Source organism: Haemaphysalis longicornis, unplaced genomic scaffold (genome assembly GCF_048455015.1).
Source record: "Haemaphysalis longicornis isolate Haplotype H1 unplaced genomic scaffold, Haemaphysalis longicornis Haplotype H1 scaffold_7, whole genome shotgun sequence".
NCBI lineage: Eukaryota > Metazoa > Arthropoda > Arachnida > Ixodida > Ixodidae > Haemaphysalis > Haemaphysalis longicornis.
This window is the reverse complement of record NW_027526422.1, coordinates 65,383,051-65,454,817: the sequence shown is the minus strand read 5'-3', so window position 1 is coordinate 65,454,817 and position 71,767 is coordinate 65,383,051. Positions and strand designations below refer to the sequence as shown.

Sequence of the window (71,767 nt, the reverse complement as noted above, 5' to 3'; positions counted from 1 at the left end):
GAAATTTCGACCGAGGGAGGATCTCTAGCGCCGCTTGGAGTATCCTCGCAAACATAAAAAACTTTACAACCGAAGAGGTAACGTTAGTGTGGACACCAGCTCATCGGGGACTCATTGGGAATGAGAAAGCACATGCGACCGCCCGAGGTCTTACAGTCCGGGCGACCGCCGCCAACGCCGGCGCTGCTGATGTCCAGTCATTGGCCTCAGCCTTGCATGCCGAACCTCCTTCCCAAATGACGACGAACGAAGGGCCGAGTGACTACAGTGAAATCACGCAATATTATACACTGGAGAGGAATATACTACCTCCTGCGGATTCGCAGCTAAGTAGAAAAGAGGAGATTTACTGGAGACGTTTACAGACGGGAGTTTTCCAGAACCCAGTCCTATATAGTAAGTGGCATCGCAAAGTCGTCAATCCAAGATGTAAGAAATGTAAGGGTCGAGCAGACCTCGTCCACATGGTGTGGACTGGTCCTTCGTACAATAAACCGCACCGAAACATAGCATCCTGGAAGGCACTACTCCTCAGCCGAACCTCCGAAACCCCGCGCAAGATCATCGGTCTCGCCCTAGAAGCCGCCAAGTCCCAAGGGATACCGGCCGACTGATGGGGGTAGGGAGCACCTAACGCTCCCTTTTTGACTGGTGTGTAATAAAGTTTTCACTGACTGAATGACTGGGAGGATCAAAAAACACTAAAAGAAAGACGGCGGAGACTTGATGCTTGCGAACGCAGCAGCTCTTGTGACCAAAGCCGTTTCTCAGCGGGAGCTTGCGAGTTCGCATCGGTTCGCGTCACGAGTCCCACCGCGTCGCCGCCAAGAAGGCGAAGAGTTTCCACTCTGTCTCTGCTGCAATGTCCCTTGAGGTAGTCGATTTACGCTTTCTGTCGCCGCTCGGACTGGGTAAAATATGGCGAGAGCACTTCAAGACAGTCTTCTATCAACTTCCGCGCTCAAGCTTTTTTTTTTATTGTAGGTCTACTTCATTCACCGCCTTGAAGAAATATATTTGCATGCACCTGGGCGTGTTGCCGATTCTTCATTTTAGAGTGCCTCTGATAAGGGTAACTCCTGATAAAACGACGAAATTATCATGATTTTTTCGAGATCGTCTTAACGGCAGTTCACTGCACTTGTATATTTGTTCAAAAATTTTCCGTAGCAATGGATGGATGGACGGATGGACAGACAGGCAGACAGGCAGACAGACAGACAGACAGACAGACAGACAGACAGACAGACAGACAGACAGACAGACAGACAGAAGAACGGAAGAAACTGTTTGCGTTTAGGTGAGCCGAGTTTACCTCAGTCTCGCGTGCACCTGCGGCCTCCGTGGCGCTACAGATGTTAAGTAAGCACGGCCTTGGGCACACCCGAAACGTCGGACTTCCGCACTGCTCTACTCAGACACGAATGAGAGAGAATACAGGCTATATACTTACAGGTTTCTGAAGCATGAAAGAAAAGTACTATGTGAGCATACGGCATGAAATGCGTTGATATAATAGCCTAAGTTTGGTTTTGTGCCCGAAACCAAACCGAAGTCATATAAACACTGCTGCGGCGATAAAATGTGTACGTGTGCATGTGCGCGAGTGCACGTGCGTGCGCGTGCGTGTGTGTGCGTGCGTGTGTGCGCGTCTGTGTGTGTGCGTGTGTGCGTGCGTGCGTGCGTGTGTGTGTGTGCGTGCGTGCGTGCGTGTGTGCGCGTCCGTGTGTGTGCGTGCGTGCGTGCGTGCGTGCGTGCGTGCGTGCGTGTGCGTACGTGCGTGCGTGTACGTCAGGCGAACCGTGGGCAACAAAGTGGAACCGTGGGCGAGCTGGGGGTGACAGGCTAGCGATACGAAGCATGCTAGAATAGGCCTGGCACAAGTTACTTACATGATTGAGGAGTTGGTACATGTACAAGAGGTATGGGAAGTACTGGAGGAGTATGACAAGCAGTTTCATACACAGGGCCAGCTTCATTGTCTTTAGGGCACCCTGGAAGAGCGCATATATGCAGCCAGAAAAAACACCTTGTTAGCACGAGCTAAATAAAACATGATAGTAATCAACACCACTCAAAACGTTAAACCATGATTGAGGCTACGGTTTTGCTTGTTTTTGCTAATAGAGATATGGCCATAAAAAGGTTCTGAAATATTCTAAACCCTTCAGTATCACAGAAGCCATAGCGGAAAACTGCCCCAGGTTGACTTAATTGCGCCTGCCCCCCCTCCCCGCCTTCTCCCCCTTTTCCGGCTTCGGTTGTGTTTCATGAAAGGAACTATCCTTTTTTGCCTGAAGTAATTACAGTCATAAATTTTGACAGAAAAGGAAAATACAAACTGAATTAGTTCGTAGAAAATTTCCAGAAGTCGAGACACTAGCTAACAATAAATCTGAAGCGTTGCATGTTTATATGTTCCCAGGGCCCGCGGACTTTTAGTAATATACAAATGGAGCACCCCGTCATTGGACCACGCTTCGGGGAAACTGACTGCCACGTCGGCTGAGAATGGAATCAGACTGCAGTTCTTGGCCGCTCCGTTGACGCATGCAAAATAAACTAGCCTGAGGGAGTAGTGCCTGAACAGTGACTGTGGCTGTCATGTGTTCGAGGATGGTAGCAGGAGCGTAGCAGAGCTGGCGGTCGAAAAGGGAGAGCTTGCAGTAGACGAAAAAAAGAAAAAGAAGTTGCTGGCGATTATGATGCTCCCTAATGCGATATTTGGGCACAGCAGCAGTGCGCTGAGGCAGCCGTCACTCATTTTTTCCTTTGACGGCAGCGGTGGTGACCCTCAATCACCCTTCCCACACCCTTTAACGAGCGATGGGAGACCTTGCTAACCAGCCCCGCCTTGGAAGACCAGCTCGTCCTGATCTCCAGGGGCCAGGCAGCCGCGGTAGCATATGGGTCCCGTGAAGAGGGAACCACCCCATCCGGCACGTAGTCGCCGCAATTTTGTGTGGCTAAATAAAGTTGTTCTCTCTCTCTCTCTCGGCGGCACGAAGTAAGTCTCCGGAAGGGACCGCGAAGTCTTAAGCGAACGCACATCATAGTCACGCGCACGCGCCCCTCCCATTTTCGCCAACGGTCGCACCATCGAGCGCCTCGTGCGGGGACAGCATACTGCCCCCTCCTCACCCCCATCGCACACTTTCGGAGAGCGCTGGCTCGCGCCGCCACTGCGAACCGCCCTCCCCTGCCGATTTTGGCGACACTCTCCTCCTTTTTTTTGTTTCATCGTTCGCTTTTTCTTTCACTTGCCATCGTTCACTCGGTTATGCCGACAACGCGGCTCATCCTAGAGACGGCCGCGAAAGGGCTGCGCCCTAAAAACCCAAGTTCCATCCAGGGTGAAAGCTGCTGAAACATTGGAGCTGTGGATTTCTTGTGACGGGTTGAACGTGACCTGGCGCTGGCCCTAGAACGGCAGAGCCATCGCAGCGCACATTGTAGAGTTTGCGCAAAAAATCGGCAGCTAAACGTCAGCTATAAGGGCTCGTTCCTCTGTCCCTCCTCTAGCGGGAGATACACGATCTCACCCTTGCTAGTTTTCGTTACGCCCTTTATCAGGATGCCTCGCAGCCACCCACAAGGCGGTTCCCAGACCGAGCTATAGGCGCCACCGGCGGGTATGGGAACCTGCTCCTACACCTGCGTGACGAACAACCTTCAGCAGACGGATGAAAAGGTTCGACCTACTACAGCTCTGTTGTAGTAGGTCGAAGTGATGGGTTGTCGGCAGCTACAGTTATTTTATTACAACTTCGAATTGAATGAACCTAGAGCTAAGTCAAATTCATTGTACCTAACTATCGTTAAGGGGAACCAAAATATCGACGCATGAGCATTTTTGTATTTCCCATCCAGCAGAAAAAGGATCACCATTTCTGGAATCGATATTGCATACGATAAAAAAGAGGTTCACAACAAGCACACAGATGCCCATTACGTGCCTATATATGTCGCCTCAAATTCTTGTTTTATAGATTGTTTGTTTATAGCTGGTTCACTGCATTTAGCTGTGCACTGCTGTGCTATACGATCCCGACAGCAAACTTGTACCTGTTACGGATTTCTCGTTTGTGTGTGTTAAGAGGACGTGTCCAGCTCTTTTGTTTGGGAAATAGTATTAGGAGCTCGACCAAATGAAAGCCTTGTTTTGTCTTGGGGTCTATATCTAGTGTTTTTGAAGGCTTCGCGAAGTCGTAAATCTGTTTAACGTAAGCCATCGGCGTTGGCAACATTTTGTCCTGTCAGACTCCATGTAATTTTATGGTTAGCTTGCGAAACCTTCCACGAAAGTTATTCATATTGCGTGCAGAAAACTAGAATTGATGTTAGGTAGTTTGAAACACAGGATGATGCTAGGGTAAACAAGATTAACACAAGTTTGTAGTTAAAATTACAATTATACTTAAAAAGCCAACCTTGTTACGTTCTTTAAAGTGCTAGCGAAGGGCGAATGTTGAAGTGAAGAACCTCACGCCAATTCTCTATTTTATTGCTGGAACAGGTTGAACCTTCACGGCCGGCGACGCAGATTTATGGTTGGCTTGGTCAGAAGATATATGTGGCGAAGAATTAGTAGGTCAGCTTGTTGCTTCAGCTACGCTGATGCCGCCATCTTGGCGGATCCCCTTGTGTGAGTAGTTTAAAATATTTGTTTTTTTGCTGTTTCTATAAATACTAACTAAGGATCAAGAATAAGTTCACAGGTTTCACCACAATGATATTGTTAGTGGCTGCAGAACAAATGAAACGAAACGTGGTAGATGTTGAAGCCCTCTATTTACAAGAGGACGTTCATGACCCAGCCCCCGCAGGGTGCCAAGCAATCGCAGCTTCTTCGTTGTCGATGGTTGCGAAGACAGCGTTATGCCCTACTGTCCTCCTCTTCATCTTCCGGGGACAATATCACTACTTACAAATGCGCCCATTTGAGTTAAATTCTACGTTCAGGTTTCACAGGCACTCCGCAAAGAGCGCCTCTATCGTCCCTCTTCTTCAACTTGCCGATGAAAGATTTCCCAGCCTAATTGCAATACCTGGCCGAAATTAGTGACGGCTGATATAGAGACGATTTCACGGCTCAAAAGAGCAGGAGAGCGTATTATGCGCGCCCACGAAGTCCAAATGAACACCAGCGGCTACTCTAACAAAAAAACGTGAATTATGCTAAAGCACCGCGTTTCAATCTCCCGCGCATCAAATCCTGACGTCCTAACTTACACCTACCGAAGTGTGTGCCCACTTCGGCCTGTCGCTTATGTGGCGGTCCCGACCAATTATCTCATCATCTGGGCTTCTTTCAAAACTTCTTTCCCGAAACACCTTGCGACGAACGGTGGGAATCAACGCTGCGTAGCTCGGATCCGAACCTACAGGCCGGTGTGACCGCCATGGCTGTCGAAGTAGCTCATTAGTTCACATTGACAGCAATCAATGTGACCTAACCATTATCATCGTCTTGAAGATGTACTATCATTAGTACTGCTTTCAATGAATTCGGCGTTATGCTTACGGAACTCCAACATGACCAGACTTGTCTTATTGCCTACGCTATCCGACTCCTGCCTTCCGGTGAGCGCAACTGTTCATGGAGGGAGGCTGTGTGTCTTGCGCACCTTTGGGCCAGGAACAAGTTCCAACTGTATTGGTGTGACAAATGTTTGTGGGATTACACTGCTCCACCGTTCTGTCTGATATGGTATGTTCCCTACAGGGGAGGTAGGGGGTGTTTCAAATTCCGGATATTAAGTGCTAGTGACGATCCCTTCTCTGCCAGTCGCAACGATGCTTTCCATTAAACAAGCCTATCCTTTGCAGCGGAAGGCCGAGCTTTTCAAACTAAGTAGAGATATCCTATTCGTCCTTTATATTGATATCAAAAATTGGTAAAACCATACTTTACAAGCTACGTAGGTATTAGGTAACAATCAGTTAGCACCGCAAGGTTCCCTGGTGTTATTTAAACTTTAAAATTCGGCAAGAACACCAGTGTCCAAAGTTCTGTTCGAAGTCTTCATAATGCCCACGCCTTCCATTTCTAAGTAGCAGTAATATCAGCTTACTGTCCAGGCGTCTCCTTGTCCTCGTAGCGGCTGAAATAAAAATACAGTACTTGAGCTGCCGAGTAGGCATGGCATCGCTAGCAGGAGCATCTTCGATGAAGTTCCTATAGTCCCGCGTGCCGCATATATGCTTACAGGACGTTGGTGCTCGTTTTTGTCGAAAACATGGTTTTCAAATTGCATATAAATGCGCTTATGAAGCCGTCAGCTCTAAGAATTTGTCCCGTTTGCAGGACATTTCGGACGGTAAGGCTTGATATGAACTGTTCTTAGTGTTCAGTGTAGCCGTGGAGAACGGTAGTTAGGGCTACCTGCGGTAGCGCCACTAGCCATCACAATTTTTAACAGCGGCCCTGTTGTACAAGCCGTAAGTTCGGTGTTGCAGGGAAAAAGTACCAAGAAAATATGGAGCGCTCATGACCGCGTGCCTCGCGGAGACCACAGAGCGTCCCCGGCACGAGCAGTAGCTTAGGAAAAAGAAACTGGCAAAACCGCGACGAGCGAGCAAATGCCGAGCCATCGAGAGCGCGTGTCTCGAGGCGACCGCTGAGTTCGCTATTCGCGCAGTGGCTTTAGCAAAAAAGAATACTCCAGCGCTGTTGGCGAGCGTTACCCCGCATGGAATGCTTGGAATGAGGAATAAGGCGCTATTGATGCGCATGGCGATGACTAGTTCTAGCACAGTGCAAAGCAACCACAAAATCTGTAAATGAACCACTTCAGACTTGTACAAATGCGTGGTCATGTGTCCTTCAGTGCTCACGTATAAAGACATCCTGCAGCTTCGCTATGGTTCAAGCCTCGCGCGACTTAGTGCATGCTTCTCCAGTTGAGATGGTCGAAGTCTACGATGCTGAGGATGACTTTGAATCCACCACTCGCCGCGAATAAGACGACGAGCTCTTCGATGCATATTACGTCGATTACTAGCGCTCCTGCTATGCAAATAAACAATGATACTGAAACTTAAATATGTGTCCAGCCATTCTCACCTACAACAGCTTCGCCATTCAAGTGCAAACTTCCCTGAATTGATTGATTGATTGATTGAGGGTTTTAACGCGCCGACGCAACGCAGGCGATGAGGCGCGCCGTAGTGGAGGGCTCCGGATTAATTTTGACCACCTGGGGATCTTTAACGTGCGCCGAAATCTCGTACACACGGGCGTTTTTTGCTTTTCGCCTCCATCAGAAAAGCGGCCGCCGCGGCCGGGAATCGAACCCGCGACCTCGTGCTCAGCAGCGCAACGCCTTAGCTACTGAGCCACCGCGGCGGGTAAACTTCCCTGAATTGTGCCTGCATGAAGAGCCTCAGACACGTGCAATGCCCCATTATGTTATAGATGGCTGCCTAAAACTGCATGGGCCCAGCAGCGAACAGTCAAGTTGACGAATTTATGAACCACATCTTTTGCAAGTCTTTCCACGCAGACACGGTGGGTATTGCAGTCTGAAGAAGTTGAAGACACTGAAAAATCCCTGTTCTAAAAGGCCGCTCCCCCCCCCCCTTCAAAAGGAGAGGGAGAATACGACAGGATGCGAAAAAACTAGAAGCACGCATCACACGCTTCAAAATTTAGACATGGAGAACAACATAACGGACAACGTAACGTCACGATTATTTTGTTCGTTTTTGTTTTCCTTCGTGGCTATTACAAAATGACTGACCACTGTCCGGATAAGAGCAGACATGGAAGTCGTGTAACGTATGTTACAACACACGACAGAAAACTACTTATCCGTAATCGTCACATGATGATTGGCGGCGCCCATGGCCTCGCCTTTCCTCGATAGATAAGCCACTAGATAAGGTACACTCGGTGAGCCACATATCTAGTGGGTCTAGTCTTTCTCGTCTTCTACAGACCCTCTTCAGTTTCGGATGCCTCCCCCCCCCCCTTCCCAACGGCCTCTTTCTTAAGATGTGGATACTCAGTGGCGAAAGGTGACTGGGCAGATGATGACGGAGGACCACATTTTAGTCGCGAAATAACCATCACGGTCCATGCAAAGCGAAGAGGAAAAAGCGAGACGCTTAGGTAAGCAGGAGCGGTGGAGAGAAGCGGGGCAACGGAGGCCCGCAAAAGTGGCCCGCGCGAAGTCGGAAACTGTTACAATCAGACATAGGGATGATATAGAAGGAAGCAGATAAGGCTTGCGGAGGCGTGATCTAGGAGCCGGAGAACCAGGAATTACAGTAGCAAGTACTCACAACAGCGTGAGGCATATGCATGGAGTGGCATAGATGCACACACAATGAAAGCTGTCGTGCTGGAATATTGTAGTACCAATCCCACCTAACCGCAAGAACCTTCACCTTCCTGAAGGACTGAGTTGGAAGCGTTCAATTGCCTGAGTTTATGCATGGTTATGCTTGGGGATTCAGAAAGGTTTTCTGCGTGGTGTCGTCGTTAGCCCCCCGTAGAGTAATTAACAATCGGTTATTAATGTGTGCACAATGTGCGGGGCCTCATAACTCCAGATTTTCTGCAGCCCCCTGACGTTTCAGCGCCATTCCACCAGGGCAATATTCGGGATTAGGCCGAAGTCATCGCATCCGTTCTCGAGTAGCGGTGCGGTGGCCTTCGCGCCGCCCTTCCTCTTCTTCAGGAGTGAGACGCTTGTTTTTTCGCCCCATCTCCCGCTACTTCGAAAACCCGGCTGTTCTGTGGCGACGGCGGCGGAGCCGAACTGCATTTATACCCCCGTGGTGAGGTCGCGGCTTAGCTCCGCATCTGCGCATGCGCGGCCTCTGTATGGCGCGGCGAGGCAAGGCAACGGTGCCGCCTCGCACGATGACGTCCTCGCTCAGCGAACTTTTGCTGCGCACGTTCGCCGGCCTGACCATCAGCTTCAACGGCATCGCTTTTAAAGAACATGTTACCTTTATTCAAATCAACCAACCCTTTTCCGAAAGGACAACGATGGCGAAACGCGAAGCTTTTGAAAACTGAATCCGACAACAAAGGAACCAACCCTGTAGTGAGTGGACACTATCTATGTATGATGACTGGTGTAGTAGTAACCCAATTACTACCATCTGTATGGTGAGGTGATGCAATGTGGCTGTCTACTTTTGCACGTCCACGCACCTTTCTACAAATCTAAACTCCTTCGACCGTGTAGAAATGCCGCGATCGGATAGACGTCGGCTTCAGGTCGATTCCTACCACAGGAAGTGTTTTTTTTTTTTTTACTTAACCCACGGTTATCGCCTTCACTGCCAGGGAATGTTGGCTTTCGTGCAGTTCGTTTCGGGGTGCACTACAGGCGACCTCAATGAGAAGCTGAAAGCTTTTACTTTATACTTATTATTATCGCTACTGTGCATTAAATTGTAAACAGTTACTCGAGCAGTCCATGATGGCATAACGCGAACGGCGGGAGTAAATTTGCTCCTGTTTGCGAACTGTGGGGGCCTGCATCGGGGAAGCCTGGAAAGCGCGGCGAGTGGGAAAAGAAGGAAGAGTGGTGCAAAAGTGCCTGTTTATGCATTGAGGTACGGAAGGCTATGTCACCTGGCCATCTTCGGCTCACGTGTTTGCAATGGTGGTTGTGATGCTGAAACCGTATACCCGGCTTTTGCATTTGCTTCATGTCCCTTATGCCTGTACTACACGGGGTGAATTTTGCCTGCGAATTCGCAGCTGCGGCGCCGCTGGTACCCGCACCCGCTGTTCGTACCCACACGTGAGTGGCCGCGCGGATGCGAACTGGCCTAACTGCTGTGAACTGGCCGAAAGCGTACCAATATGTTGGTGTTTTTATTTTTCATTCTAAAAATTGGCTTTTTCTGCAAAAAGTATATTTGGGTTATAAGCACTGTTCATTTATTTTTGATTTGCTGCAAAGCTGTCATAGCGTTGCTGGAGTGGGTGTTGTTTTTTTGGGGAGGGGGAGCATGGAAGAATATTTGGAAGAATTGGTGTGAATATTGCCTGCGAATTCGCAGCTTAGGTGCCGCTGGTGCGGCACAACGATCTATTCTCTTTACTTTTGCAAACTGCCACAAGTTTGGAACAGTTGAACTTCTCCTGTGAACTCGGCTTGGCATTTTGAAATTTGTCGCCGCAGTAAAAATACGAAAATTGTAGATCGTATTGCCGCACGAGCTGCGGCGCAGCTGCGAATTCGCTGGCGATATTCGCACCATGTGGAACGGGCCTTAGGTAGCACTCGAAATAGGTAGAATGCGTGCGTAGCAGAACAAAAAGTACAATTTATTTGTTGCATTGTCAGCTTTAATCACTTTTCGAAGGAAGACGGTTAACAAAACTTGTTGCTGAGCAAGTTGGTTTATATTTAGCGAAAAAAGTAAACGTGGCGCTAATGTTTTTTTTTTCTTTTTGTTGTTGTTGTTTTGTGTTGTTGTTGTTGTTCATAAGTGGGGCATAGATCAGCGTGGTTTCATTTGAATAAACCGTCCGAAATTGGCCCCTGTATCTGTCATTTCTTGTAGTCTTCATCCACGTCTGGTTAGCGCCAGGTTTTGTTTTTCTTGTGGGCGGTTAGTTAATTAGCAGCGAAAGCTCCATTTAAAGTGAGGTGCGTATAATACTCGCACGCAGAGTGTATTGGAGGCATTGAGTATTTCCACTTCAAGGAACATTTACCTCCTTTCTTCATGAAAACGACTGGCTGGACCCAGCTCCTTTTTTATTAAACAGAAATTAAAATTGATCAATAATACCAATGAAGCTTTACAACAAACGGCAAAGAGAACACGAAGTTGAAACGTTAAGCAAAACTCCGCGCTCGCTTACGACCACTCGGCAGATTCGCTTTTACAAGATACGACAAGACTTCACTTGCATGCAGTCAGAACACAGAGGCTGTGCAAAAAAAATCACTTGGAATAAAACGTACCGCCGATTGGATAGTTTGTATCAGTAGGAAGTCGGCGGCTAAGCTGATCCCCGTCGTCGCAAAGTCCAGTAGGTTATACACTATTGCATACGCTGCAAACACATTAAGAAGACGTTAGTGCATCAAATGCGAAATGTATATTCTATGGCAAAAATTCTAGCATCGTAATGCAGGTATGGCAGGGCTTTGAAGACGTAACTTTCAAAACATAGTTTCATGGAATAAGACGGCAAAATTTTACCATTCGACTGCCTGTTCCTTCCCGATAAAAGGCGGGAAAGAACTGAAATCTGCACAGTATATTCATCCTGTGTATCATTCATGTAACCCTTCAAAAAACCAAAATGTCAATCAGTAATCTGGCTGCGAGCACTAAAGGGACCGTGAGAGCTCCTAGAAAAAGGGGCAGGAGAGTTGATTTTAAGTAAACCACGAAGGCACCTTGAAAGGCAACTTTGGTCGCACCAACGAGCCATGCCGATCTTTATGCAGCGTGAGCAAACAATTAATAATTTTCCCGTTACTGCATTTGTCGCGTGTTTTAAGAACGATAGTCCTCGTTGGGCTACTTGAACGGGAAAATTTTGGTCTATCTGTCACTCGATTCGGACAGCCGGCCAAAGTAAACCAGGTGTGCGCAATAGTCCTATATACTCGCAACTAAACCTAGAGGTCTAAGTCCGGTGTTAATGTTTGTACTTGTCAACATTGTCGAAGAACAAGGTACGTATTACGCAACTATAAGGCAGAAAATAAATACATGAGTGATATTAGCAGTGTTCCGTTTATAAACATTTACGGATGCTTGCTTTTTAATATAGCAAATAAAATACCCGATCAACTGCAGAAAACCGTCGCCGGCTGTTGCCAGCGCTAGCTGGTGGAATTCGAAAAAATCAAACGGCAACAGCAGCTAAAAGTTCCAGTAGATAGGTTCCGCCAGCGCCGCCTGCATAAACATTGCCTAACGCGTCGCGCGCTTTTCAATGGGAAGGGTAGGGACGCTTAGTTCAGGCACTCACCCGCTATGAGGCGCGCGCCGGTGTACATCTCCCCTCACGTCACTGCTCGCGAGTCGCGAACGCTGCACCCACGTCTAAGATGTGTGTCTGTCATCTTGCCTGTTGGGTTTCAAGAGCCGTTTAGTTCGCATCTTAGCCGCGACGGCGCGATAGTTCTGGGGCGCACTGGGGATCTCCTTCAACGTGTCGCTCGCTTCATACTTGCTGCATTTTCCCAAAAATAACTGACGGAGTCGGAACTGAAATAGTGTAAGAACATATTAATTGTCGGGCAGGCAAATAGCGAGCGGCCAAACGATATTTTCGGATGGTGCAGCCATTTTTTTGCTCTCTGGAGGATTTAAGGAAGAAAAAATTGCATGCACTTTTTTTGTTCAGGCACTCACTTCTGCCATTACTTTCCAAAAATATCATGTGCTTGTAAATTTCAGATTAAAGAAATGAAAGGATAAGCAGCTATGGGTCCGCCACGCTGTCCGGGCGCTTCTACAGTACATTCATCAATTTTAAAAGTGCGTACCGAAGCGGAGTGCGAGCAGCAGGGACAAAACAACACCGAAACGCGGAGGGGACAGAGGGGGGGATGGGATGCCCCACTCAGAACATTTTGGAGCCTGTGATCCAAGTAGATAAGCGGGCAAAGCTGGCATCAGCCTGCGGAAGCCCAAGTAATTTTGCTCCGAGGCAAAGGCGGTTTTATTGGTTTTATCAGCGACAGACCAAGCCAGACAAGCATGCTGAAAAAGAAGAAGGCGTAGGAGCGCCGCCTGGGAAACGCTAAACGAACTGTCAACTAATTTGCATAGTTTCCAAGAAGCGGCGCTGGGCGACGGACATGAAAACATGCAGGAAGGCTTCGGAGGGGGGAAGGATAGGAGTGAGTAACAGGAGAGTGGCTGTTTGGCCATTTTTCGCTCACGCGTTAGGCAATGCTTATACAGGCGGCTTTGATTCCGCGTTTCGCTTGGAACGCTGGTGGAGTCGGTGGAGTAGGGCAACGTGGTTCTATAAACGTTTATAGTAGGGCGCCTCGATTCACGCACGTCTCCGTCGTACTGCAGCGCTCGCATCGAGGCACCCGACGTGGAGCAGTGGAACGCGGTAAGTTTAAGTTGCCTTGAAATCGAGGGTTGGACGGAAACCCGTCTGGTCAGGAAAACACATGACAATAAAAACTGGCAGCGACCAAGAATGTTTAAAATCCAAAAAAGACGTCTCGGCTCCCGCACGGGTGCCTTGTTCACAATGTGTGAACAAGGCACCCGTGCGGCAGCCGAAACGTCTTTTTAAGTTACCTTGAACAAACTTCTGGAGTGTTATCTTGGAAGGAACGATACGGGAGAGGAACACCATGAGAGGTGAGCGGAAAAGAGAAGGGATGCATTTAATTGCCAGGGGCGAAAGTCGACTATCGTCTTGCGTCGACATTTGCAACGAAAGGAGCAGACACACGGGCAATTTTTTTCTGCTCTCCGACTTCTTGCCTTGCCTGCCTAAGCGACAGCTTCCGCCGTGCCGTTACGGTTCTCGCCATTCTACGTACCCTATCCTCAATTTCTTTACTCGTTCTTGCCATTAAATACGATCGCAAAGAAAGGAGTACACCGCGCAGCAAATAAGTGAATAGTCCTTGCGATCGGCAACAGCATACTTTTACAGAGACTCACGCACGAAAAAGACGAAAACGGAAGAATTTCAATCATCAGACCCAACAATCCATCTTTAAATCCGGTAACGAGTATGAATAAATAGCTTAACAAGTGTTAGGGCGGCTCCTACAATGGTTAGCGTAGTGAGAGCTGCCACGGTTTCTTTCGGTATATATTCGCAGCAAATTATGTGTTTACTCAACGACGAAGTTCACAAGTTCCGTATGCACCGCTGCCTGAGTCCATTGCCAGATCTTCAGGGGTATTTACTTCTCTAAAGGTTAATTCTAGAGTCACAATAGGGATTTAGAGGCACAACCGGCTATGGTACCCCTGAGTTTCTGGGTTCTAGTTCGTACCACTCATTTTACGACGTCACATCTGAGATTGAAGATTAAAATCAGGAACGCTCCCCATTCGAAGGACGCCCACCTCGTCAAGGTTGCGCTGCCAGAGAACGGAGCTGGAAGTGCCGATCAAACCCCTCTAATGGCGATGGGCGAAATCTAATGTACAATTATGATGATGATAGTATTGCGGTATGTGCCAGGATCCATATCTTCCACTCTAAAATTTTTAACGCATTTAAGGCGACCGCCTACATCCCCATGTTTTGTGGAACGCGTTGCGAGGTTGAAAATACGAGTGCGTGCCGGGAAGCTGGCGAATGGAAACGAAAACAGCAGCCCCTGAGAAGGGTTTGTCCGTCATTACCATCATCACCAGCCTATCTACGCCCACTGCAGGGCAAAGGCCTCCCCAATTAATCTTAAATTATCCCGGTCCTGTGTTAACTGCGACCAAATTATTCCCGCAAACTTCTTGATCTCATCTGCCTGTCTAACTTTCTGCCACACCCTGCCACGCTTGCCCTCTCTAAGGATCCACTGGGTTACCCTTAGTGACCAACGGTTATCGTGCCTTCGCATTACATGCCCTGCCCACGTCCATTACTTCATATTAATTTCTACTAATATGACCTTAACACGCGTTTGTTCACTTACCCACTCCGCTACGTCTTCTTGTCCCTTAATGTTACACCTATCGTCTTCCGTTCCATTTCGCTCTGAGTCATCCTCATTTTAAGTTGAACCGTCTTAGTGAGCATCTAAGTTTCTGCCCCGTATGTAAGTACCCGTAAGATGCATTATCATAATCAACAGCTTAATTAGGTCCACCGTAGGACGAAGGCATCTCCCATTTACTCCCAACCGCGCCATTCGTGCGCTGCTCGAGTTCAGTCTTTACCCTAACACATTTCGTTATTGGCCTTCCCCCTTCCTCTAGATCTGTCTCTCAGTCCACTTTGTTACCTTGGTGGTCCACCACACGGTGTACGATAGTCTTTTAGGTTGGGACACAGCGGCCCAAAAAGTTGTCAAAGTCTGTGGCCCCGCTCGTATACCATCCATTGAAAGGTCACCTGGTGTCAGAACCCGTATCTTAGCGCCGTAGACTTCCGTGGCTTCACCAACAACCGTCCAGAGCAAGATGGTTTGCATGCACCAGCGCTATGAATGCAAAGCAGCTTTGCTTGTGTAAGCGCACCATGTGAGCTCGCCCAAGGAGATCTTAACGCGTGATTTTACCGCATTGTTAAATCTGCGCCAGTGCGGGCATCCTACGTTCATTTGTAGGCCACGCCAAAGCTCCTCTGAACATTGGGTACGGCCAGTGAGTTCTACAACATCGCTTCGTCTCCGCTGGTTCGTGCGTGAAGTTGCCGCGGTTGTGCAACGTCATTCACGATGGATTGATTGATTGTGGGGGTTTAACGCGCCGACGCAACGCAGGCGATGAGGCGCGCCGTAGTGGAGGGCTCCGGATTAATTTTGACCACCTGGGGATCTTTAACGTGCGCCGAAATCTCGTACACACGGGCGTTTTTGCTTTTCGCCTCCATCAGAAAAGCGGCCGCCGTGGCCGGGAATCGAACCCGCGACCTCGTGCTCAGCAGCGCAACGCCTTAGCCACTGAGCCACCGCGGCGGGATTCACGATGGAGCGACATCAGCGTACTTGCCGCTTGTTTATTCCAGCACCTCAGCTGCGTTGCTTGTATTTCAGGGCGCTGTTCCGGCAGCGGGAGCTTCCTTTCTGCCGCTTCTGGCACTGAGTTGCTGGGGTGCTGTAGCCAACGGTAAAATCGACGGCACTGCATTGTTTGCGAGTGCGCACCTCTTCAACGTTCAGTAGTACAGGGGGGTGCGACGATAACTGGAACACTTTTAAAAAATTTCCTGAGGGAACCGCCGCTCTATTCGCGCTGAAACTTCACACGAAGGTCGCATTTTGTTGCCGATTTTGCTTGACACCGGGAACAACGACGGTACTTGCCTGTTTATTCTGAAAATAAATAAAAACGATTTTCGCCTATGGGAAAATGGCGGCCGATTTGGACGGGCGAGCCAGCGCAAGCTGATCTTGGAACGACGGCGCCACCTGACGTAGGCAGTGGGAGACTCACGTTTGGGATTCACAGTAGGAAGAAGCCAAATGGGGTACGAGACGATCAGAAAATGTGAAAGCAGGGGAGGAACCAAATTCAACGTTTATTAGCAACGATCAACTGTGGGAATATTTTATTATGATTGGTATCAGATGTTACGAAAGTATTTGTGATCATCGTAAACTATAGGGACGAAAGAGAATTTTTGATCGTCTGCTACTTCATTTGGCTCTTTCCTGCCGTAAATACAAAACGTTCATTTTGCTCTGAGAACCCCAGGTGGCGCTGTCGTTCCAAGATCAGCTTTCGCTGGCTCGCACGTCAAAACCGTCGGACATTTTCCTATAGGCGAAAATGGTTTTTATTTATTTTCAGAATAAACAGGTACGTACCGTCGTTGTTACCGCTGTCAAACAAAATAGACCACAAAATGCGACCTTCGCGTAAAGTTTGAGGACGGACAGAGCGGCGGTTCGCTCAGGAAAATTTTTCAATGTGTTCCAATTATCGTCGCACCATACTCTACTTCCCCACCAAGCTCCGAAAAGTACCGTTCCCACAACCGCTCTTTCATAGATATGCCGACTGCAAATAGCATCATTTTCTGCATGAGATTGCTGCAGAGCACGCATTCATTTGTTTAGGATCGCAGGGAACGTTAAATAATGACACATCTTCTTGCCAGCTGTGCGTACCGACGTTGCAGTCCTCCATAAAGCCCTCCCACACCATTTTTTTCCGTTGTGCAAGCATGAAATATTATTTCATGCTACCGCGGCATAAATTTACCTCGGTTTAGTTTTTTATATATACTTCTGAGTTTTGCCGACTCAAAACACCTGTCCAGAGCCCGTTGAAACACTGCGGCGAGCGAAAATACTTTCGCACGCACGGCCTTATCCACATTATCGTCTGCCCCATCGGCCTGCGTAACTGTTCAAGCCGCGGCGAGCTGGCGACCGGTTACGACAGCTGCCGAGAAGGCCCGACGAGGCGCCGAAAAGATCCGAACACCTCCGAGTGTCTGGCGCTCACGCAGCTTCTTTTCTTTCGCGCTGGAGGGCGCTGCAGGCAACGGTTTAAGTGGCGTGGGTTTGGCGATTTTATTAGAACGACGAGTAAACGTTTATTTTGGAAGCTGTGTGCTCACCTAAAAGTATATCTTACACCGTGGTCCACCAGCTTCCATTTCGACTCACTACATGGCCAGCCCAAGTCCATTACTTTGTCTTTATTTCGACTTTGATATTATCTTGTCGAGTTTGTTCCCTGATCCAGGAAGCTCGATTCCTTTTCCTAAGTGTTACTCATATTACTCTTCGTGCCATGGTCCGTCTGGACGATGCAATTTTGCTTTCCAGTTGTTTAATAAGGTGTCAAGTTTCCGCTCCAAAAGTTATCACTGGCAGGATGCATTCTTTTTTAATGATTTCTTCTTTTGAATGATAGATGTAGCTCACGCCTCATTAATTGGGAGTGTCTGCGGAGTGCAGCCCAGCCCGTACCTCGTCGGCGCAGCATTTCTTTCGCTTGCTTTGGGTCGGAAATGACAACTTGTCGAGTAGTTGTACTCTTGTACCTGTTCTGGCGTATATACGTTTCCTAAGCGGAAGATGGCGCTTTCGGCGTGTTTTTTATCATTAATTTAGATTTTTTTTCCCTTTTTTATTTGTAGCCCCATGCCCCAGCTTTCCGATTGTAGTTCTTCAAGCATTTTTTGCAGGTTCTCTGCCGACTCACTGAGAAATACTATGTCGTCCGCAATCATAAAATGGCTCAACTATTCTCCGTTTATCTGTTATCTTGCGGTGCCCCAGTTAAGCTTCCTAAACACCCCCTCCAGACACTCTGTGAAACGCTTTGGCGAGATGGTACCTCCCTGTCGTACCGCCCTTGCTGATGGGAATTTTTCGCCTTTCTTGTGAAGGACTTTTGTACTCGTACAGGCCGTATATATGTCGACTAGGAGTCGTATGTAGGTATCCTCTGTTCCCTAGTATTTTAATGCTTCATGCACTGCTGTGGTACTGATTGACTCAAACCCTTCTTCACGGTCTATAAAGGCCAAGTAAATGGGCGTATTAAATTCCTGGGATGTTTCTGACTTGACTGACGACATGGATGCGGTGCATAGTTGAGTATCATTTCCTAAACGCTGCTTTCTCTCTACGTTGTTGGGAATTTAGGCTGCCACTTCCGCGGTTAACCATTACTTTGCTAAGCAGCTTCTATACAAGTTAAAGTAGGCTGATGGATCTGGAACTCTTAAGGTCTGGTATTTCCTTTCTTGTGAATCAAAATCATGTTGGCGGTTTTCCAGGCTTACGGACTTTTAGACCCCTTAAGCATTCTTAAAATAGTGAAACAAGCTATTTCCGTATAATATCTCCTCTCTTCTTTAAAAGATCAACGGTTAGGTACTAGTGGGACACCGCAAGCTAAACTTGTATTCTCTGTAGTTTATCATGGTCCAATGTCGCCGTCATCATTCTGCTACGTTTATTATCTCGCCCATGCTGTCCATAATCCTTCGTTGCTAGTCTCTATGGCTAGTTTCTTATTACTTGCTTTAGGGCTTCCTTATCTCTGCAATGTTTCCTCGATCACTGCGATCTACGCACCAATTTCGTTTGTTTTACTTCTGTTAATCTGTTTCAGCAGCTCTGCTACGTCAGTTTGATTTGTCGTGCCCCAAACTTTCATTTTCTTACGTTTCCCATTTAGCTTCCTTGTTTTCTAGTTTATTTTTCTAGTTTGCTCCCTACATGTGGCTTCTCCCACATCTACTGGTTCTGTGATGGGCGTTGTTAGGTTGTCATTCAAGCTCTACACTATCATTGTTCTTTTTCAGAAGCGCGAATTGGGTTTAAATGGTTAATTTAGATTCCTGCATCCTGGCTCTGACTGACTTCAGGCTGGGCTTCTTAGTTTTCCCGAGTTTTCTTCTTCCACTTTCGAGATGCAGCCTTCCTTTGTACATAACCGGACTCTGATCGCTTCTCCGAATTTGGCTATCCTCTCCCCGTCCTGCACAATACCTTGGTGGTATCTTCGTTTTTTTGTTTTACCGTTGGGACTTTTCAGAGCGGAGCGGTTGTTACTGGCGTAAGTTTGCTGTTGCAGGAAAAAAATACCAAGAAAATGGTACGCGCTCGTGAGCATGTGCCTTGCGGTGACTACCGAGTGTCCTCGGCCCGTGCAGTGGCTTTAGCAAAAAAAAAAAAAAAAAAACTGGCAAAAACCCTGAGGAGCGAGAACATGGTGAGCGGTCTTGATCGCATGCCTCTCGGTGACCGCCGAGTCCCCGGCTCGCGCAGTGGCTTCAGCAAAGCAAAAAAACAAAAAAAAACTTCAGCGCTGTCGTCAAGCGCTGCCGCGCATGTAAAAAAAACACTCCAGCGCTAATGCTAAAGAGAAAAAAACACCCAGCTTGGGAGCGGTCACCGTGACCGCCGCATTCTCTAGAAGCCATTATTGATAATTGGAGGCATGAATGGCTAGGAGGGTGCCAATCTCCCGACACGACTTGCCCATCCTGCACCGCTACTTGAAGTCGATAGCGAGGAGCTGCACTCTTTCGGGTGGCATCTTCAATAAAAACTGGCCCGTTTGTAGTAGTAACTTCTGGAGGAATGCGTTCATCAATCTCGGGGGATTTCCCTCCTCAAATCTCACCAGTGTTTCTCCTCGGCTGTTGCGACTGCCCAGTCCAAAGAGTTTCCCACCGACCTTTTTCCCATTGGCTTCTTACTCATCACAATAATCAACTGCGTTGTTCCCTTCTTCATTGCTGATCCTACGTCATCGTAGAAACTGTCTGGCATCTTCGTCGTAGCTAGCTTGCGGACATAAAATAACCAGCCGTCTTGAGAGGCAAAAGCACCGACGGGGGGTAACAGCAGGCTCCCGGCGACGGTTGCGAACGAGCGGAATGACTTTTTTAGTTGCTGTCCAGGGAGGTGGTCAAATGATGGCGCTGTGGCCACAGTCTTTACAGAGTGTTCCCATGTGGTTTTTTTATACGCGTTACTCTTTAGGGTTAGAATATACAATAAATAAGACACCGACCACAAGAGAAAATAAAACACTGACGCTTCGGCCCCCTAACGGGAGCGAACAAGGCTCTCGTTCGGGGGGCCGAAGCGCCATTGTTATATTTTCTCTTGTGCTCGCCGTCTTCTTTATTATGTATTCTAATGTCATTCCCGACCAGACGGGCGTCCGTCTAAGCCTCGATTTCATTTTACTCTTTAGGGTCTTGTGTAGTTCAAGACATTGGTGACGATGGCCAAACAGAGGGGAGCATATCAAAATATTTGGGAGTTGTCTACGCCGAGCTGTATCCATGGGCTACGACGTGCGCCGTGTACGACGTGCGTACGGCGGATGAATGTAGACCGCCTGAGGTTATATACGCGTGCCTAAGTCTTGACACACTGGCGCTTTCGTTTTTCGCCTTCATAAGCAAAACGTCCGCCGCAGACAGGATCCAAACTGCGTCCTCGTGCCCAGCAGCCCAACGCCCAACCGAGCCATCTGTTTGTTTCTTTATTTCTCCAGCTGAGCCGTGGTGGGTTGAGGGAAGGAAAAGGCCAGCGTCATCATTTCAGGGGGAACTTTTCCTCTTGTTATGCTACAACTTTAGTCGAAAACTATGCTAGAAAGTAGCCATTGCTTCTACGAGAGGAATCTGGTCAATGGCTCCTTTGCAAATCATATTGGACATTAACACGGATGCGAGACACACTACAAACGTTTCTTTGGTTAACGTAAGCGGGAATCAGAAGAGCGATGCAACAAATGGCAAAATGTTAATAAACTTTGAACAAACAGTATTTATGATAATATTACATAAAAAACGACCGCTTTTGTTTTGTTACACAGAAAACAACGTTTTGCTTTCAGAAGTACAGGAGTACAAATATCTCTGTGTTTGGATTTCAAATGACCTCTCTTGGACGTAGCATATTGATGTCGTAATCGCAAAAAGTCATCGGAAACTTTTTCTCTTAAGGAGTTCGTTAAATTCTGCCACACCCGACGCCTTCTACGCGTTCTTGCCTACAATTCAACAATTCGCTAATAATGAAGTACGCAGTCGTCATTTGACACTATTTCACTGGGAATAATATAGAAAAATTAGAAAGAATAAAAAAGAGAGCAGTGCGATTTATATATAACTCATATGGTCGCTCCTCCATTACTGAACTCTAATCAGAAGCGCGTTTTAAGCAGTTTCCGAGAGAAATCACATCTGTTGCTAAAACTTTCTTTTTCAGTTAGTCAAATAACACTACCGTGTAGATACTCTGCACATTTTATCCTATTCTTCTGGTTAGGCTACCAGAAAACGGTACTTCCTCATGATTACACCACTTGTTCCGCGAAATAACTGTTTTAAATATTCTGTTTTCACACGTACCATTGCAGACTTGAATGACCTGGCGAATAATGTTTCACAAAGCCAATTATCCTTAGTCGAGTCGCACTTGCTTTGATTGTTGTTGTTGTGCGTCTCTTTTTTTACCTGCCATCGGCTATGTTTCTGTATAATTCTGTGTCATGTTATGTACTCGTCACAAAGATGTAACCCACCCTGCTAAGATCTCGTTACGAGATCGAAGTATGTACAAATAAATAAATAAAATAAAATAAATGATGACGGCAAGGTAGCATAACCTGACAAGCTGCCACCTCAAACTTTTGCTGCTAGATCCGAACGCTTTGCTGCTTAATCTATGCGAAACATGAGATCCTAAGACCAAACGCGCCGCACTATCACGGATTTGGTTTGTTGATGTCGCCACCATGCTAAAGCGATAACGTTCACCAAAGGTACTTACGAAAAGGCGACATTACAAATGAGGCAAATCCTTGAAGAAGAGAAAGGGAGTTTACTACCTGCAAACAGAGCCGAACGTTTGGAATTAAATAAAAGAAACATTTTACAGGACGCGGAAACATGCAACTGCATAGAGTAGGTATTTGTAAGCGCAATGAGAGCGCAGTATGAAATAGGAAACAGGGACAACATTTTTCCTGCTGCTTTCGAAATGTCTCCTTTTTCCCTTTCAAAGTAACCTCCAGAAACAGCTGCACGGGACCCTGCGACACATTCCTTCAACTTATTTTCGAAATATTGAATGCTTGCAGAACGTAGTCAACCAACACATCCAGTACTTAGGTTAGGCGGTCCCAAATACATCACCAAAAAAAAAACTGCTGTTTGTCCAACAGAAAGCTTAGAAACAGAATAAAATTTTCTTTCTTTACGGGTCTTGCCGTTCTTCGACCGCTAAAATTACGTCATTGCAGCCTTTCGTGCAGTTTCAGCAATGAACGCATTCGTTAGCCACCTTAAAAACAAAGCCATAAATTAAAGCAAAGCATAAACGGAAGGCGTATTTGCTGCAACGAGCAAATTGATGCCACTCCATGCTGGTGATAAGAATAGCTTTCCTATTGCTTCCAGACGTGAAGGAAAGCGTAAAAGTGTTTATATCAAGTGCTGCAGGGTCTCTCGAAACACTCTACTTTGCTTCCGATAAGTAACAGGGGAGGGAATGGGAGATGTGCTCACAACTGCGAAACCCCAAAGATTTCAGCTGGATTTTCAGGAGGATTTTCTTTTTAAATTTTTATCTCAGAAGCATTTATAGCAAAGAGATTTTTATGTTGCCCTTTTCCTAAGGACAGCTTTGCTCACGGGACTAAAGGAATGACGGACGGTTTCCTTGCGCCAGCTACGGAATACCGTAGCCAAAGCACGGCATATCCCCGCTTTTTCTCCGACTGCCGTCTTGCTTTATCTACGGGATGATTAGATTAAGCCTGTCGCTCGCACTGAAGCACGGGCATGGACGCCCAAGTCACCGGCCATCCATGGTTAGCCTGAGTGACCAAGCGCCGGCCAAGCAGCCGTGAAACCCTTGCCCGGTCACGTGATACCGGAGCGACAAGGCGCCGAGCGAGCAAAGGTGCAACTCCTGTCTGCAGTGGATCACGTCGCATTGCGCTTCACCTGCCATACTTGCGCTCTCGCAGCTCAAGGTCATTGCGACGCGATGAATGACCTTGCGCGAAAGTGTGTAATAGAACTTTCGCTCTAAGATCAAGAAGCGGAAGCTGAAACGTACGCTTCCGCTCTTGGTGCGAGGTGGCTGGAATAAGCGCCAAAACGAGAGAATAAGCCCCGCCTATTCGAAAGCCCCACTAGCTCTTTAGATAAAAGCGCTTCAGCGAAAATACAAGGGCGTTACAAGCGCCTCAGCGAAGAGAGCTGGCTTGCCGGTATCTATACAGAAGTACTTCGCCGACTGCTATCGGTTCGTCTGGGAGAGAGAATCAACTTTACTGAGCTCGAAAATTCGATGGTGGGCGCAGGCACCAGACGGGGTGGTTCCCTATTCACGGGACCCATACGTCTCCAGCAACGCCTTGCCCCTGGCCGTCAGTGCTAGCTGAGTTGGCAGGGCGGGGCTGGACAACAAGGTCTCCCATCGCTCGGGGGGTTGGGGATTGGGGGTGTTGAGGGGAAAGGGAGGTGGGGGGTTCTTTAAGTCTTTGCACTCGGCTATGATGTGTGCCAGAGTGCCTCTTTCCGTTTTGCAGAAAGGGCAGAGTGTGTCGTGCTGCGCCGGGTACATTCGGTGTAACAGAACGGGATGCGCTAGCGATCCCGCCTGCGTGCGCCGCAGCATCGTTTGCTGTTGCCTGATTAACTGTGGGTGCGGTTCGGGAAGTTTGCACCTCGCATTTCTGTACATCTGAGTAATGTCTTTAAAGCTCGTCACGGGATACTGTAGCTCAGCCGGCTCGTCCTCGGCCCGGATGGACAGTTCTCGGGCGTGATGGTCGGCGAGGGCGTTGTCTTCCACCTTCGAGTTAGCCGGTACCCACACGAGCTCGATGGCTCGTTCCGGAGGCTTGTGCTTGGAGAGAGTGGCTTGCGCCGCGGTAGAGATCACTCCCCTTCGGAAGCTTCCGTAGGCAAACTTCGAATCTGTGACCACGGTGTCCACGCTCGGTTGCACGAGTGCGAGTGCCACGGCTACTTCTTCCGCAACGGCTGGGTCTGTCGTCCTCAGCGACGCGCTGACGATCAGCTTGTCGATGGACGTGGCTACCGCCATTGCTGGGTCGTCGTGTTTTCTGAGAGAGGCGTCCGCGTAGAGTACCCTAGGGTTCTCCTCCAGCTGTCGAGTCAGGGCCTTGGCTCGCGCGGTCCGCCTCCCTTCGTTCTTCCCCGGTTACATGTTCCTGGAGAGTGGCTTGGTTTGAATGGCCTCTTTCCACTGCTCGGGAAGGGCTGCCTTGGTTGGCAGTGGTTTTATCTGCCATCCTATTCTCCGCAGGACGACCCGGCCATGCTCCGTTTGGCTTAGCCGTACCCTTTGGTTGGACAGGTGAGCCTCGATCAGCTCCTCCACCGTGTTGTGGGCACCCATGTTTAGCAGTTTCTGCGTGGACGAGTAGATCGGCAGGCCCATTGCCTGCTTGGTTGCTTTACGCAGCATCGTGTTCAGGGTGTCTTTGTTTGCCTACGTTAGCTGGAGGTACGGGGCAGAGTAGGTCACCCTCGACACGACGAATGCCCGCACTAGGCGCATTGCGTCGTCTTCCTTCAGGTCTCTGTTACGGTTAGAAACCCTTCGGATCATGCTTAATATCTGTTCCGAGGTGTTCTTGATCTTCGTGACGGCCGCGGACGCTCGTCCGTCGCTTTGCAGCAGCAGACCCAGGATTCTGGTCTGTTGCGTCGGTTTAAAGGCTGTGCCGTCAATGGTGATGGTCACGTTCGGCGGTAGTTCCTTCTTGGGTCGTCCCGGCTGAACCATGAGCAGCTCCGATTTCTGGGGAGCGCAGCTCAGCCCGCAGGTCTTTGCATATTCGTGTACGGTAGTTGCCGCCCTCTGCAAGGCTTCCTCCGCCCAGGCATCGGACCCGGCTCGGTTCGTCCACACCGTAATATCGCCGGCGTACAGCGCGTGGTCCACGCCTTCGATTTGTTTGAGTAGACTTGGCAGGGTCAGGAGGGCCAGATTAAAGAGCAGGGGCGACAAGACTGACCCCTGAGGGGTGCCTCTCTCGCCGAGCTCGACGGGTTCCGACTTCTCTTCCCCTATCCTGATGGTCGCGGTTCTTCTCGTTAAGAAGTCCTTGATGTAGCCGAAGGTCTTCCGACCGCATCCTGTTTTGTTTAGATTTTGGAGCACGCTCACGTGAGACACGTTTTAGAAGGCCCCTTTTAGGTCTAGGGCGAGTATCTCCCACCCCGCGTTCCCCGTCGCCTTCTTGACGACGAGTTCTTGCAGTTGGATCAGGACGTCCTGGGTGCCCAGGTGTTGTCTGAACCCATACAGGGTCTTGGAAGAAACATGGTTTGTTTCTTCCAAGTGTTTTTGAAGTCTACGAAGGACCATACGTTCCATCACCTTCCCCACGCACGACGTAAGGGAGATGGGCCGCATGTTGTCAGTCGTCAGCGCTTTGCCGGGTTTCGGGATGAATCGAACCTCTGCCTCTTTCAATTCTTTCGGCAGCCACGAGCTCTGCCAGGTTTCGCTGATGTGCCCCAGGAGGCCGCGGGCCGCCGCTTCGCTCATGTTTCCAAGCAACTTGTACGTGATCGCGTCCCTGCCGGGGGCGCGCTTTCTGTTGCTGTCGTCAGTGGCCGACCAGAGTTGAGTCTTGGTGAAGGGTCTGTCCATCTCTTCATTTTCAGGGCCTCCGTACCTCTCGGGCGTCGGGTACTGGCCTCGCTCGGTCTTGAGGTATTTTGCCTTCAGGTCTTCCAGTAGCCTGCGGCCGTCTCCCTTGTACGTGTTGAGGATCTTGGTAAGGTTGCAGTCGGTAGCGGTCTTGCTCCTCATCGGGTCGATTAGGTGCCTGAGTAAGCACCACGTCTTCCGTGCCGATAGCTTACCCTGCAAGCTGTCGCAAGTGCTCAGCCAGTTCTCTCGGCATAGCTTGGCCATGTGCTTGGCGATCTGTTTGTTAAGGACCGCGATACGTTTGACCAGCTTCTTGTTGTGACGTCGGCGCACCTTCGCGTTAGCGAGTGCCGGGCAGCCCACATGTGAGCCAGCCTGGCGTCCACGAAAGGTGTGTGCGCCGTCGTCGTTATTTCTTGCGTGAACTTCTCGAGGGCCTTTTTCTGATCCCTCGCCCATTCGGCGTACGTTTGCTTTCTGTCGGCTTTTTCATCGTTCTCCGAAGCCTGTTCGGTTTCGTCAGGCCGCGCTACACTACACTTTGAGGCATATCCCGGAACAGCAGTGCTGCGGGCCTGTCGATGCCTCTAATTCGCACTTGAAAGACTAGGGCGTATTTACTTGCGTAAGCGCGGGTGAATACCAGAATTGTGATCAATGATCAATCATAAGAAACGCAGGCTCCTTGAAAAATGTAGGGAATTCTGCTCCACTCGGGGCAGGTCAGATGCAGTGCGTAAGGCTGCCTGACTTCACTCTGCTATAACCATATCTGCGGCAGTTTTTGTCTTTACGTGCAAAATTGGGGTAACTAAATCGAAGAAGTCTGCATCCCACTCGAATGACGGACGTTTGTCAGAACCTCACGTGACAACGATAGTAACGCTGCCCCCCCCCCTTCACCCTCATCGTTTGAAAATTCACGCCGTACGTGAATTTAGGGTAATAAATGAGATAACGTTCAGCACTCGTGTGGAGGCTTTGGTCATGGACAGAGAAGCCAAATTTGGTTTTAAATTACGGCCAGCGCAGTTCTGACAATTCAGGCCTTCTGCTTTTAAATTGCCCTGCTTGACACTTGAGTATGGGAACATTGAAGTAGTACTTGAATGCCTTGCTCAGTGCAAAATTATTCAATAACTATCCAGAGGACTGACATCGGAGGAACTCTGTATAGCCCTACAGGGCAAAGAACGCCTGGTTACTGCAAAGGATAGTGCGTTGACCGAGAGCAAGACAAATTGTCCGCCAACTCCTCGGCTTTAGAAGCCCGAGAAGCAGAAAAAATGACTGAATCGGCTTACGGCGCAGATGCTGCAGATTACTTTGATGCAATCGCCGCTGACCATCGTGTTGGTATTCGTCGTACTTCTCGTCTTCTTCAACTTATCAAAACGCGCGTGACACGGGGAGCGCTAAGAATACCGATGGCGATACGCTGATAATAACTGCAAAGACGTTACCGAAGATGATTATGAGTTAAACCCTACTAAGGCCAAGGTGCGTGGCTAGCGAATCACACATTGTCATCATATCACACACTGTAAGCCATCCAGCATTCACAATAGCCGCAACTTCAGATATTTTAGTACGTCACTTAGTTCCCTCCGGGCGCCCATTCATCGCTCTGTGAACAGCACGGCACATCTGCAGACAAGCAGCTTCCCAAACTTAAAAGTGTCGAGAAAAATTTGCCCTTCTCAATATGCGGACGCCTATCCATGGTGCAATCAAAAGAGAACGCTTTACGCACCACAGAAAGGAATACAAAACGGAACAGCTGTCCCAGAGATAAATAACTGTCCATGTATCTGCTCCCTTCGCCGGACATGTAGTCGAAATGTGATTGTCTTTTACAGTCCCTGCCACGTAACTGCCTCGCCTACGTTCCCGCCAACCTATCACGGTGTACCCCTTCTGTACCCCCATAGTAAACGCACCAGAATTAAGTGGCCGAATTCAATTCAATTCTTGATGCTGCTACTGCTGTAAAAAAATATGCAGAATGCATAGAATTGTTTGCGCGTACCATTCTTATGCCGCATATCTAGATTGTGAGTTCTTTACAGACAAATTTTGGGTTTTTAAAGATTCTGTCCGACCAGTTATCCCCATTAACATTATTATAATGATTGCAGGTGTTACTTCCGCCGAATCAGATTTTTCGTGTAAATAAAGCGCGTTACACGGTTAGACATTTTCGCTATTTCTTTTCAATTTTTTTAGTTTTTGCATTTTCAAAGCTCTGTAAGACCAATCGCCTCCGATTACGCTATTATTACGATTAAAGGTGTTACATTCGCTGAATCTCCATTTTAACGGTAATCCAGGGCATTACGCGGTCAGCCGTTCTGGCCCTTTCTTTTATATATTTCTTGTTTGTAACACGAGAGCTGTTTAGGCCAAACAAATCCGTCCAGCATAGACAGAAAATTGTTATTGTTGCTGTGCTTGTTTCACGTCTTATGGCGCATACACACCCGGGGGATCGGCCAGGAATCGAGCAAGAAGGGGGCTCATTCGCCCGCTCACAACTTAAAAGTAGATGGCTATGCGTTGGCATCCAGAAATTAACAGCGCGAGATTAGGAGGTAGAATTGGCTAAAAATTGAAAGTGACGGTTGAATTTCAGAAAATATACCCGTAATAATAAAGGATAACAGGGCAGACGCCTGCTCTCGGACACACAGGCATGAACGGCTGCAGCCACCCCTTTGTGACAATACCCCAGTGACGTGGCCCCCTAGCGACAATAATACGGGCATGGAGAGAGGAAGTCCAATTCGTTGTAATGAGAAGGGAAAAGGTTTGGGCGTGTTGGTTCATCGTCAGACGGAAAACAAGCGCTAAATAAAAAAATTCCCCGCATTTCCCCGAGGGGAAGAATGTGAAAGTGCGAATGCACGAGTTGAATTTGCGCGGTTCGGTAATGTTCGCGAAAGAGATATCACACACACACACACACACACACAACTACCAAGAAAGAAAGATGCATTTATTCACAGACACCTATTTGTGTTGTCGTTGTACTTGATTGCTAGAGCGGATCTCAGCTTTGAAATTTCGTGTCAGTACTCCTTTAAGCGGGTGCATTAGCCCTTCTCACGCCCGATTCCTGGCCAATCCCCCACGTGGGTATGTGCCATGTTAGCGGCCAGGCAGCGCGAGCCCATCTCCCCCCGTTGCCAAGGAAGACGAGGAGATTCCTGGCCAATCCCCCACGTGGGTATGTGCCATGTCAGCGGCCAGGCAGCGCGCGCCCATCTCCCCCCGTTGCCAAGGAAGACGAGGAGCGCGCGCACCCGCAGCTGTTGCTATGCGGACGGCGGCGGACGCTTCAGGCTCGCTTAAGAAGTGCATTCGCACTTAAAACACAGGACGAGGAGTGGACGGGACAAGCGCTAACTTTCAACAAAACGTTTATTGCAGAACCAGCACTTATAAACACGTCTGGCCAGCGCGAAGAGAGGGGAAAGGAAAGGGAAACATAAAAAACGGTGGGCAAAACAAGAAAAACGGTGACGTGCCGCCTATGACAAGAAATCCAATTCAAGTTTCGATAAAGCTATACAGAGACGGCCTGCTGACGCATTGATCCCCCGACCTTGCTATCTCTGCCGCTTCAACAATTTTTCTTGTCAGGCCCGAGCGGTGAAAATACAAGACGGTTGTTTGGTCGTACAGAGGATGACACAGGTTTCCCGAGACACACTTTTTACAGTGGGCAGCCAGCTGGCCGTCGGTGGCAACGCTCCTGACCTTGTTCTTGTGCTCTTGGAGGCGAACGTTTAAGCACCTGCCGGTCTGGCCGATATAGTGTCTGCCTCACGACAGAGCAATTTTGTACACAACGCTACGTCGGCATTTCACAAAGGCTTGATGGCGCAGATAGCTGTGATGGCGCTGTGCTTGATGGCGCAGATCGGTTTCTGTGCACGCGTGGGACAGCTCACGCGTGGGACGCGTGGGACACTCGATTCAGCCAGCAGGCCAAAGTGAAACATTATCTGCGCAATAGTCCTATATACCCACCGCCAAATCTAAACGTCTAAGTCCGGTGTTATTTCATCTGTATTTTCCGCGCACACGCCTACTCCTCCGCTTTCGCTCACTCCAATCTCGTCGCCCCGTCTGCGCCGTGCGACGGCTGGTCTGCGCAGTGATGGAGGGCCTCGGTGTGCCGGACTTCGCCGCCGTTGGTAATACGCAATTGCCAGGGGCCTCTTGAGAGCGGAAAAAAAAACACACGTAACTTCTTCCACACTTCTATCATTGCACCAGTGGCTACAAGAGCACCTCCTAGGTTTTCTTTTATTCGGGTTTCACGGCGTTTCCACAAAGCTTTTTTTAAAGCGAAGCTGTCTATGTCTTACTGATAGCGTATGCTGCATTTAAAACGCACTACATGTGGAGGAGGAAAAAACGTTTATTGTTCCCATTGAGGGGGAAGAAAGGAGCGCGGGACGGTTGTCGGGATGCCATGGCCAGCTGCAGCTCGAATGACCCGGGTCACCAGGCCACGCTGGTTTTCCAGGACATCGCTTGTCAGCAGGACCTTCCACTGCTCCTGTGTCGGTGCGATGACTTCAGGTAGTTCGGTGACGCCTTTACACTCCCATACCATGTGGTACAGGGTGTTGGGCGTCCCAGAGCAGAAATTGCACTTGTAGCTGAAGAGCGTGCGGTGTATATTGGACAGCTGTGTGGCGCGCGGAAATGAATTTGCCTGCAGTCTCCGGAATTGTGTGGCTTCTTCTTTGGTTAGCTTCGGGTGGTGTGGCGGGTATCGTCTTTTTGATAGCCTGTAGTGCTCTAATATGTCTCTGCTGCGCTTGGGGATGGACGGGTGGTTGTCGGCAGAGTGGTGAGTGCCTATGAGGGTTGAAGCCCGGTGTGAGTGGCCTCGGGCTGCGTTATCTGCAGCTTCATTACCCTATAAGGAATCATGACCTGGTGTCACAATGATATAAATGTGCAGTGGAGCTTTCCGTGATTTTGAAGCTTATGTAGTAAAGCAAGTGCCATCGCTGAGATACGGCCCTTTTGAAAATTACGGCAGGCTGCTTGCGAGTCGGTGATGACGGTCACCCGGCCTTGAGTATCTGGTACTACAGGAAAAACAAATTTATCTCAGGATGGTGATGATCGTGGGGTGAATTGAAAGAAAAAAATACGCGCCCCGTGGGTGGAATCGAAGCTGAATCTCCCACGTTATGGAGCTGACGTATGTCTGGTTCCGCTATGTTGACACGATCAAAGCAGTTTGGATTGGGAGGGGGGCGCGTGAACTTGAAAAATTAGAAAGAAAATCATGCACCCCTCCATGTAACGACGGTGACGCTTGAACGTGAAGCTTTCTTCGTGTAAAGTCAAATGGCGAAAACGCTGAGATCAAAAGTCCGAACAGCATGCGAGCCATAGTAAAAGCTTAACGGGTCGAAGTACAAACCGACTGCGATTCACTGTCCAAAGTCAGACGACGGGGAAAGAATCCACCACATCTTCATTAGCAGAAGGGGTGCATGATTTGTTTTTCAAACCACAGTGTTTTTGAAACGTTACACCCGCTTGGGCAGCGACCCTGTAAAGACCAAGATAAGGGCTACGCCGTCGGGTCTTTATCGCACACAGAACGCTTGGAGTGTAAACAAGTATAAGCGATAAACCTGCAGCCGTATCTCTTAATTCTTCGTCATAACAACGTGTTGTGGTCCCAAATAGGCGCCGAGCCTGTATGTTAAAGCAACGAGCTGCTTTTTCGACGTAGTGATAACGCCGCTTGACTCGCCTCGCGTCCGGTGCTTGTATTCATACTCTTTCCGACTAGCGAGGCTCTACTCAAAGCGGTTTGCAGTGTCTGTGCGAATCCTTTGAATCTCGTGTCAAGACGGAAACCTATTCCCACCATGAAAAGCGCCAGGCTAAACCAACAGTTACCGAAACACAGACAGGAAAGTGCACCCGTCCTGGACCCGGTTTCCTACACATCTTTCAAGGAACACACCTACCGGGATAACCTCGCAGCCTGGGACAGCGTGAAGTTTCGGCGACCCGCAAACGAATGGAACCAGTATCTTGACGTCGGCTGTGGAACTGGAAACTTTCTTAAGGAACATCAGCTCCCGCGTCTTCACCCCTGCAGACGTGTCGTGGCCACCGACTGCTCACGAGATATGCTAGAATACGCACGAAGCCATACGGACGAGCCAGAGGTTACGTTCGAGCTGTTCGACATCGAGCGCGGCGATCCGCAAACGATCGTTGACAAGTACGGCCAGTTCGACCGCTTGTAGTCGTTTCTAACGTTCCAATATGTCTGGGACTTGGCAAGGGCGTACAAAAACGTCTATCGACTTCTGAAGGATGGTGGAGAGTCCCTAGTTGTCTACTTCACACGGACAGCCGTCACAGATGTCTGGTACCGGGTTAATCAGTTGGAGGAGTGGAGAGACTACACGCAGGTAAGTAGTCTAGTGTTGTCTGCCGAACTTGTTGCGTGAAGGTTACCCAACGTTGTTCGGAATACCGCGCGATAGCAAAAATACATTGAACATGGCAGCGCGTTGGTTTTTTGTCTTTATTTTGACCCGAACAAATGGCTGGAGATGCTCGTCTAAATATTAAAAAAAGAACGTGAAGGCGTATTAGGACGTGAATAGGACGTGAAGGCGCCCTATCTTGTTACTAGTGCTACTCGGATAATAAGTCCAGCTCACCAGCCATTCATCTAGACTGCGTGTGAATCAAAAATGGCAGAAAACGCAGCCTAGACGCGGCGCTACCAATGTGCAAGAGTTGATTTTCATACAGCATCATTTAACTTCATCGTATAAACTAAATGTCTGTATTTTACGGCTTGTGTGCCACTAGTTTTAGATTGGCCTTTAACTACATTCGTCCATTTGTTTCAAGTGCAGCAGTGCGCCACAAAATCATGAGGTATTTCACTTTCTAAAGGTGGATGACAAGCGTGCACACGACATAGAGGCGCGGCACAGAATTTTGATGGAAGGTACGAGCGAAGTTCATTAATGACCATTTCGTACATGCTTCATCAAACGCAAAAAGTTACCGTAGCCGTTGTTGTCGCCGGCGCCAACATGAGTGGTACCAAACTTATCGCCCCTCTAAAAAGAAAAAAAATTGGTGTCGTATCTGATTACTTCGCTAGAAATGTCGTTGAAAGTCGATAGTCTTCTACCGCCTCTGCCCCGCCAATGCCTTTTTTCTCTCCCCCGCTTAGCTTTCACGCTCTTCGCGTCCCGCCTTACTCCTTCTACGATAAATACAGAGGACATTAGCTAAAGTGAATTCAATTTTCCCGCGTTCCCACTGTTCGCACTATCTACTGAGATCTTTCGTTACGGTTGAATTTCTTGAAATGCCGCCAGAAGGGCCAGTGTCGCACGCAAGCGCTTTTTATGTGTTTGGGTATTGGGTCAAAACATTTTTAGGACGCAGCCCCTTGGCGACCGTCTCTGTGCTGAGCCGCGTTTTCGGCGTAACCAAGTGAACGATGGCAAGACCGACGAGTGAAAGAGAAAGCAAACGATGAACGAAAGCAAAGGAGGGGAGTGTCACGAAATTGGGAGGGGAGGGCGGTTCGCCGTGGCGACGCGAGCAAGCGCTCTCCGAAAGTGTGCGGTGGGGGTGAGGAGGGGGCAGTATGCTGGGCCACACGATCGTGGCGCTCGATGGCGCGATGCTGGAGCGAAAACGTGAGCGGGGCGTGCGAATGAGTATGCCGTGCGTTCGCTTAATGCTAAGTTCGCGGTCCCTTCCGGAGACTTACTTCACGCCGCTGCTGCAGAAGCTCATCATCGCTGCCGTCAAGAAAACCCACGAGTGAGTGCTGCCTCAGCGCACTGCTGCTGCGCCCAAATATCGCAATTATGAAGTATCGTAATCGCCAGTTCCTTTATTTTTCAAGGGGTATTTTTTCTCGTTATTGCAGAAGTCAAGCAGCCATGTATATTGAATAAAAGAATTCACACTGAAAATATCCCTTATGTGTTGATGCTCTGCCTCAAATATTCGTAATGTTTTCTTTTTGCTCAACAATATTGACAAGTGCGAACTTTGCCAGCAGATTGAGTAGTTTGGAAATGTTTTGCCTAAACAGACGTCTCGATCAACAATTCTCTTATCTTTTGACCGTGCGGCTGAATTGAAGGACAGACAGACAGACAGAAATTTGCATGTTTAGGTCGCCCAAGAAAGATTATCATCTTTTATAAATTCGGTTTGCCCGGGATTTAAACCCGGGTCGCTAGATCACCGGCCATGTGGGCTGACCACAGTGTTAACGCGGGACCTTGTCAATAGGGAACAAGAATGAGCCTGATGCGTGCGCCGTGTCAGGTGGACGTGGCGGTGCGAGCGTAGCATAGGTGGTATACGCACCTGGGCGCTGACTGTAGACTCTAATTGCGGGAACGCCACTTGCTTCAAAGACGCATGGAGCCTCAGTATACTTAAAGATGATAGCCTTTCTTGGGCTACTTAACCCCGAAAAATTTGGACTGTCTGTCTGTCTGTCTGTCTGTCTGTCTGTCTGTCTGTCTGTCTGTCGATTTAGCGACACGGCCAAAAGATCAAAGGAATTCTGAAAGGAGAAGTTTATACAGGCAAAACCTGTCCAAACCACTAAATCTGGTACAATACTCCATACTTGTCAACATCATCGAGCAAATAGAAAACATTAGGCATATTTGGAATAAATGTCGGTATATAACTACCACTTGACAGTGCATTTATAATTGAAGATACATGTGCGATTCGTATTTGCATGAGATAGCAAATGAAAGTCCCCGTAGAAAACAATAATTTCCTCCGAAAATACAATAATACATCGCGCGTAAGCGCGGTCTGCCGAGCCAAATTCCAAGACCAAAAGTAACGAAAGATTCTAGTAGATGGCGCGCGAGCAGGGAAACGCGGTAAAATTGAATTCACTTGAGTGAGCCTCCACCATGTTTATCATGGAAGGAGTGAGACCGCAGGGAAGAGCGTGAGAGAAGCGCGGTGTACATAGAGAGGTATCTATGTGGGAGGGGCGGTAAAAGTCTGTCCTCTTCGCATATATTTGATTGATTGATTGATTGATTGATTGATTGATTGATTGATTGATTGATTGATTGATTGATTGATTGATTGATTGATTGATTGATTGATTGATTGATTGATTGATTGATTGATTGATTGTAGGGTTTAACGCACCGACTCAACGCAGGCGATCCGTGTCGACGTACTGGAGGGCTCCGGATTTTGTTTTGACCACCTGGGGATCTTTAACGTGTGCCGAAATCTCGCACACAGGGGTGTTTTTGCTTTTCACCTCACGGGAAAAGCGGCCGCCGCGGCCGAGAATCGAACCTGCGCCCTCGTGCTCAGCAGCACAACGCCTTAGCCACTGAGCCACCGCGGCGGGTTAGAAGACATTTGCGGTGAAGTGGGCAGATACGCGTTTAAGTTTTCGCTCAGATACACAAAAAATACGTGGAACAGCATCCGTACAAACCTCAATATAAATGGACCACTCCAGCTCATGAAGTGACCACAAGGTCAGGGCTGTTCCATCAGCCGGGGCAGATAGGTAGAAAACAACCACCCGGGCAAACAAGACGGGCGCTGTAGTAACCGAAAGCGCTGAACGATATGCCACAGTTATCGGTGGCTGTGCCAGGAACCAGAAAAAGGCTCGTGGAGAGCTCCCTTCTTTTTAAAGATGATAGTCTTTCTTGGGATACTTAAAACCAGAAATTTTGGTCTGTCTGTATGTATGTCTGGCGTTCCCGCGTTCCCGCGTCTGTGCGTGTGGCGTTCCCGCGTCTGTCCGTGTGGCGTTCCCGTGTCTGTCCGTCTGTCTGTCTGTAACCCGATTCAGCCACCCGGCCAAAGTAAAATGCTTACTGCGCAATAATCTTATATACTCACAGTCAAATGTAAACGTCTAAACCCAGTTTATATGTTCACACTTGTCAACTTAGTTGAACAAGAACAAAACATTACGCAAATATAAGACAGGGAATTAGTACACAAGGAATATTTACAGTGTTCCTTTATTAAAAAAATTCTGGATGCTTGGTTTTTCGGTAGACATCTACTACAGAACAACCCGTACCGCCTGCAGAGCAACCCGTACCGCCACGAGAATTACCGTCCGGAATTTCTCACGGCAGTCGCCTCTCATTTGCTAAACACTCTACTAGGATATTCTATGGGATAAATATTTTCTAAAAACCGTGTTCGCAGCTGCCCCTGTAGCGCTGGTCCCAAACGCGAAGGCCCAGGTTCGAGTGCAACATTGCGGTGCTTTTGTTTTAGCTTTCGGAATTTTCCGGTCATCGGGATTTCGTTAATGCTTTTTTTTGCTCTAGCTTTTACTATATCAAGAGATCGACGCACAGGACTTCTAGAATGAATTGAATTATGTTTAATATAGGTTGTGTGAATACCTCAGTAACCTTAGATTTGCTGATGACGTCGCCTTGCTAAGTACCTCGGGTGACGAATTGCAAAGCATGCTTTCCGCACTAGAAGAACAGAGTAGAACCGTGGGCCTGAAAATTAATGTGACGAAAACTAAAGTAATGATCAATCACCTCGGGACAGCACAGCAGTTTGGGATAGGGGGCGAGGTAGTGGAAATGGTAAAAGTGAGTGAGTGAGTGAGTGAGTGAAAAGACTTTATGCGATCATCCGGCGGACGACTAACCTATCCCCACGAGGGAAGGGTAATCGCGATGCGGCCACACATCATCTCGGCGTGGTGTCCTTTACTCGGCGAGCAGCCCTCACTACTCCCGCCTTCTGGCCCCCGCGCCTGCCCCTGTGCTGGGGTGGTAGCGAGCCCCTGGCGCTTTCGCTCGGGCGCTGCTTTTCGAGGGCAGCCGAAATCCACTGGACGGCCCGTGTCTGTTGTTCCCGTTGGTCGCTTCCCGCAGCGGCCGCAAGCCACGGCGGGATCGTCGTCACTGTCCGTGCCTCCCTCGGATTTTGTTCACAGTCCCACAAAACGTGGGCCGCAGTAGCCCTTTCCGATTCACACACGCGACACAAGTCACTCACATATACGCTATAACACACGTGTTTCATGAGCACCGGCGTGGGTAGCGACTCCGTCCGCAAGTGCCGGAACGTCACCGCCTCGCTTCGGGTCAGGCCCGGGTGAGGCGAGGGCATAGTCCTGCGCCCTAGTCTATACCAGTTCAACACTTCACTATACTCTATCATCCTACCTTTGGCTTCGCACCACCACTCCTTCGTCGAGTCGGCTGGTTGGGCGGGGCGGTATGTGAAATCTCGCACCGCCTCGTTGGCCGTCTCGTTGTGGTTTGCGTTGCCTCGGGCTGACACGTCCCTTCCCATGTGGGCCGGGAACCACTTGATAGTCACCGCTGTGTTCGTTGGGTTCACCGCGTGCAGCACTCGCACTGCTGCCACTCACACACTGCCTCTGGCGTAGTTCCGCACCGCGGTCCTGGAATCGCTCAGCACGGTCGTGCATCCGGGGTGCGCGAGGGCCAGGGCGATGGCTACCTCCTCGGCCTGATGCGCCGACCGTGTCCACACGCTCGCCGCCGCCTTCGTCTCGCCGGTGACCGCACTGACCACCGCCGCGGCGAAAGCTCCCCTCCTGTCCTGATATTCCGCCGCGTCCACATATGCGGCACCGCTGTCTCTGGCGTGGTGATCGATCAAGGCCCTGGCCCTTGCCGCCCTCCGCTCACTGTTGTACTGAGGATTTACGTTCTTGGGTATCGGGCACACTTGCACGTGTCTCCGCACACACTCTGGTACCTCCGCTCCTTCCGCAATCTCCTCGTCCGCTCTCCTCAGCTCCAGTCCTAGGTTACGGAGCACCTGCCGGCCGGTTCTCGTGCCCGAGAGCCGCTCCAGCTGGGCCGTTCTCTGGGCTTCTGCAATCTCCTCGAGAGTGTTGTGCACCCCCAGTGACAGGAGCTTCTCCGCGCTTGCACAGTCGAAAAGCCCGAGTGCGGCCTTGTAGGCCCTTCGTATGAGCACGTTGATCCTGTTGCGCTCGTGTACCTTCCAATTGTGAAAGGCCGCCACGTAGGCAATATGGCTCACGGCAAAGGACTGGACCAGCCGCGTGAGGCTGGCCTCCTTCATGCCTCCGGCCCTTCTGCTCGATACCCTCTTTATGAGGCGTATGGCCGTGTTGACTTTGGCTGTTAGGCGGTTGATGGTTTCGCCATTGCCTCTACCTCGCTCTAGGAGCATGCCCAGCACTCGGATCTTTTCGACGTGCGGGATCACCTGGCCGCCGCTCGTTCGTATCATGATTTTCTCGCTGTCCCTTCTCGGGTCTCGCTTCTTCTTTCTCACTCCCTTCGGTGGCACCACTAGCAACTCCGACTTCCTCTGTGAACACACCAGCCCCGAGCCGTCCAGTTGCTCCTCGATGGCGTCCACCGCCGCCTGTAGCGTGTCTTCAATGTGGACGTCGCTGCCTCCTTTTACCCAGAGCGTGATATCGTCGGCGTAGATGGTGTACCTGACCCTGCTGACGCGCAAGAGCCGTTCAGCCACTCCGATCATCACTAGATTAAACAGCATCGGCGAAATGACCGACCCTTACGGGGTCCCCACGCTGCCAAGCTTCTTCTCCGGTAGCTCAAAGTCGCCAGCGTGTATTTCAACCGTCCGACCCGACAGAAAATCTCTGATGTATCTGTATGATCGCTCGCCCATGTTCAGCCTCGACACCTGCGCCAGGATCGCAGAGTGCGTCACCTTATCAAAGGCACTCTGCAGGTCCAGACCGAGCACGGCACGGTTGTCCCTCGTCCTGGTGTTGTCGTCCAAAATTTCGCTCTTGAGCTGGATCATAGCGTCCTGGGTGCCTAGCTTGCTCCTGAAGCCGATGCCCGTGTCTGGGTAGAGCCCCGACTCCTCCAGGTACCGCTGCCACCTGTTCAACAGGACGTGCTCCAGCACCTTGCCCACGCAGGACGTGAGCGAGATGGGCCGGAGGTTTCCAATGTCTGGCGGCTTGCCCGGCTTGGGGATCACGATGGTTTTGGCCGCTTTCCACTGCCGGGGGAGAGTCCCAGCCCGCCAGCAACGGTTGTAGTAGTCCGTCAGGCTCGCGATCGCTGACTCGCCGAGATTCTTCAGCACCTTGTTCGTCACTCGATCTGGTCCTGCCACGGATCTGGTATTGAGGTCATGCAGGGCCGCTCGGACCTCCCATACCTCAATGTCTCTGTCCATGCTCGAGTTGGCCGCACCCTGGTAGTCCGGGTGATGTACCGTCGGGGTGCCCGGCAGGTACTTGCCGTCCAAGCGCCTTCTCACCTCGTCCTCCCCGCATTCCGTGACCGCTGCGTGCATGATCCTGGTTAGCCGGTCTCGCTGGTGCGGCTTGGTCCTGGTTTCGTCCAGGAGGTGCCGAAGCAGGGTCCACGTCCTGCCACAGTGCATCTGCCCGTCCGCCGCACTGCAGATCTCGTGCAATCGCTGGGCGCACAGTGTTGTGCAGTGTGCCTCGATTACTCGGTTTAGCTCCGCGATCTTCTCGCGGATCTTTCTGTTGGTGCGTTGCGCTTTCCACCTCGCCAGGAGGGCTTTCTTGGCCTCGATTCTGGCATCCGTCTCAATCTCTCTGGTCGCTGCCGCGGACCGCTCCATGAGCCCCACCGTCCACTTCTCGATGTCCTCGACCGCCACTATAGGGACCCTCGGAAGGCGTCCCAGTCGGTAACTTTGTGCACCCTGACGCAGTTTTTGGAGTTGGTGACCGTGTCGCCGCAGCTGAGCGGGACGGCGATCTTCACGATGTAGTGATCGCTGCCCAGCTCGTGCCCCGTGTTCCGCCAGCCAAAGTCCCCCGTTTCCGCATTGTCGCTGCCGCCGCTCCGAACGAACGCGAGGTCCGGCGTCGTGTCTGGGGTGACCGAGTTGCCGATCCGCGTGGGGTCCGCCGGGTCGGTTATCAGGGTCAGCCCAAGGTCGGTCGCGTCCTGCAGGAGGTCCCGGCCCTTGACCAGTGTCCTGCTATAACCCCAGGCCTGGTTCGGCGCGTTAAAGTCTCCGCACACGACCAGTCTGTTGCTCGGGCCGGCGATGCGGTTAGCCTTGTGGAGCAGAGCCTTGAATTTCTGTTTCCTGTGTGCCGGGCTGCTATAGACGTTTAGTATGAATGTGCTCTCCTTCCTACTCTTCTTCCCGGTTACCACCTCGACGAAAGTGTGCTCAATCAGGCTGTTCACGCCGAGTACTTCGTGCACTAGGAAAGTGATGCCCTTTCTCACCAGGGTGCAGGCCCCTCTGCCGGTGCTGCCGGTAGTGTCCCGCAGGCTCGGAGGGCTGACGCTCGCCTTGTAGCCTGGGAGCTTGACCTTCTCGGTAAGGGTTTCCTGCAGTAAGATGACGTCGGGCCTCACGGTTGTCTGTTCCAGGTGTTGCTGCAGGACTGCCTTCTTTCTGACGAAGCCGTTACAATTCCACTGCCAGACTAGGAGGCCTCGCGTGGTCCCTACTGCTGTAGCTGATGTTGTTGCTGCTCTATCCATGCTTGCGGTGGGTGGTGTTGCTGGCTTGGTACTTGTCCTCCTGACGCCTGCAGCGCCGCCATGATTTGTTGTAGAGCGGTGTCAATGTTCGCAAAGTGTTCGTTGAATGCACTGATTGTTAAGTTGTGTTGCTCTTCCATTCTGTTGAGCCTCTCGTTGATTCTCCGCTCTTTGAGGCTTTCGGTGGCTCTCTTCTTGGGCACCGGTCCCGCTGCCACGGTGGTCGTCTCGTCTTCCACAGTCTCCTCTTCCATAGCCTGAGGGGCTGCGGCAGCCGGGGTTTGCGCCCGCTCCGCCTGTTGATGCGGCGGCTGCTGTTGTCGCCGCTCGCATTGCCGCTCCTCCGCCAACTGTTGTGTCGGCGTGGGTCGTCCCGGTAGACCCAGCTTGAGCGCCATCACTTCCTTGTTGGACTTGTCCAGCGCTGCCACGAGCTCCGCGACTTTTCTGTTGAGTAACTCGTTTGCTCTGGTAAGCATGACTACGTTCTTCTTGAGTAGCTTTATCTCCTCGTCCCTCTTGTCGCCTTTCTTTTCCCCGTTTTTACCTCCACCGCTCGGCCCTGGGCTCTGCTGCAGCGATGGACCCCTCTTCCTAATTCCTGCTTTGGTGGCGTCCGCCCAGCTTACGTGCTCTCCTGACTTAGATCTGCCGCGCTGGCGACTCGCGCTTCCGCCCCTGCTGTTCTTCCTGGAACGTGACGTGCTCCGCTCGGTAGCAGCTGTTGTTGCTCTCTCTATTGACGTCCTCAGTTCCGAGAACTCGTCTGGGTTCGGCAGCTGCCGTCTTGCACGCTGCTCCTCCATCTTCCTTTCCCACTGCCGCCGGGTCACCACGTAAGGTACCTTGTACCGATGCTTGCAGTCGCGATCGCCTGTTGGGTGCGGCCCCCCGCAGATCCTGCAGTTGACCTTACAGTCGTGCCCCTCGGTCGGGGTGTTAACGCCGCAGTGGAAGCACACTTTAGTACTGGGATTGGGGCATACTTCCCTCCGGTGTCCGACCCTACCACACTGTCTGCACACGTCAATGTGCTGGTACAGGCTGCACCAGAGGAGTTCCATTTCATAGCACACATAATTGGGCACCTTCAGCCCCTCAAAGGCCACGATCACCGTTGTCGTATTGCCAATGCGTTGCGCTCCGCGAGCCAGGTTGTTGCGCGGGTGGACGATGTTCCGGTGGATTTCTGCCGGCGTGTCCTCCGCTGGAACTCCTCGTATTATTCCCTTCACCGGGCCGTCTGGCGTAGTTTGGTATGCTCCTACCTCATGTACGCGATCTCCAATGCGGATGGACTGAATTCTGGCGTAGGCCCGGGCTCGTCCCTCGTCTGGGGTGCTCACCACCACGTGTTCTGGTGTACATTAAGGCAAAACGTGTCTGCCGCGCCGTCTTCCCTTGATACTCCCGCTGCCGCGCGAATGGCCGTCGCCACGGTCGCCTGCAGCTTGGCAATGTCCAGGCCTCCCCGAGGCCAGACGACGATTTGGATGTCTTCGCGTGGTAACACATTCGGCATTTTAGACGCCCTTGCCGTGGAGGCGATGACTCTCTTGGCGTACTGGTTCCTTTCTCGAGGCCGAGATTGCCGCTCTGGTGTCGCCGGCCGCGGAGCCTCCTTGCCTTGGATCTCAGGTTTTCGGACCACGTGCGTCCAGCCGGAGCCTTCTTGAAAATCCTCGGTTGTAATTTCTTCTCCCTCCACTTCTACTTGCATCTGACTAATGCCCGTTCCAGAAGCCGCAAAATCCTCCACCGGAGACGGCGTCTCCCTCGTAGAAGAGGAAGCCATTACGCAACCGCCGCTGGCCGGCTAACCCTTGATTTAGGGTTTCCGTGGCGGCCGCCGCTTCGAAACTCCCCGGGGTCGTAAAATGAGAATTAATGGCTTGCCTGGGAAAAATCTGGTCTCCGGGTGATCGCGTGGAGAAACTCTGTCGATTGGTACCAGTTTCGTGGCCTTGAATGCACTTGGCGCGTCAGAGGACCGGTATTTGCTGGAGCCGACGTGAAGCACGACTGCATCGGTTGGCCCCCCGACTGCATCGGTTGGCCCCCCATAGTAAAAGAACATATCTACTTAGGCCACGTTTTGACCCCGGATCCAAACCATGAGGCAGAGATAATTAGAAGGATCAGAATGGGGTGGAGTGCACAGGGCAGAAATTCTCAGATAATGAATAGCAGCCTACCATTGTCCCTGAAGAAGAAAGTGTATGGCAGCTGCATCTTACCTGTACTCACCTACGTGGCAGAAAATTGGGGGCTCACTAAGAGGGTTCAACTTAAATTGAGAACGACTCAGAGGGCAATGGAGCGGAAAATGATATGTGTAACATTAAGGGACAAGAAGAGAGCGGAGTGGGTCAGGGAACAAACGCGTGTTAAGGACATACTAGTAGAAATTAAGAAGAAATGGACGTAGGCAGGGCATGTAATGCGCAGGCAAGATAATCGTTGGTCATTAAGCGTAGCAGAGTGGATCCCTAGAGAAGGCAAGCGTAGCAGGGAGCGGCAGAAAGTTAGATGGGCAGATGAGATCAAGAAGTTTGCAGGGATAAATTGGTCACAGTTAGCACATGACCGGGGTAATTGGAGAATAATGGGACAAGCCTTTGCCCTGGAGTGGGCGTAGATAGGCTGCTGGTGATGATGATGATGATTATGTTGTTGTTGATGATGATGATGATTATGATGATGTGTTCTTTCTCGTTGGGCTGGGTTAGATTGGGGTTGTTGCAGTTGGGATCGATTTGGGAAGATTATGAGGCGTTCGGTTAGGTTACGTTACATTCGGTAAGGTTATGTTACGTTAGGTTATGTTAGGACGTAGCATTATTTAGCAAATTTAGGCCACCCAGCTTTTATGAAAACTGCTGCGAGAATTTCCCGGAGGTAATTCTCATGGCTGCCGTGAGATTAGACGCAGCCTTTCTTTTTTTTTGTGTGTGTAGGGGGGGGGGGGAGAGGAGGTCATTAAAATTAGCCAGCCTGGACCCAGCCTGCCGGTTCTCCCGAGCAACATGTGGCCAGTACACTCCACGCTCCGTTTATTTTGCTCATGGTTGTGTAACCTCTCTTCGACAGCCCCCCTTTTCGACCATAGATGCGTTTTTTTCCTATTTGTATTCGTAAGCAGAACAAATATTTCCCCTAACTGCTTCTGCACTTGTGTTTTTCCTGAAATGTGCTCAAGGTTTCCCTTGTGCGGCACAATCTTGTCATGTTGAAAACGTGCCAGGAGTGCCAGGGTTTGCAAAAGGTATGCTTTGCATATAAAAAAGGCTGTGTCTAGAGTGATGCGACGGTGCTATAAGTACTCCACTATATCGTCGTCCACAAGCGTTTGGCAAAAAAAAAAGCTCCGTGTGCGGCGCTGCATCGCTCTACCTAATATAAAGAAAGGTTACCGTAAACTAGCCTAACCCAACATAACATGAACTAATGACCATAAAACAATCATATGAAAAATCAAAACTAACCTAATAAAGCCATAGAACTTATACTTCAAATTAAAAGTAAAAAAAAATAAACACAGCAAGAGCGGTTCTTGAACCACCCTCCTTTCGATCAAGAAGCTATGACCGAACCCCTACACCACGACGAAAGACGCTTCGGGTGGTGCTAGCTAGCTAGCGTAGTCCTCAATATTCGAATGTCGTCGAACGGCGTGCACTCTGGCCATGCCTGCAGCGCTGAGCTACAGCGCCGTCGGACGGCTATCTAGACACTGCGTAAAAGAATAGGCACATAGTAGTGGTTTAGGACGTCACAGTGTTGTCTCAGAACTAATCGTTATGAACTCAAGGCACAACAATTTTTTTTGTTCTAAGCAGGACCCGAGCGCCTTGTTGGCCGAACGCTTCCGTTTCGACGCCACTGTCCAAGACGAGGAGCTCGTGGCCAACGAGAAAAGAGCTGCCATAGGGGCAGGGCTTGACATGGTGGACTGCCACACCCTTTCCGCCCAATGGACGTTTTCAAGTCCGAACGCCGTTTTAGGTGAGAGTATAACGAGGAGACAGATTGTTTTTTTGATGAAAAAGTAGGCAACTAAACTGCTGAAGCAGCTAAGTTGCAAGAGTAACGAGATTGCGAGGAAAACTAAATATGAAAAATGCCTATGAGGAAGCAGACCATGCATATGCACTACCCGCAAGTACATTTTAAGTATCGAGTGTCAAGTTCATAGTGCCTGGATTCACTTCATGTGTTTGCTGTACACGCTAAGGAATGAGTTCAGCTTGTTGAAAAAAGTATTAATTTAGTTTGTATGCCATCAACGAATGCTTGAATGCACACTGAAGTGATTTTGTCAAGCTTCTGTTTGTACTTGCGATGCATACACGGGCTTGTATAAACACACGTTTCATGGTTTATCAGGTCGGTGTAGCAGATTTATTTTTATAAAGCCCAAAAGAAGAGAAAATACCATGCGAAATGGGCGGTAGCCACAACAACTACACCAGTAACGCGAAATTACGCGTATTTTTCTTGTGATGTGATTGGACGATTCAAGGTGTCCAGATTCATGCATACGCACTTGTGTGTGTGTCCGTATTATTGGGTTTTTTTTTTCTAAAAACTTTAATACTATTGAAAACCAGCACATGTGTCGGAATGTAGCTATTGGGGTTTAGTTTTGAATACTAGTTTAAACCAGCTTCGGATTCGGTTACGTGCAACCCTTCCATGGCTTCCGGTGTTATCTGTGATCGGGCATAATCAATACTTAAAGAATCGTTCTTTACGCTATGCCATTGTTGTGCTTCAGAAGTGGCCTGGACAAGCATCGTGGCGGCGATTATAGCCAGCAAGTGTCCTTCCATGCAGTGACGAAGGACGAGCCAAGGCCTAACAGTGGCTTAATGCCTTCCGCGCCTTAGGTGTACGCCTGTCTTCGTTCTGTGGTACGTACCGGTTCATAACAGGCGCGTGGACACACGGCCGATAGTAGGCCAATTAAAATATTTTTAACTGCGTCGAGCACAACTTTAAGCTAGTAAAACCCTCCAAATTTGGCCACACTAGTGAGCTAAACCATATAGTCCAGCTGCAGTCATGTAAACCCATCTCCCCGCGAGGGGGACTCGAGTAAATGTGTCGCATAGGGGGTGGGTGTATTGCGTTAACGTTTAGTGTTTGGGGAGTTGGTGGTAGTGAATGCGTTGTATCAGCAGCTTCTTGACGTAGTTTGAATGAGTCAAGGATATAAGGCGCGTTCGTAGACTTCCAATCTGTGTCGGCTTTGTGGCGCAGTGGGTAGAGCACCATGTACCTTGCGTTCCGCCCGCAGGGTCGTGGGATCGAAACGAGGCGCCGGTAAGTATTATTTTTTTATATAGTGTAGGGGGAGGGGTGCAGACCTGTTGTTGAGAGCGAGGAGGGTAGCGTGATGCGGGAGAGGAGGAGTGGGGGAGAGGGCGCACCTGGAACGGCTGTTGCGGACGCCGAGGCACGCCAACGCCGGGTGACATCGTGAGGTAAAGAAATGCTCTGCATTTAAAAAATTGGCTGGTGATTACGATACTCCCTGATGCGATATTCGGGCGCAGCTGTTTAGCTCTTTTGACTGTAAAATACGTTGAGGCAAATAAATTCAGACGGACATATTTGTATGGTTACAGGTAACTTGTATTTACAGTGGCTGCCGAAGCACGTACACTGGTTTCCTCGCTTATTGTTCAGCACTCACTCGCGGTTCTGGCGTCGGCGGTGCTGAGCCTACGCTATGGAAGCTCGTTTAGCTGCAGCGGCTAACGAAGCGCACGACCGGTTGCCTCACTCGCAGCTCAGCACTCACTCCTGATGCATGCAGTGCGCTTATCCAGCACTGACTCGTGGGTTCTCTCGACGGCAGCTATGGTGAGCCTCTGCGTCAGCGGCGCGAAAAGCGTCTCAGAAAGAGACCGCGAACTGCGTCTTAGGAAACGAAGGCACATCATCGTTACGCGCACGCCCCCTCACGTTTTCGCCAACTGTCGCGCAGTCAAGCTTCCTCCTTCTCTCCCCACCCCCCCACACACACACACTTTCGATCATCTCAATCTACTTTACTTTGTAAATTATGGTTGGGAGTGGCCCTCACGAAAGCCTACTCCTTCCTCATCGGGATGGCCAGTAGTGTCCACTGCGACGCCTGCGGGGTTAAAGAGACAATCCAACATGTGCTGTATCTTTGCCCCCAGTTTTCATCGGAAAGGCGTGTTTTGGTCGTCGAGCTCAGCTGATTGCTTAATCAAACATTCACAGTAGAGACTATTCTATGACATCGACCTCTACAACCGACTCCGCAGAAGGCAACAAAAGCCCTTCTGAGTTTCGTGAAGGACAGAGGCTTAACTGAAAGACTATAGTGCCCACAAAGGGACTAAAGTGTGTGCGCGGCCCCGCTCCTATCCCCTCTTATCCCCTCCTACCCCGCTCCTATCCCCTGCACACCCCTTCCCCAGTGTCGAGTAGCAATCCGGGCTCTAACCCTGGATAACCTCTTGGCCTTTCCGTTCGCTTTTCTCTATCCTCCTCAGCATTGCCATCTTTCGCTCGGTTACAACGATGACAGCGACCCTGCTGAGCCCAGGAACGGTCGCCAAAGGGCTGCACCCTAAAACACCAGGAATTCTAACCCCAACAGCCAAATACCACTGGCATGTGGCTCCATACAACTCATCTGAGCGAACATGAAGGCCACTAAGGATAAATAGGCCTAGTACGCTCAGGCCTTCCCTCGTCATGCCATACAGTGCTGCTTGTTGGGTTGCAGTTTTCCGAGGTGGTCTTTACTTGAATAATGATTTTTCAGTGAGTTTTCCCGTAGCCCTCGCAATTATGGCATTACCAGCGACTACGTTCCTTCTGGCAGGAAAACGATCGCACATGTGGGGTCGTAGTGCAGGTCGGTGCGCTGATGCACCCTGAAAACAAAAAGGGATTTTGGTACCTTAGTTTAACCCTTTCCGATAAATGGTTCGGTTGATGTTAACTTCTAAATCCATCAATTACGTTCGCTGACTCTTTTGCCTTCCTTTAATTGGCCTTAGATTTTGTATTAGCGTGCCAGTCGCACAGGCAAATGCATCTTACAGCTCCGGTGAAGCGAAGTGGCTAATATACGGTTTGCATGTTCGCTTGTGGGAAGTTACTGAGACTTTGAAGTCAAAGTAGCTCAACTGGGCGTTGCCATCTGCGAACCCACAAAACGAAGCCACATTCATTCGGGCGCAAACCTTGTCGGCGCTCAGTTTTAACTGAGCGAACGAATTTCGGCGACCCGCCGGCGGCCGGCTGACTCGGTGGGACGGTCGGCGAGCCACGCAGTAGCTGCAGTCAAGCCGCAATATTTAACTACGTACAAAACGTCATACGAAATCGGCAAGGAGGATGCAGACAGTAGAACAGTGTCATGAGTGCAGGGAAACCCCCACAATGACGCTCCAGAGAAGAGGGTGGAGGAAGAAAGAACGAAGGAGAGAGACTGAGGCAGATGCGGCAGGAAGACCCTGGGTTCCGGCACAGCCAGGGGTGACGCGACCCAAGACACAGAAAGTCGCCACACAAGCCTGGGCGGGAGCGGGCCGACGACGCTTCGGCTCCAGTTTCCCGGCGCTCCGCCAACCCATGCCTTGGCGGCTCGAGTGGCGACGGGCGCGTCTATTGGGGACGCGGCATCGAACAGTCGTCATCCGCTACGACGGCCCCCACAACGGCTATAGTATACGCTCCAGAACCGAGTCCCACTTCGCCGTTCGCACGACATCGAGACGACAAAGCCACTACCTCTTCAACCTCTCCACAGCCACTCATTGGTTTCACTTCAGCGTTGGTCATTGGGTAGGCCTGTTTATAAACTCTTGTTGAGGAACCTTGTAGATTATAGTAGACCTCGGGACATAATTCGATTTTTTTTCATTAAGTCATCTTTTTCGTGTGTGCGGTTTTGTTTGGACGTTTTTGTTTGTTTCGAGGTTGGGTTTGCTTTGTCATACATGTATTTTGGTAAGGCCGCCCGTTTCCTTCTTCTCTGCCGGTCGATACGCGTAACAAACAGCAATATCGAATTGATTTTTCTACTAAATAAATTTGCGTAAACACACACAAAATGTTCAAAAAATAGCCTAGGGACTCCGGACTTTACTCTGCACAAGTAATTTCATAATGTTTACTAATTAGTTCAGTGTCCCTGTAATATATGGCCATGTGCCTGAAATGCTCGCCTTTAACGGAAGGTTTGTCAAAGTGGCTTATGAAGACAGTCAATCTTTTGCATTTACATGCGTGAATGGGCCGTTTTGTATGTAGCGCATGGTGGATTGTGTAAGGCATCAGTTTTAATAATTAGTACTGCCTTCACAGCCAACGAGATCGGTACACCAGTCTGCGAAGTCTACAATAAGATGTAGTCTAACTTCGTGTACAGAAAATCGACTTGAAAGGCCTAGCGTAAGTAATCCAGATGTAACAAGCGGCACCTCCCGTAATTTGGTTGGGAAATGTGTCACATGGCGTCTTTGTCTAAAAATGCTACGATGTTGACGACCGCAACTTAACCTGGTATGACTTGCAGCCGGCGCAGCAACGTCCCGCATTTACGCTTAATCGCAGAAGGCAGGCAATATATGAGGCTTTTTTTTTTTTAAATGAGCCAAATCCGTCTAACGCGACTTTGAGAAAAAGCGGAAGTTTTTATCTGACCTAAATGCAATGCTGCCAATTATATTATATTATATGATTTAGATATCAGCTAGGGAAAGTTTATTGCCACAAGTAATTTCAAGTGATGCGGTGAATTTGAAAAAAACATTGGGATGGTAAGTTTGGATTTGGCTCACATTGAATTGAAACCCTCAAGGCGATGCAGCGTTCTTATAAAACCTTTATTTAAATAAATTTTCAAGAAAGGTGAGATTACGTTTTTGCGGTAAAGGCATTAAACATATGTAACATGGCTTCATGAACAGCACAACTATACATGGAGAGCAGGTGAGTCCTCTTGGCACCATTAGCTGCTCCTTCCGAGTTCTTACGTAGTATAATTGTCTTGGGCCCGCCTGAAGGCACTCACGAAATAAGCAAGCTCTTCATTGCCTTTCCATGAATTTCCCCAACGCTTCACATGAAGGCTGCTAATGTCTTCTTCTTCACCTTAAAGAAGTGTTCGTACCCTCAGAGGGGGTGAGGGGAGATTTACCAGCGCTTGTCAGCGGCGGCTATTTAGTTAAGTACTCAAAGGGTAAACATGGGAGTAAAAAAGCCACTTTCGTTTTTTTTTTCCTTTCAATTCCTTTGATGCCCGGGTACAAAATGGCGCAAAAAAAAGCAATAATAGCCAGAGTTACTCCTTAGGGACGGGGGAGACGAGATGAAATCATTGTTTCACATCTCTCAGTTTCATTTCATTCCCTTCTGTGGTGCAGTGGCGCCCTCTAGTGGAGCGCCCGCTCACTGTGTGCGCTTGGTTGTATGAATTGTAACTAGATGTCGTTGCTGTGGACGCACGTGACGGGTCACGTGCGTATGCGTCTCGGTGCCGTCTTGTTGAACAATAAACGTTCTCTTTGGGTTCTGGTCTTGGTACGAGCAGGCCGCACTCTTTCTTCTTGGGCTTGTGGGTGGGCCCGGCGGCCGTCCCTCGCTCCGTCGCTGCCGAGGCCGCTCGCCGTCGCCCACGACACAACACCTTCTTCTTCCATTCACTTCGTCGTTGACATCTGGGGACACATCTTTCGCGAGATCTCCTATATTTTCTCTTAATTTATGGTAAGCCAGCTCCAGAAAGCAAAACAAATCTTCTGGAAACACCCAAGAAACAGTCTGAACAGTCAAGCTAAAAGCAAACTCCCATTATGCAAACGAATTTGGCTCATTTCTATCCGTGAAACAGAAAAATCCGTCTCGTTTTCGCCACGAACTACGGTCAGCGTACACGTTTTCAGGGCGTTGCCTCACCTACTTTCTTTCCACCCCTTTTTTAGGGGAAAGCTGCAGAGTTTTTCTTGTCACTGCAGTTTTATCTAAATCATTTTCGGTTTCTGGATCTGGCTGATTACGAAAACAAACGCCTCATATACTTGTTTATCGAATGTGCGAAGCCGACTGTGATCTAGTTATTGTTCTGCCGAGTTATAGGCAACGGCATTCCAGATTTCGGAGACAAATGTAGCGGCATTACATGCGTTTGTGAAAATGGAATGCAGCGGGAACTACATCATTGAGCGCATCTCGCTTCAGACTTTGTGAGCTTATTACCAGCCAGGCCCCCGTGTCCAAGACACCGCTGCAAGATGAGATGTCCAGGATATTTCGCCTTAGTCCAGCAGTGGCCCACTCAACCAAGTTGTACGGGAGAGGGAACAACGGAATTTCCATGAAATCTAAAACTGCCTTACAGTTACTGGAAAATGATCCGTTGATGCCCTCCAGCGCCGCTGCCATCAGTGATGCTCCTGGTGGAAAAATAGTATCGCTAATTTTTTGTCCTTGCTCAAACTATCTCTAATGTTATTCAACTAGAACCATGAACTGTGACATAAATTATCCAGGCACCGAACCAGTTTCCATTTGAAGCATGTACTGGTCATGGTTCCTGGTTTTTGGTGCTCACACTTTACCCGTGATCACATGCAACCAATATACACTTATCCTTACCACGTGTAGCATAAGCCTCAGCTCATTTTGAGAAGTTTAATGCTTTTTATGCGCAGATTCCTACATCCCCTTCTACAAGCTAGACGCCAAAGTACCGATGGAGAAGCAGTTCGCATTTCGGGACGCCTGGAGATGTTACCTTCAGGAGGCGTCGACGGCTGCTACTGACGGAATCAGCTTTCGATATGATCTGCTTGTGGCACATTCGCAGAAGCCGTATCAGCTCTTAAGACAATAACGCAATGCCCGAAGCAGAGCGGGTGTGCTTGTTGTATTTGTGACCCCTTCGTGGGTGTTGAGATTATAAGTGGGACTGATTTGGTGGCTGTTAACCGTCATAAAAATGATTGACAACCACTGTGTTTGTAATGTTCCAAAGAAGGTCCCGTGGGAACGGTAACGCCGGCTTCAATAGAAATTTTGTCAACATGGTTTTTGTCAACTTTGAAGTGTAAAAAATGTCCTGTGACCTGATCTATTACTTATTTCCTGAGCCGATGTCCTGTTCCTTGTATACAGTGGCCTCTGGAGCCAATGTTCTACGGAGAGTGAAGAGAATGCCTGTGCCAGGAGGTGTAGAAAACTTAGCTCCAATCCACGCCTTAAAGGTGGTTTCACTGCGAAGCTGCAAACACCACCCCCAATGATTACCCATTTGGCATCCCTTGAATTCACATACGCGGCTCTACAAAGAGTGAAAGAAACAAGAGACTTTGCCAGCCGTTACCTGGGATTACCGGGGGCGGTGTCCCGAACGCAGTAGCGACGCATGCAAAGTGGAGAGGAGCGTCTTTCGAAGGGTAAGGAGGAGAGCGGAACGCGCGGCTATCGCGTCATCCCTCTCACTGCCTCCCCCCACTCTTGCTTCATGTGTCACCTCCGGAAAGCGCCCTCCGCCTCCCCAGACGCTGAATCCAAACAACTTTCTGCCTCTCCGTCTCCATGTGTGGGCGTAGCTTAGTCAGAGTGATAGTCAACAATCGACTAACCCAACCAATCCACCTTCTTTCATCGGTTCGTCAAGGGTGCCCATTATCACCACTCCTGTTTTGCTTATATCTGGAACCATTATGCACGCGCATAATAGAGGACATTAATGTTAGAGGGTTCACGCTATCGTCCTTCGAAGTGAAAATTTTAGCATATGCCGATGATGTCGCCTTATTTTGTACTGACAAGGCCAGCGTGGAGAATGCTCTTACCATTACACAAGAATTTTGCGAGGTTTCAGGTGCGGCCCTGAATTTCGAGAAAAGCTGCGGATTTTGGTTGGGAGAATGGGGAACCACACCCGATTGTTTCGCCGGAATCAATTGGAATAGAGACCTAACTTATTTAGGAGTACCTCTCTCGCAGTTTCGCAATACTGACTCGCATTGGTAGGAGCAGGCGGTGAAGCTACAGCGCCAAGTGAATGACTGGCGGGGACGGCAGCTGTCCATCTTTTCTCGTGCTCGGGCGTGTAACACGTTTCTTGTGACCCGACTTCTTTATGTCCTACAGGTGTTACATTGCTCACGACTCAGGATATAGGCTTTTCACCGGATTTTTGCAACCTTCATTTGGTGTTCGCGTAGTGAGCCAATACGTCGCGATAACCTTTTTCTTCCGGTTGTGCGAGGGGGCTTGGGTTTCTTCATCTGTTTCTTTGGCAGCTTCTTTCTCGTTTATTCTACTTTCGAGATGTTCAACATCCTTTTTTGAAAGCTGTACTGCAAATACGCCTTGCACATTTTCTCCCTGATATTGTGGTGTCTTCGCTGTCTGTGGACGCAGCCCGAAGCCCGCGAGGTTTCCTCAAAGAAGTGGTTGACACGTTTCGCTTCTTACAGGCTCGGTTTAGCCTTGAGTACATATTTACTGCTTCGCGCGAGCCTATTTCTGATGCCCTGGTTTCTTAGCTTTTTCCCACACCTTTATATCGTGTTCTGTACCTACAGTGTCCGTACCAGGATGTCCTCAATAGAGTGTGTAAAATGTGTGTTCCGCCAGGTGTTAAAACATTTTTCTTTAAATTACACACTGGCACGCTCCCTGTTAAAACTTGGATGAAAGACCGGGGTCTCTTTATAGCTTGGTCGACAGGCTGTCGGGTCTGTACTCGACCAGAGACAATTGATCACTGCTTTGTAGAATGCAGAGATGCTGTCTTTTTCTGGGACATTTTACAGCGAACGCTCGGAAAAGACATGGATATTACGCCTTTCTCTATCCAATTTTTGCCATTCGACTATCCTGGTGAGCCGCCTTATGACATGTTCGTGTTGATTGGTTTGTACACTCTGTGGCGATGCCGCTTATGTGGTAGGCATGCTGAGCCACCAAGATCAACTAAGTCCTATTTCCGAGAAACTGCGGCATTTGTACATAGTGTGTATAGTACGCTTGACCAACCACCTGACTGGTTGCCTCTTTTGGACGCTTGTGTGTGTTTGTCTGAATTTTGATGTATATGTGCTTCTCATAACTTCAGTGTATTCTTTTGTTTGCTTGTATTCCTCGTACTACAACGTCTGAGCGCATTCTCCCATGAAATAAAGAAAAACGAAAAAGGGCGTAGCTTAGTCGGCAAGACGACGGTCTCTCACACCGCTTCTCTTCGGTCCCAGGTTCGATCCCTGGTGGTGCCAGTAGTTTGTGCTGCCTCGGTGTAGCGACTAACGTTGTTTTTTTTTTGTGTAGCCAGTAGCCTGGGAGTTTTCTGCTGACGCAGATGCCAAAGTTTCCTTGGCTGGAGAGAGGTATACTGCTTCGCAGTAAAACCTTTTTTTCTAAAGTTCATACTAATGCCTTTCCAGATAAAACGTGGATATCAGAGGGGTTTCTATTTCGGAAAATGTCGGACACGTTTTCATCGACTGTTGGGACGCCGTATTTTTTGGGAAGCATGTCTTACAACGTCCTTTGATAAAAAATATTTCGATTCGGGCCCGTGACATTCACTTCTTTCATGTCCAAGCTGATGTTCTCCCATTCGATTTGTTTTTATTGCACAGCATTTTTGGCCGCGAACCCCCCCCCCCCCCCCCCACCCCACCCCCCCTTCCCACAACCAGGACATTGTAACACCCGGCATTTCCCCAAAAATGCAGATTTGACCGAAGTAACGCCATTAATCATTATAATAGCGTAAATGGAGGTAATTGGTCGGACAGAATTTTCAGAAATCAGAAAAGAAGAAAAATAAAATCAAGCTTTTGCAAAAATGATCGCACGAAATATAAAATATGCTCCGTATATCTTTCCCCTCAAACCAACGAAAGAAATGAAACACGTCCGCCAAAGAAAGTTCAATATTTGGATGAGAAAAAACGGAAATGGCGAACAGTGTAACGTTGAAAACACGAATAAAAATGGCGTATACGGACAAAATCTGCAGTACGGCTTCCATTTTCGAAAAAAAAACGTAATAAGCGAAGTAGAGCCACCACATTGCTATAATAGAGTAAACTTACATCATTGGCGAAAAGAAACAAATTAAAACTTAAAAAAGTAAAATAATCCAACGGCTTTTGCTGCCATATTTTACCGCAAAGCGGCGTAAGTATGCTACGCATTTGTCGTCATCTGAATTTCTCCAATTTTTTTTCTTTTGGGTTTACTCAGCACGCGGAAGAGTGGAACGGAAATTAAAATCCAGATATCAATGCACAGTATGTCGGCGAACAGGCTGTGGGACGCATGCGCAGACAGAAGTTTTTTTGAAGCTGGAGTACAAAGATGAATTTATCTCTGTTATGAATGAACTTGCTGTTGAAAAAGTTCACAAAACCTAAGCGCCAGCTAAAACCGCGTCGGTTTTTCTTGTGTTACAGCAAAGCTTTCTACCTCTACCAGCCAACGGTTCTTTCGTTGCGTGCGGGACAAGAAACTCCCCACGCGGCTGAGGGAGGGCAGGGCGCTTTTCACTCACGGAGCGCAGTGTAGATGGCGCGGTGATAGAACGCCATTACCAAGAGTTCCCCGTGCTCACACCGGCGGGCGCGTCGACAAAGCCCTTCCGTCCGCTTTTTCGCTGATTTATAGCGACGGTGTTGGGCCTGTTTTAGCGCACCTTCGCGTCCATTGCGCGCTTATTTCGCACGGCTTGATTAACTTTTCCGACAGCACCTGCTGGGTAACCCGGACCCGACGGAATTAAGTGAGCGTACGGCAAAGATACGTTAAAGATTGGTTTGCAGGGTGGGAAAGCAAAATGTAGAGAACACATACAGGCATCTGGCCGCTATAGAAACGCTATCTTTTGCGCACTACTTGCCACGAATGGGACTCGTTTTCTAAATTGGTGAATACCGATTTGGTTGTGTTTTAAGAAGTATTGCAAAGGCCAAAGGAGCAACTGGATCTGATAAACAGAGATTACAAGAGTTTTTTCAGATTCTTGCAAATCGGTATGAATGGGAATCACTAAGCTCACATGCCAATTGTTTCGGTGCTGTTGCGCGGTGTTGCAGCCCCGAGCTAGCACATCAGGATGGCTAGGTTCCGCTGTCTCACCCTTTGAATGACGCTACTCGCCGTTTTCCTTCCACCGACGCACGGCCAGGCTACAGCGGCGGCGTCCGCCGCTCTAGCCCGGCCGTGCCCGACGCTGCTGTGTTCGGGACGCCGCCCCCGCGAATTTCAGGCAACGGCTGGCAGAATATCTGGTTTCACTCTTTGTAGAGGCACGTGTATGAATTCAAGTGACGTCGCTTGGACAGTTGTTGTGGGTGTCGTTTAAAGCTTTGCTTTCCAACCATTACCTTCACATCGTGGATTGGAGCCTATTTTTTTCGACTTCATCGTATGGCTGATCACTTGGCGGACACACTTTTCTACGAATATCGGGTAGGCAGTTAACAAGCAATCAAGGGTGCCGTTGGAAGAGTGTGGTATCTCATAAGGCCCCATGATTTCTCTTTGCGCTAGACTCTGCAGGCTCCCTTTATCATATCGAGATGTTTTGAAGAAGCACAGTGTGGTGGGCGCAGATTACTCTATAGGCCCGTCTCCGTGCTGTTCGCGGACACACACACACACACACACGCGCACACACGCACGCACACACACACACGCACACGCACGCACGCACGCGCGCACACACACACACGTACACACGCGCATGCGCACACGCGCACGCACCCACGCGCGCACACGCACACGCGCACGCAAGCACACGCACGCACGCACACGCACGCACAAAATCGATTTACACCATAGTGTGTACGAGTAGCATGCCCAACTGACGAAACGCTGCTTACGGAGACACTGTGCATCATGTGCAGGCTGTAAACTAGTCCCTATAAAAAGACGCGAAGATTTGAATCCAGCCCTCTTTTATACTGGGTGCAAAGGTGCTAGAAAAAACGCGGACACTAGAAGAAAAAACAAGCAAGACAAACGAAGCGCCACTTCCAACTAATCATTATTAAAGAAACAAACGGCATTTATATGTTATCAAAACATGACGTCACCACCGTGCTCTGGTCCGCTTATTAAGAATTCAATCTGTGTTGCTGAAAGGGCAACAGAGGGCTTGCTGATGCAATCTTCACCCGCTTTTTCGATTAAAAACGCGTCGATAATTTCCCTTTTAACCTTATCACTAGCCCCGCGCAAAAACTTGGCTGCTCCAACCTTGGTACACACTTGAATTGCTTACAGTGGTCAGACATGTGCCCTCCGGCTTTGTTTCTTGCAGCACAATTGTGCTCACGCTCTCGTTCATTGAAACAGCGACCGGTCTTCCCGATGTAAACTTTCGGGCAACTCATTGGGAATTCGTACACAACATTCTTTGTGCACTCAGTGTAGTGCGTCTCGTGCCCCTTTGTGCAGAGCGGGGCCTTCGTCTTGCCCACTGGCCCACATCAAGCTGTTGTTATACTGGGTGCTTTTGAACGAATAATTTAGCGAAGATTTTTATATAGGGACTTTTTTCGGTCTGTGCTACGGTAGCCTTATGTCTGTCAAGATTCGGCCACACGGGGCTCCCTTGGAGCACGAGCACCGGGGAACAACAAAAAGGAGCCGCTTTTACAGCTCGTGGCCTTGAGATATAAGTGCTAGTTGTTGCTTAATTGGGTTGGATTCTATTGCCAGCAAATGTAACTATTTTAACGCGAAAGCCCCGAGCGCCCCATTTGGCGAAAAGCCGCCGCGGCCGTCGTCGTTGTTGTCCGGTCAATAAAACGGCCACCACTGTATAAAGAGTAAATGCAAAACACACGTGTGGCCCGATGGGGTTTTAACCCAGGTCACCAGGCGCCGAATTGTGGTGTTTCTGCGCTATCAGTGCAAGTTGCCAGGACAAGAGAAGGGGGGAGGGAGGGAGAACGGTTATTTACAAATATTTTAAAACGAAAGTGTTTTATTCCAGAATACATGAAGATTTGACTAACGTCATTTCCGTCACGGAAGTGACGCCAATACAACGAAGCAAGCGGCCTGTAAAGGGTGCTCCCCTGCACACAGGGTCTCCTCACGGGGAAGCAACCTTTAGCACTAAAAAATTTGTAATACTTAGGGTTGTTCGTTTTGGGGTTTTATATTTTAACACGAAAGTGTTTTATGCCGGGATACACCAAGATTTTACTGGTGTCATATCCGTCACGGAAATGACGCCGGTACACCTTTGCCGAAGCGTCCCGCTATCAGGATGTCGCTCGCCAAGCACACCCACAAGACAGCCGCCGACCCGCAAATAATGCTCAGCTGCAGATTTCACTGCACATTTCACTTTCGTGTTTTGCCGATTCCTGTGACGGAGGAATCAACAATTTTTTTAGTGGTTGGGTGGAACAAAAGCTGATGTCGTTGTCATTCCTTTCTTCGTAGAACATGCCGACTGAGAGGACTGGCCAGAAATCGGAAGCTTTGAGAGATTAATGTGCTGGCTTCCCAAACCTCACAAAACTCTGAATAAAAATAAAACTCTAAAAATAAAAGAAGTAATTCGCGCCTAAACACGAAGTAATTTTGAGTAAACGGTGGGAGTGATTCACACCAAAAGACAAAAAAGGAAAGAAAGCAAAAAGTAGCCAATGCGCTGGAGCTGTAAACAAATAGGGAATAAGTACATTAACGCCTTCTCTTGCAAAGCACGCAAGCAGACTTAAGAGCTCCGAGGAACTTTGCGTCACGTCCTTTTGTGAACTTTTTATTCTAATAATGCTCCGTTACGTTCTTTCTGCAGAACTTTTATGTTAATATGGAGGATTTGGCGCACTTTAGATCTGTTCTCGTGCGGGCAACGGACTACCACCCCGTTTAATTAACGTTCTCCATCCCATATTGGAGTATCGCAAGCACGGGACCAATAGACACCATGGCAATGAAACATGTTGTTTCTGTACCCCGGAGTCAATCAGTTCAGTCGCTTCGGCAAAGGTTCAGAAGCACGTCGTTAGACTTAAACGTCCCAATAGATGACGCAATCGGCTGTCTTCGGAAGAAGAGAAGCACTTTCCCCACTCCGCGCAAGGATTTAAATGCAATAGAAGCTTTAATCTTGAGGTGAATACAAACAAACAATACCCAACAAAAAAATACAAAAAAATGGTCCCCCACCTTTCAAGAAACATTCTCAAAAGACGAAGCGATATCCACACTATTCCACGCAACCTGGACACCCCCTAGCATTGGGCCATAGAAAAACACCAACATCCAGATTATTCCTAGCGCGACATGCGAAGCACCACTTACCTGGTCCAGAGAGGCAAATGGGGACGTAAGACAGCCAGCGCTATTTTACATCAATAGGGGTGCGTAGCACGTCTTCGTTGACGTCTCGGTCACTGAGTCTTCGTCTGCAGCGGCCTGGGAAGGAATTAAATCAGCGTTTCCAGATTGAGCACAGGACGTCGTCTACCGCAGCAGAACTGGTCGGTTCACCGAAGCGTTCTGCACCCTTTATCATGAAAGACCCCAGCAGTGAACTATTTTTGTAACTGCCAATCAGCGCTACATGTATTAAGTTACCCTATGAAGGGAGGCGCATATGACCAGCTTACCAGTGATGTGGCCATTGTATTCAAAGAGTTGTGCAAGAAGGGCCACACGGTGGTGCTTTAGTGGATACCAAGTCACTGTGGCATCGCTGGAAACGAGTTGACGGATGCACAAGCACAGCACGCGCAAGACAATGAAACGCTCCTGCAGATAACCACAACAAGAGAATATACCAACGCAATACTCTACTAAAATGTAAACAACCTGCGCTTTGCAATCGTCTGACTTACACAATCGACACGAACGGCTCCACAGGTTCTACCCAGAGTAGAAAGTTCTGGCTTGCCCGCGCTTCTCGACTTTGCAGCCGTCAAGAGAGCCTGCTACACACGATGCGGCTTCGAGTAGCACTGACTCGAACGTATCTGCACACAATCGGACGCGATGAAAGTCCAGACTGCCTTCTCTGTACTTGTCCAGAGACTATTGAACATTTGCTTAGTTTTGTTCCAAAGCTATATTAGTGACTGAAAAGATCTTGAGATAGCATTACTACGCTTGGACACTCACACCTGTGTTGTCCCTCGGAAGAAAAATTGCGCCGCCAGAGCGCTGATAATATGCCTTAGCAAATTTTTCTCCTGGATTCTCGGCTCATTGGGTTTAGAAATTTCGCAGACTGCGAAATGATTTCTCATATTTTTTTTACATGTACGATAAACGTGATGTGAATTTGACTGGAATATTTTGTTTCTGCGCCCCGTTCCATGTTAGATGAGCCATCGTTATACGAGTATATATTTCATCGTTCGATTTCACGATTTCACTATATTCATTCCCTTCTAACTTTGTCCCTCATATACTTGCCCCAGTGGGAAGTAGCAGGCCTAAGATCAGTCTGTCAGGCCGAACCCTTCTCCCTTCAATCAACTTTAGCCTCGTTCTCTAAATCTGCCTCTTTGCCGGTTTAATTAAGAATCATAGCCTGTACCGTCATCGGCATGAGAATCGACATGCATCATCAGTATCACCATAATGGGCACTCTTGGATCCACGCGCATTTTTACCAGTTGAAGAAGAGAGGAAGAAGAGAAACGAGACGTGGGAGACCAGGATGACAGAAGTCGCCAGTATTCTCTGCACCTGCGCTTTGTGCCTCGTAAGTGGATTTGCTTCAACTCTTCAGATCACGTCGAAAAACGTAGGTTGGGGGCAAGTAAGTTAGCGTTCCTGGATGAATACCCTGTCTTCTAGGCCAAGATGGTGGTCTCATCCTCACAAGGCTAGACGCGAGCTCAGGCGATGCGACTTCTTTTGCTCAATCGTTATTGGGGTAACGTCAGCCTGCAGAGCAGCATTTAGGCAAAAAGACTAGCGTTTCTAACATAGGTCTAATGGAAGCCATAAATTTTCGGGCTAGGCTGGGAGTATACATTGTTCAATGTGAAACGTGGCTGCAATGGTAGCTCTCGTACACGCGATTTGAAAGAAATGTAACTGATTCGCTCACGACAAAGCCTGTATACCAGTGACAAGTCTTAACTTGCTCACTGTCGTAGCTTAGATGCAGTAGCAATTTTTAAGTGACGAGAACGCCGCCGCGCCTACCGTGGCAACGTGGTATTCGTCAAAACAAATATAATTCAATGGGGATGCGATTCCATGAAAAATATAATTAAGCCATGTTTGTTTTTAAAGGGGAAAATCTCCGCTCATCGTGTGTTACCTCCTGAGTGAGATTTAAAAAGCCCAGAAATAAGGATCTGAAGGCTGCGATTTCACGCGTGGAATTTCCGTACTATCCAAGGAACGGTCTCACGAAAAAATATTTTCGAATTGTTCGGTATTAGCCGAGTTATCGTTGATTCAATAGTGAGAGTTCGGGCTTTCACTCGTTCCCCGCACCTGAAAGCTCTGTGGATGCTACGAGCTCACCAGTGCAGAAGAAAGATTACCCAGTGACACCTCTCAAGGCCATTGTATACGTAGCTCCAAGATGCACGCGGTCATTCAAACGCTCTACGCTGTTCACACGCGTCATGCTTTTAAGCCTTATCTACTTCTTGTGAACGGCGCGCTCGAAATATAAATAATTGCCCCAGCTTGGCCTAGCGATGCAAGGCTGGAGAAACAGCAGAGCTGGCGGCCCCTCTCCCTTCTTTGGAGACCCGGCTATTGCACCTAACATGGATCTGCGAACTTGACGTGAAAGTTCTCCATGACTGGCAGGCCCGGGTCGTTTTGTCCGCAGCCTTTTACATCTCTCCCAAAGTAGACCGCGACGCGCTAGAACCCGCGGCAACCGTCTTCGCGAAGCCATCGTCTGTAGCGCGAATTCGATGTCTGTACTTCCAACTTCAGGCCCGAACGCACGTGAACTGGCGAGAACAACAGAACGCTAGAGATGACGCCCCGAGCGCCAGCGCACAGAAGCCGTTTTTATAACGCGATTGACCTATGTTAGATTCCGACCATGGGAAGCGTTCTTTCCCCTAGTTCGTCTCTTTTTGTTTCACGCGGCGGCCGTCTTTTTATTGTTTTCTCTTGTGCCTAATTTGAGGGGTTATGTTATTGCATTTTTAGTTCGTTTATTTTTTAGTTCAAAGCTCCCAAACCCAAGTTTGCATTTGCCTTCCCGTCATCTAATGAGGTGGCCAGCGAAAGCGGGATAGAATAGTTTTTTCCACGCTATGTGGGTACCTAAATTCGTTGTTTGGTTCGTTTGTTTTTTCGTCGCTTCAAAATTAACCCTTTCGGTGTGGCGCCAACGTGAATCCCAGTATATTGCAAAGGAAATCGAAACCTCGCAAACCCTATGTATTTACGGACCCTTTATTAGGAAATCAGAAGAGGCTTCCTATCATTTGATATCGTTGGCGCAGTCAGCGTCACACACCAGGAAACTGCCAAGAAGCTAAAACATAAAATAACATTGTTAGTAGAACAATTTTCTGATAATGGACACGTACTGTGCTAGATACGGCGTTAACTTTGCGACTACAACTACTGAGTCAGCGGCGTGGCATATTATTCCCTGATGTGACCGCGCCCTCCAAAATTGTTTCGGTATTGAACGTTTGGCTCTCCTCATTTGCAGGCACTGAACATCTTTTACATCCCATTTGATATTCTGGTAATCCTGTGGTCTCCAGCTGGTAAGTACCTTCTCGTAAACGTTATCATTTTGATGCGGTGGGTACGTTACCAAATGAAACAATGGAAGCACTTCTTTCATTAAACTGACATTATTCATCCAGGGGCAGAGCTTACCGATCATTTTGATGCGGTGGGTACGTTACCAAATGAAACAATTAAAGCACTTCTCTCATTCAACTGACATTATTCATCCAGGGGCAGAGCTTACCGATGACTTTGCGGTGGGCGCCTACACGCCGCATTGACAAAGTGTGTGTGCGGCCAACACGGAATTCAAACCAATCTGCTCATTGTCGGGGGCCCGGAGCCGTGTTCTTGCTTCACAACTCTGTTATGTAACAATGGGGCGCAAACGCGCTCATTTTAAACATGTAGTAACCCTCTTAGAACGAAAGAAAAAAATTGCTGCGCTACATATTCATCGCGTTCATTTCATTCATTCATCGCGTCGCAGTGACCTTCAGCTGCCGACGCTGAAGCTGGGCCGCTCTTAGAAGACAAGACACAAGTTTGTGTTATTCGAAAGATTTTGTGTTTTATAGTGCACCAGCGCTTGTACGAATGCAAACGACGCTTTATTCACTGAGAAATTAATTATTTAAAGTTAAAATATTGATTTTCACCCTAAATCGGCGTTTTCGTGGTCTGCAATGACATCACAGGGCCTTGTTTACGGTGTACCTAGATGGCGCCAACACACCGCGGCAAGCCGTTTTCTGCCTTTGGCTTTTTGTGAACATATTTGTACCTGGCTTTTTTTGTTCATGGAGGCAATCGTTTCGTGAAACATGGTGCTCGCTCAACAAATACGGTCACGTAAGACATCGTCGCTTGCTTCAATCGGCCAGTGTCGTCTGAAACAACCCCAAAGCCCCGCACTGTTGTGCATCTAAGTGAAGCATAGTGCGCTCAATACCAACAGCAGTACGCGATGGTACTTCTATGTTTACCTGTGCTTTCGTAACTTCCACTGTTTGTCACACCATTCTTAGGGCTTTAAAAGGAATGTGCCCTAACTTTAAGCGCGAATAGCTCGTTCGGCAAGCTTATAAGCTGTGCCTAATTTGCGTTTGCTTTTGACGGCCTCCGTCAATCGCAGAGCTGGCTGGTATGACATCATAGGTTCCGTTGCGGGAAATGTGCTAGTGGGTCGCATGGCCATTCCCTTTTTTCCTAGTTATATAGCTTATTTGAGGGAAGTTTACGTTAAAAGTGGTGTCAGTATGATTTTAACTAGGCAATCTTTTGAATGAACCAAACTTGTGTTTTCTCTTCATGGCTCCTTTAACGCTTCCCTCGGTGAGGTGATCGCTCAGCGCCGATTGGGCCGTCTATGCTTGCGCTTCAGCGCAGCTAAAGGGTGAATCCAGTCATCCAGCAGATAAATCTTGACTACAGGCTGGGAAATTTCAAACAAAGGTAAACTTTCCCGAAACACTGTGCATTATCCTTACCTTCACTAGTGGTAACTAGGTTTCGAAGTGTTAAACCTGAACCACGTTGAACTACCTTTGATGCCTCTTGGAAGTATGACGCCCTGGTTTCACCAAGCAGCCAGTCTTCTAACGTTTTCAGGCTGTCAAACATGCTCAGACATTTCCGTTACACCCTCAATGTCCATACGAGTACGTATGATTAGTAGATTTAAAAAAAAAATGTCGGACTGAGGATGAGTGCTTTTATAAAGCGGATCAGTGTTCGAAGTATTAGAGAAATTGCAGCTAAAGTGCCTGAGAAATGCCGTCACATTGGCGGCATGGCTTTTTTCTTGGGGAGGCAACCTCGAGAATGAACGAACCATGTATTGTCTCTCGCCCCTCGGTCACGCAGCTTAGAGTTTCATTTACTGGTGGTACCTAAAGCGTCCAAAATGATTGAAAAATACTGTCTGGTGGAAGAGCGAAATAGGCCGTGTGTGCGAGATTTCGTTGCAAGTTAAGGATCCCCAGGTGGTCAATATTAATCTGGAGCCCTCCACTACGGCGCGCTTGATCGCCTGTGTAGCGTCGGCGCGTTAAACCTCACAATCAATTAATCAAAAAATGCTGCCAGGCGGTTTCTTTTCTAACAGCATACCTGTTTAGGCCTAGATTTGTCCGTCCGTCGCACCAAAACAAAACAAAAAAAAAAAAAACCTCGAAGGCGTAAGAAAAAAAATGTGGCAAGGGAAGTGCGTGGAATCGAACCCGGGACCTTTACGCCGAGAAAACCGGCAACCGAACCACTGTGCCACCCCAAAGGCCCGTGGAATATGGGGTTAGCAGCGGCGGGGAACAATATTATCCGCAACCAATTGGAAGAAAAACGCTTCCTGTGGTCGGAATTGAACTTAGCTCCCCAGAGTCATGAAACCGGCGTCTATCCAATTCGGCTATCATGGCTTTTTTTTTTTTTTTTTTTCCAATCGTCGCATTCCGGGCGCACGTCATTTCTTTCGGGTTCGTAGCACGGGCGTTACCTTCGGGCTTGTCTGGGGTTCTATAGCGCGTGTTAACACTTTGGAAGCGATGTGAAAGCCGGCGGACGAAACAATTAGGAGATGCCAGTCATGGAGAGCTTTCAGCGGCAAGTTCGGAAATAAATGTGGAGTGGAACAGCCGGGTCTCCGACGAAGGGTTGCCAGCTCTGCTGTTTCTTCAGCCTTGAACCGCTAGTGCAAGCGGTGCCATTTTTTTTTTTTACTGCGGAGCTCTTAGGTGCCCGGCTTGTCGTCGTAGCTCGTCCGCATGGCACGGTATCTAACCACAGCAGTGAAGCAGCGTCACGCACCCAAGCAGAGGCTTCGAAAAGATACCCGTTTGTCCCTCGATTCCATCTTCCGGCCAAAAGTAAAAAAAAAAAAAAAGCACTTGAACAAAAGGTTTATATAGGCAGAACCGTTCGAAACTCCTGGAACCGCCGGCGCTGATAAGACATGTCTTCATTATTCAGCGCAAAGCAAACTGCAGGTAAGTTTCAGTCAAAATACAGGGTGATCAAAGCTAAGTCGACAGGTTTTTGTTAAATTAGGCGTTCAATTTTACGTGAAGACCACCTCTACAGTGAGGTTGAACGCCCAGGCGGAAACAAAAGATGTGCTTATTAATGATGTCGGTGGCTTAATTAGCTAAAATTGAATATTTATCTTTTTAGTGGCTGCAGTAAGCAGGCATGTTTGTATTGAGAAGTTAGAGGCAACCGTGTTCCCGTGCAGTTCCATTTGGCAGAATTCTTCTAGCGCATCCGTACTCTGAGATATCTAACTGCGAAGTTTAATTGCCTTTCCCATGATTACGCATGCTCGACAGAGACGACCGGCGCAAAGCTCCTCCCCTTTTTTCTGTTTCAATAGTGGTTCCGAGTACGGCAGAGTGCGATAACGCCAGCCAAGAGTGAAAGGGTTCCAGTTATCACGTTTTCCTGTGCCTCCACCCCGTTGTTGAATTAAACACCGTACACAGCAGGCGCGTCACAAAAGGGAGGAGCTTTGCGCTGGTCTTCACACTGTCTTGCACGCGTAATCATGCGAACGGCAATTAAACTTCGCAGTTAAATATCTCGGAGTACGGGTGCGCTAGAAGAATTCTGCAAAATGGAACTCCACGGAAACACGATTGCGTCTAACTTTTCAATGCAAACATGCCTGCTTATGGCAGCCTCTCAAAATTTTTAATCAATTTTAGTTAATTGAGCCAACAGAATCAATAGTTACCACCTCATTGAGTGTCCCCCTTGGCGCATAACCTCGCTGTAGCGGTGGTCTTCCGGTACAACTAAGCGTCTAATTTTAAAAATATCTGTCGGCCTAACTTTGGTCACCCTGTATATGTATACATACTTAACTGGCAGTCCCCGCCTTCGTTATTTAAGAATGCTCGTTCGGTTGGTTTTTACAAGTGTTAACGAAAACAAAATGGCTGTCGAGATAAAAATGACGCGTTCAAAATGGCGACGAAAGGCTCCCGCACGTGTGAGATGAACTCAAGCACACACAAAAAACAGCATTCTCGCTCGTGCTGTTCCAGGCAAAATAGAAACAAAAGGTAAAGAAAAGGATGCGAGCTGTCCCGGGAGAAGGTGAACGAGCTCTGCGGAGGGAAAAAATTTAATTGTATTGAACAAACCTCCGTTCAATTCTTCGATAGAAATGAGACAGGGAAGGGAAGAGCGTGAGGAGTAGTCGTGAAGAGCGAATCACGGCTCCGAACTCGACAGCTTCACGTTTAGGGGCACTGCCTGAATTTTTTCAGGCAGGAGAAACTAACACTCAGGGGCGAGATGCTGCAGGGTTGGTGTTATGTGTGCATTTTATTTGGAGTCTCTGTGATTGTAAATAGTAGCATTAATTTCTGGTCTGATTTTGTCAAACCAATGCTATGGTATTTAAACCTAGATTTTATGGCTCTGGGTTCGCTCCGATGGTACCGAAAACGTTTGGATAAAAATGCGAAATTTCACATGTCATAGTGTAACCACCTTTCCCGTGTTTCCAGAATATGCTGCAGTGCACGGCGTATTCGATATCGTCCTCACAGCGATCAGCCTTTCCGCCGACTACGTTCTGCTAAAAACACTCTGCATTCGGGTACGTTCGTATTCACGTGAAAATTATTTTTTTTTTCGCTGGGTATAGAGTGCCGACCGACGTCACTTGAAGCATGGCACTAAAGTGACGTCCGCTTCCTTGTCTCTCCTAACGCCGCGGCGCCTGCCGGTACTTCGCCGTCCTCAACGTTTTCTCATTGTGTCCTCTAAAGACAGTTTAACCTCGCGTATCAGACCTGATCGACTTAACGCTATCTAATCCAACCTAAACTAATGTTACTGATGCTAATCTGGCCTAACGTTGCCTAACCTAAGGTACCTGATCAAAGCACTCATTTGAAGAGTCCTGCAGAATAATTACCTCCGATTAATCGTAATGCATTGTGGGGTAAAGTCTATTGTCCAGACAATCTCCTCCTGCAAGATTTATAAAAGGCCGTTTGGTATCCCTGGAGCCTGGGATGGTGCTGAAGCCGCTATTCGACGGCTCGCGTAGACACTAGCGCCAGTGTCCCCTCTAGCGTATATTAGTATGGAACTCCATGGAAATACCTTATGTGTATAGGAAGATGTTGGGATATGGGTACGCTCGCTTCTGGGTCGGTTCATTTGTTCTTGGATTTGATTTTCGAAAAATCTGCTTATCCCCTTCATTGTCGTTTCTACCGAGGAGCAGCAGATTTAATTTCGTAGTGAGTATCGCCATCCTTCGGGCATTCTAAAGCGGGGTTTGGATACTCGTAAGCAAACGGAAAATATTTCTGCTGATGATGGAATAACCGAGGGAATTAATCTCTTTATATTTCAGCCTTATCAACTGGAATCACCCGTCGAACAAGTAAGCTAAAATACCCGTCATTTCGCAGTGCGGTTTTTATTGAAGATTGTAACGAGGGGGCAGTATGAAGATTAAAATGGAAGCGCCGAATATACGCCTGCTTGGCTTGTGGCAAACTGTTAATAAAAACGCCAGATTTAATAATGTGCTTAGTGATAATGACCCGGAATCGACTTATCCGGTGCGTGTTGGCTTCAGTACCTGTCGATAATAATTGTCCGTGCAGTCACGCTGCATCTGTTTCATAATGAGCCTTTCGCAGCGAACATGTGATTGTCGTATAGCCTGTATAGCTTGCTCGCTTCGATTTTTGCACCACTAACATGTTTCAGGCGATTCATGTTCAACCACATTACTCCCCGAATGGACCTTTTGCAAGTAGCGCTCTGCACAATCGTGCGCTGACGGTCAACCGTTCTCAACCAGTACTTTCTGGAAGCAAGCCCCACAACTACAGCTGTCGAACTCATTCAGTAGTGGAATGACACTGCCGCTCGTTACCCCCAGGCTGGCAAATGCTGCACTAATATAGTAATGCAGCTAATGGAAGCTGTGAGAGAACCACACGTTCAACGATAGAACAGCTGTGGAAAGGTGACCGACATGTTTGCGTGCAGATGATGATGCATGCATGTAAACAAGGATGTGTAGAAAATCGATAAGCAGCTAAAAGTGAATAAAATGTTTTATTTCTTGGAGTTATCAATGCTCTTGACTGTCAGCGTTACTGTGTATTTCCAAACAAGCGCCAAATTTTGGAGAGTATTTGCTAGAAAACCACAATGTCCCCTCGATTGCCAGGTTGAAACAAACACCAATTTTAACGGGTTCGAGTTAAGAAGCTCGCGATATGTACTGATAAAATAAACTGCGTGTATTTATTGATTTATTTATTTAAATACCTTAAGAGCCCAAAAGGCATGACATAACGGAGGATACATAGATGAGGTTACAACAGTATCAGTAAAACAGCATGTAAGGAAGCAATACCAATAACAAACAAGCCAGTGACGCAAGCAACAGTACTAATAACACCGTACTTAGTACATCTGTATATTTAACCCAAAAATACCCGAATTTCGGAAAGGTTTTACAAAACACCCTGATTTCTCCCCGATTGTCACTTTGAAAAATAGCGCCAGATTTGTACCGCCGATTTAAAAAAACAATATGTAAAACCCGAAAACGAACAACCCTAGGTATAGCGAGCAACTCTGTTATTATTGAAAAATAATCATAAAGGGAGTGATTTTAAAGGTTACCGGAAGAACCCTCTACCCACGGTATTTAGCACCTATGGTCGCACATACCGCCTTAACTGTGTTGTCCTGCTGCAAGAATTTTGATAATGTAAGCAGTACGGAAAATGTTCCAGCATACGAAATGTTACTTTCCGTTCCTTGTTACGCTTACGTAACGCTGAGGAGATGCTCCGACCTTAATAGAGACGACGACTAACCTGATTGCGCCTACGTTTACCTAACAACCCACGGCTCAAAGCGTTCATGATAAGGGGCCAGATTTTTAGGCATTTAAAAAGAGCGTTTTCAGCGCCTGAAATAGGCAGCAAAATCAAAGATTTAGACCTCCAACGTCGGAACTATAGGCCTCACACGTTTTAAACAAATGCAAATAGTTTCAAAGACGTGTGTGACTTGTAACTACGACAGGAAACCCAAAAAACGATGTCGTCTTTTGGTGGCAGATATGCGCCAACATTTGAACATAGCCATGCAATTCCTCCATGAAAATCCTGTACTAATGGCGATCCATCGGCTTAATTCAACAAGCGTACTGCGCACATTCATGTTTAATGGCCACTTTCGTCTTCTCGACCATTGCATTTCGTGGAACAGGCATCAGAATAAATACTTGACGCCTTGGAATCATGAATAAAAAAGTGCAACTTTGTTTTCCTGACGCAGTTTAATTTCGACACAAGCGTAGATAGAGATAATAAACGCCAGAGAGACGACTGCTTACCAAGAAGTTAACAAGCCATTACGTGAAGACTGTTAGGTACACCCCTAGTAATTTTCTCAATGCACAATGACATTACTCGAATAGCTCAGGCAAGAAACAGCAACACTGCCAAATACACTTCGACAGATTTGAAGATCATTTTTAAAAGGTGTTAAGGAGCCGAAATGTCCTTTTGTGTGCGGAAACGCGTGTTTTAGAGCCCATAGAAGGAATAAGGAAATACCGCTTCGCTGTGAAGTTTCACCGTTGGCTTTTTCACTATTGGAATGATCTGAAGAATTATCTGTAATGCTCAACCGTTGTGTTGAAAATAGAGTTGGATTTGAGTATGCCTCTTCGACGACGCGACTGCACATATTGAAGCAGTCTGTTTGAAGAGCACGCGGGGCATACCCTAAGGATCCCTGTGAAAATTGAGGAAACAATAGCAAACTGCCACCATCTCAAGATTTCTGGATTCGAAATCCCTTGAGGAGGAGCCTGCCATTCCACTGCTCCTAGCGAGTGTTTTCCGGCAGTTAATTAAACCAGGATACTGGTGTTGAACCCCGTAGAGTCCCGAACAGTCAATGGTGGCTGCTCAGTAACATGACTAACGATCTGAAACTGCGTCGAAAGCGGAAGGTGTGGCTAAATAATATTCATATAGGCATCGATTTTGAAAATAGACATTTATTGACACTTATAGGCATTCGGGCACAAACGCCAAAATAGGCGTTTATCGGCGCTATAAAAACACAGCAAAAGCATTTCTTACCGTATAATTTATGCTCATATATCAGAATGAAGCAAATGAAGCACGAGGAAGGAAATATGCATTCGGATCAAATCCGGTCTCTACACATGACTACTCTGGTAACGTCTGTCCTACATTTTTCTCAAAATTGGTGATCGCGGCCTGCTCGCGGCGCGGTATTTCTTCTCTGTTTACTGGTTCCGTCTCAAATTAAACTGAAAATTGAAAAGGTTTGGTCTCATATTAAAATGACAATTAAAAAAGGTTGGGTTATCTTTATGGTCTATTTAAAACAAAGATCTTGTTGCTTTGGTGACAGCTTCGTAGCCCGTAAACTCAACTTCGAATTGCAGGGAAGGTCTCACTTGCGCATAATGGGAAGGTTCTTTTTTTTAATTTACAGATGAAGGGGTGTACCAAACGCCGATATAGCATTCACTCCGCGGACGTGGAATTAGCTCATTACGGACGTAAGAGGAGTTCTCTTGCGAAAGAAGTGCACATGAGAACATGCCGGTAATAGTCGTGCTTTCCCGATTTGGAACAAATGGAAAGAGATTTGAGAGCTAGGGGCCTGGTACTAAATTGTAATCTGGCTTCGTAATGAACTGTTTTAGAGTTAATCCGGCCGAAGCATAGTACTATTACACGCTAGTTGGGCGTTATTTGGTTGTAAACTAGCAGTCCCTCAAAAGCTTCTTAGACGTGATTTTCCCCTTTCTGGTCGTACTTGTAAAAATTATATGCAAGCTAATGAAGCTTCTTCTTTAATTTTTACTGGAAGGTTACAAGAACAAATAAAAATGATAATTAAGTGCAACATCAAGTAAGCCAAATGGGAAGCATGCGCAAGCCATTGGAGGTGATTTTAGATCTTTGGTAACTTCGGGCGTCCTGAGCACTCTAAAAGATTTCTCCTGGAGATTTCGATGGCGAAATCATTTAGTAATATTAATCGACAAGATATATAGGAAATACCCAAGATGGAAAGATTCTGGGAAGGAAAGTTTTACATACACTTGAAATGGAGCCGTGCGGCTACAAAAAAAAAAGCTACAGAGGTTTCTTGGAAAATTCGCGGTGTAAGTAAAATTCACCCGAACCAGGATTCAAACCCAGGACTACCGCCAAAATTTTCCTTGGCACTTCATAACCTCAGGCCCTCCAACGCTTTAGCGAAATGATGGCAGCATGAACATTAATGATGTTTCTTTCTAACCAGGACCCGTTTTTATTGTACTAACATGATTTTTTCTCCCTCTGTGCACGCGAATTTTCCTAGCGTACCCTGACGACAATCAATCGGGTCCTCCTTACGAAAATGGTTGTCACTGTGCTCCAGTACTTCCCATGGCTGGCACACTACTACGTCATATTTACTAATGTAAGCAGGTTCAGCGACTTCTCTTCAATATTTTTTTTCTGGCTTTAGCCAACTCATTGATCTCCCTGCTGGCCATTTTCACTTAACAGCTACCAGCGTGTCTTTTTATATAAATATGTGCCCGACGAAGGCAAGTCTTCTTGTCGAAACGTTGGTAACATACTGAGGCCGGTACCTTGTTCAAAGTATGATTGATTGATTGCGGGGTTTAACGCGCCGACGCAACGCAGTCGATGAGGCGCGCCGTAGTGGAGG

General features: G+C 48.5%; 1 protein-coding gene and 1 long non-coding RNA gene across 2 annotated transcripts; both read left to right on the top strand.

Moving 5' to 3' along the window:
• Positions 1–29,934: 29,934 nt before the first annotated feature.
• On the top strand, positions 29,935–53,920 carry LOC144146319 (uncharacterized). Its single transcript, XM_077678277.1, has 4 exons — positions 29,935–29,967; positions 32,066–32,233; positions 44,152–44,317; positions 51,016–53,920. Exons 1-4 carry the CDS (start codon positions 29,935–29,937, stop codon positions 51,195–51,197), a joined length of 549 nt encoding a protein of 182 aa, XP_077534403.1. The 3' UTR covers positions 51,198–53,920.
• A 12,595-nt stretch (positions 53,921–66,515) lies between these two features.
• Positions 66,516–71,512, top strand: LOC144144411 (uncharacterized). Its single transcript, XR_013317248.1, has 3 exons — positions 66,516–66,611; positions 67,380–67,409; positions 71,411–71,512. It is a non-coding gene; the product is annotated as an uncharacterized LOC144144411 (long non-coding RNA).
• The last annotated feature ends 255 nt before the right edge of the window (positions 71,513–71,767 follow it).

Excerpts from the sequence above, each read along its gene's own strand:
- LOC144146319 (XM_077678277.1), top strand. The coding sequence starts at position 29,935 with ATGGAGGGCCTCGGTGTGCCGGACTTCGCCGCC. Across the intron at positions 32,234-44,151 it reads AGTGGAGAGACTACACGCAG|GACCCGAGCGCCTTGTTGGC; the intron begins GTAAGTAGTCTA and ends TGTTCTAAGCAG. Across the intron at positions 44,318-51,015 it reads AAGTCCGAACGCCGTTTTAG|ATTCCTACATCCCCTTCTAC; the intron begins GTGAGAGTATAA and ends TTTTATGCGCAG.